The 72,089-nt window shown below is 32.5% G+C and overlaps 3 protein-coding genes across 5 annotated transcripts in view; 2 read left to right on the top strand and 1 right to left on the bottom strand.

The window, feature by feature from the left end:
- Window positions 1–6,359, top strand: part of LOC143079232 (plasmolipin-like) — a 33,012-nt gene extending 26,653 nt beyond the window's left edge. For 2 of the 3 annotated variants that reach the window (XM_076254468.1, XM_076254469.1), the window contains exon 5: window positions 2,414–6,359. In XM_076254468.1, the coding sequence (XP_076110583.1) occupies window positions 2,414–2,581 (168 nt within the window). In that variant the 3' untranslated portion in view covers window positions 2,582–6,359. Of the gene's footprint in view, window positions 1–298; window positions 407–2,413 lie in introns of all 3 variants that reach the window. The other variant, XM_076254470.1, reaches the window with a different exon arrangement.
- Window positions 6,360–33,232: 26,873 nt separating this feature from the next.
- Window positions 33,233–59,273, top strand: LOC143079229 (CKLF-like MARVEL transmembrane domain-containing protein 7). The gene is made up of 5 exons (XM_076254462.1): window positions 33,233–33,319; window positions 52,255–52,438; window positions 53,827–53,997; window positions 56,456–56,563; window positions 58,922–59,273. The coding sequence occupies exons 2-5, from the start codon at window positions 52,292–52,294 to the stop codon at window positions 59,063–59,065; spliced, it is 570 nt and encodes a 189-aa protein (XP_076110577.1). The 5' UTR covers window positions 33,233–33,319; window positions 52,255–52,291; the 3' UTR covers window positions 59,066–59,273.
- Window positions 59,274–63,522: 4,249 nt separating this feature from the next.
- The window catches only part of LOC143079228 (kelch-like protein 24), a 12,095-nt gene continuing 3,528 nt past the window's right edge, over window positions 63,523–72,089 (bottom strand). Inside the window, exons 2-3 of the mRNA XM_076254461.1 lie at window positions 71,715–72,089; window positions 63,523–71,081 (exon numbers count right to left, since the gene is read on the bottom strand). The exon at window positions 71,715–72,089 is cut by the window's right edge and continues 495 nt beyond it. Coding sequence (XP_076110576.1) covers window positions 70,133–71,081; window positions 71,715–72,089 — 1,324 coding nt within the window. The 3' untranslated portion in view covers window positions 63,523–70,132. The remainder of the gene's footprint in view (window positions 71,082–71,714) is intronic.

Below are 72,089 nucleotides of genomic sequence, written 5' to 3'. Positions count from 1 at the left end.
AAATCCTGTATCCTACTATTTGCTATCAAATATTTATCTAAATCTGATGATTTGAAACAAGTTAACTGCTAATTTTTGTTCCAGATTTATTTTCACATGAAGTTTCATTCTGCAGATTTCTGTGTGGCATTAAACTTTTTGGTGAAAATGTGCTATTTATATATAAAATAAAAAGGCACACAGCTGTTGATGCAATTTTACGAAAATGAAACTGGAAGAAAAATTTCTAAGTATACATTTAGTTAACCTTAGTTTTAGTTTTCATGTTTATATTAGCCAACTTTTCCTTCGTTTACAGATACTTATATACTTTGTGGTTTATGTTGTACTCTATTTTATAAATGCCATAGTCTGCTTTGCCCAGTCAGGCAAGGCTCCACAAAGTGCTGGTTTAGTTGCAGGTGGTGTAAGTATATCTTATGTATTCTGGTTTAGTTTTCACTTTCGATCTTTTATATCTGGGCGTTATGTATTCGGGTTTAGTTTTCTGTAATTAGTTAATACTTCAGTTTCTTTATGTATATCTCTTTCATATTCATTTGATAAAATTTACTGTTTGCAATAGCATGAATTGTTCTATATAATAAGAATGTTCTTATCCCGGGCATAAAAACAATGCCGTATTTGGCGAAACCTTTTCAACTTTTTATCTCCAGTGCTGTACAACTTTGTACTTTTTTCACTTTCGATCTTTTATATCTGGGCGTCACTTGTAAGTCCTGTGTGGACAAGGCGCGTTTTTGGCGTATTGAATTTTAAACCTGATGCTTTTTATTATCTATTAATCATGTTTTTCTTTGTCTAATGTGTTCTCCTATTTATTTGTATTGTAGTCCTGTAATATTATGTTGTCATTTCGGTGTTATATTTAACTTTGCCATTAAAGTGCGAGGTTTGGCATGCCACAAAACCAGGTTCAACCCACCACTTTTATTCCCCTTTAAAAGTGTCCTGTACCAAGTCAGGAAGATGGCCATTGTTATATTATTGTTCGTTTCTGTGTGTGTTGCATTTTAACGTTGAGTCGTTTGTGTTTTCTCTTATTTTTGAGATATTGAGATCAGACGTGGCACGGTACTTGTCTATCCCAAATTCATGTATTTGGTTTTCTTGTTATATTTGTTATTCTCGTGGTGTTTTGTCTGATGATTGGTCCGTTTCTGTGTGTGTTACGTTTCGGTGTTATTTCGTTGTTCTCCTCTTATATTTAATGCGTTTCCCTCGGTTTTAGTTTGTTACCCCGATTTTGTTTTTTGTCCCTGGATTTATGAGTTTTGAACAGCGGTATACTACTGTTGCCTTTATTTAGCTTTGCTTTAGTTGACAATTTCTGTCTCTGTCTGTTTCTCTGTCTCTCCCTCCCATTAAGTTTCAAGTCTCAAGGGGAAGAAATATGTTTTTTTGCTAAAAAAAAAAATATATTCTGATCACCAATATGAAATAAAATGTTGTCATCAATCAGATGACCAAAAAAATATTCAGAAAACATATTTCCTTCATACCTTTTAGTGTTATATTTAAAAAAAAATATAATTTGATAGATAGCGTAGGAAACGCGTGAAAAAAGACGAAAGACCAATAACACACCCTGTCCTCCATTGAAGTTAAATGGTTGCTTTCTTAGAAAATAACAGACTGTGCAACATGAAATCGAACTCCACCAAAAACCTGGATTGATCTCAGGTGTACTCTGATTTTGACTTCATTTAATGTTTATAGTCTTTGTGATAAGGTCAGTTCTAAGTTACTGTAAGTAAAAGGTCAACTATATCAATTCAATGTTGATCTTGTCTATCTTTTGCAACATTTTATAATGGACTGTACATCATATCCATTAACATTAACAGAAATTTATCAACGAAATATATGCTGAGATATTTTAATTACAAATTGATGTTATACCTGTCAAGAAAATAACATAACTTTTACAAGGTGGTTAAAGTAATCTTTGATAATTGGAGTTATGTTGCTTTGTCCAGAATTATAGTTGAATCAACTATGAATCAACTACAACCAATGGTTTATACAATGCATTATTTAATTTTACTTCCCACTGATAAATTAAGACAATCTTGAATCTTTACCCTTCAGTGCTTAATAATAAGCACTTTGATTCTATTGCTTTATGTTAAGGCCAACAATAGTTTATCATTAGAAGATATTGTTTCAACACATTATTAAGTCATAATCAGCTTATATATATGACAAGTATTTTGTATCTTAACTTTTTGTTTTTAATTGCAAGGAATCAAAATTTAAAATAATAACATTTTATATTTAAATGAATTCACAGAAAATTAAAGGAAAAAGTTTAAACCAGACTCCATATCATTATTTATTATCGTTTTCGTTCAAATTTAAGAGATAACAAAAACTGCACAAAATATAATATTGTTTTGATATTTCATTTTAGGTTTTCTGCGTGATCATCCTGGTTGTCTTGGGTGCAGATACCTTCTTCCAATTCCGTAAGTGGCAGGACAGTGGCTCCAGCTTCTCGACTAGAAGTACAACTTCATCTGGTGGAGCTGCCACCACAACGACAACACATACCACCTACGAAACCCGTACTCAATACTAATGTGGCAGCAACTGAGTGGTTCTAAATATAGATTTTTGTTTGTATTTGGTAGAAGGGTGTAGTAAAGATATGATTTGGAATTTTATATGCAACACAAAATGTGTGTAGAAAATTTATACGGTGATTGAAATTTGAATAAAGTCCATCTGGTCATCGTCAAAATGGATCAATATAAATATTGAGACTGCTTTTTTATTTTAAAGTATATATATAATATGAAAATTTTAAATTTATTCCTCCCAACAAAAATCTTAAAATTTTATGCTATAAATATCTTTTATGTTACAATAATGTGCCAACAACTTCAACTTCTTCACAAATTTTTCCTTGTGCGATACAATGCTTATATATTTTTGGTTGCAGATTAAATGATATAGAATTTTTTGACTTCAGTCAATAAAAAAGTATTTTGAAATAAATCACATTTTAGAAAGCATTTACATAATTTATTACAATTACAAAACAATAAGATATAATTTCAAGAAAATAAGAGTGAATTGCATAATGAACCTCAAGATTGAAACCGGGAAATACTTCATGCTTAAAAATACCATTGACTACTCCTACAAATTGATAAAAAAAATGTCTATTTGACTGACATTGTATGTTGAGCTACATAAAATTTAGTTTGATAAGAGGTTGAGAATAGGTGATCCCACATGACAAAATTGGTAATCTTGTTTTTTGAACATATTTCTCAATTTGAAGCTAACAGAAGCTCAAATTTACATCATTTTACAACTTATGATAACATATATATACTGAGGCTCATTTGATGGTATTAGGACATTACGCTTAGAGAGGTGTTTTTGACATTTCATTATCTAGGCTATATCTACCTTCATAAAGCACCTGACAGTCCATTATAGAAATTGGAAAAATTATTAACTCTTGCCTCCAAAAAACAAGTCAAATAATGCTAAGGCAGATTTTCTTTCAGTGGTATTTTTAAATGCAGTGTAAAAGTAAGATATGATTTTAGAAGACAAAAAAATATACTAATTAATATTGTTTAGTGTTATAATGGATAGTTTTTATATACTGTGTATCATTATATGTATATTTGATGTTAATTTATTACTGCAGTATGGGTGTATTCATGTCACAGATAACGCATAGTTTGTATACTAAATGCAGCGATCACATTTCTCCCATCATTTCTTATGATAAAACATTGTCTAATCCTTGATGACATCATTGTGGTAAAACCATTGATAGATATGGGTGATTTCTAGCTTTTTTAGAATTTTATCTTGTCAGAAAGAGGATAATTATAACAGTTTGTTTATTGGTCAACAAAATATGTAGAATCTGAGAAAAAAGTAAAAATCTCAAAGGGCTTAGATTAAACGAATTTAAGGAAAGAAGATTTAAAAGTTTAAATAACTAAGAAATAAAATTTTGGGATTTGGCTCTCAAACAGGTTTTTTTTTTAATTGATACTGGTTTTTTTTAAATGAATTGAAATAAAAAGCTCTTAAAAGGGAAATAAGTGGATAGTTTAAAAAAATTCTTATATTAACCATCTTAACCGTGTTACTAAAATAAGTTAGAGGGCTGATAGTGGTCATTAAGGTTACTACAGAATGCCATAGGGATTTTTTCATGTATTATTTACTTTGAATTTGATTCACTTGATTAGTATATATATTAAAATAAAGAATTTAAAATATTGCTTGTCATTGATTTTAAAGACCTTTCAATTTTTTTTTTATAGTTTTCCTTGTATTTGGGTTTCAATTTTACTTTCTGTAAATATGTGGCACTAAACAGGTTTCGGTATATAAATCACAAAGTAAAAATACAATGAATGTCATGTGTTTCATTTTGAATGTAATGTATTTATCATGTATATATTTTTGAGACACCAGTGGAGACTTTCATGATTTTTTTTCTTTGGGAAGAAGTAAAAATGTTGCAAATAATATTGTCAACTAACAATAAGTTTTGAAATTCATATTATACACAATTACAAACCTTTAATAAATATCCAAATATCTTTCCAGGCCATGTACAGTTTTTCAAAAGGTTAAAACTTTTAAAATTAAATACAGTTTATAATAAAACTAAAATAAAAATTCTTGCATGAATTATTTTTGCACAAACTATTGTGTAAACTTTGCCTTTGACATCATATTTTTGCTTTTGTCCTATTTCATATCTAATTTTGTTGTTGGTGTGATTATTCCATTGTTTCATTCAGGGTTTTGCTAAAGATATAATTTTAATGTTTTATTAAATTTGTTTATCATCTCATATGTTGTTATTACACATTTTATAAATGTTTCATATGTTTATAAATATGATTATGTTGTATAAATCATTAGTGTAATGTGTTTTTTACTGGCTGATATAGTTTTTCAAATACTTTAATTTTCTGTTCTGTATTTTTTTTCAGTGTAGCCTCTTTTTTTTTCTTATCTTCTAATTTAAATAAAACAAAAATCTTTAATTTTAGTATTTGGGTAATTAGTTACAACTCTAATGATGATAAATGCTAAGTATTTTATTAATAAAACAATATTTGAGTGTACAAATATTTAGTGTCTATACTTTGTTATTTATAATTTTTCAAATAATGTTAAATGTTGTTTAAAAAAAATTAGTTAACAAATAAAAAAAATTGCACATGGCTGCACTGATTGTCAAGTTAAAATGCTTAAAATAGAATTTTGATATATCATATCCTAATAACCTATAGTGGAAAGCTAAGTTGAACAGAATCTTTTTGCAAACAGTTTCACTTAAACTGGTAACTTGAGAATAAAGATTTTCATGAATTGCAGTGTTTAATTACATGAATACATATCCCTAGTTTAGTCATACAATTTTTGTGATAACATTTCATTTTCAGTAGTTATTGGTACTTTTTTTTAATGTTTTTGTTTGTTTATAATATTTTATGTTTAGCATTAATTTGGAAAGCTTTAACTTTAATCATGCAATTATTTCATCTTAAGCTTTTTTCAGGGTTATAAAAAAGAAAAGAGGGACAATTTTTGTTTGCTAATAGTGCGACTAAGAAATAATTGAATGTATGAATATTTAAACAAAAAACAGGTTTAAAAATTGCAAGTTAAACAGAAATACTGTTCCACACAAATCTTGAAAAAATTGGACTATAAATATTTATTTTTATATTTTATATATCGTGGGCTGGTTTAATATTCGACTATTTTTAATACCATTTTTTTTTTATTTTTACAATATTTATTTTCTTTTATTTAGTAGTATGCTAGGATAACTGTTCATTAAATAATATTTTTGCTAATTTCAGCTTATTTAGCATATTATAAGATCTGTAGAGAGATAAGAATACTCATATGAGGTTACATTGAATATTAATAGTTCCATTCAAAATGTTTTTACACAAACAACCTCAAAAATTAAACTCTGTTTAATATTAGGAACTGCCAACTTAAAAATAGTATGTAGTTTGTTTTTTAAAAGATAAAAAGAAAGATAACAAGGTTCATACACATTTTCTCTTTTGATTTTGATTTTTTAATTTGAAAAAAACTTTACTTCTTTCACTATTCTCAGTTGAAAAACATATTCCTGAAGCTTAATAAAATGCACTTAAACTTTTGAAATTATATGAGTTTTGTGTATGATCATGTACATAGTTATTGTACTAGAATATATAAATAATATGTATACATTGTTTTGTATATCTGTTTAATGGCATAATCCTAAATAGAAATATCTGTATTTTGTCACAGAGCAGCTAATATAGAATCCTGCTTATTCAATATAGAATAAAATAGAAGTTATTGACTTTTCTTATTTATCTAAACTGGAAGATGTTCAATACAATCATTGTTAAACAGTTTTCCCGTTTGAATTGTTTCACATTTGTCATTTTGGGGCCTTTTATAGCAGACAATTTAGTATGGGTTTTGCTCATTGTTGAAAACCTTTAGTTTATGATTCCTGTGTCATTTGGTCTCTTGTGGAGAGTTGGCTCATTAGCAATCATGCCACATCTTCTTTTTTTATACTGATAACAAAAGTATTTGGTTCCATTTGTCATGAATTTGAACAAAATGGACAAAATCAAGGATTGGCAATAAATTACAATTCCCTTAGATGTTGTTATAGAATATAAGAAACTAAAGAAGATGGTTTTAGACAAAATCTGTGAATCTGTTATCTGCTAGCAACACTGTACAGAATACACTTTAAAATGCTTTGAATTTATATAAATATATGTCTGTCCAAACACCTTGTCGGCTCAATAGAAGTACCAATAGTCCTCCTTGACATCATTGTCCTTCAGTTTGAATTGAATCACACTGATCACTTTGTATGTTATCTTGAAAATTGTATGTGCCTTTCTTTCTAAGTTGCAAAAATTGGTGGGCGCTTGCGAAATCAAGATCTTGATTCATACTGTCACATATGTCTGCTGCAAACATAGCAATACTATTATTTGACAAATGGTAGTCTTTAAAACTGAAAATCTTCTGGATTGGTCTCCCTTTATATGTCATGTTGCTGTTTTTTTCACGTTGAAACATTGTTTTTTTAGTTAAATTTATCTTCAAGCAATACACTTGACGCTCTTCCTTTGATTTAGTTTCGAGTTCATTTGTAAGCCGATGACAACCATGGCATTGTGTAATGCTTGAAAAGCTTCTCCAGTTTCATCAGTATTTAATATATAGGTTCCTATAATATAATAATATATTTGTCACTTTTTATGTAATTTCTATGTTTAACTCATTGAAACTAATTGATAGTCGAGACTCATTGTTAGTTTCAAGATTAAAATTTCATTTTCTTACTGATCAACGATGTAGGTCGTATCGTCAAATGACATGTTTATGATGTGAATGTTCTCATCTTTTTCATGTATTTGTACTTGCAAAGGAAAAAGTAATATTTTTCTGTTAATCAATGAAAAAAAATTCTTATGTTATTTTTGTAGTTCCATTTTTTTTGTCTCCATCTAAGATTTCCAGTGATCAGTCTTTAAAAAATTTTTGAACAATTAACGTGCTTTTTTCTTTTTCAAGAAATGCATGACGCCCATTAAACATGTCATTCTTGGGCTTGGTCTTTAATGACTATGCAAATGTTCGTAATAGCTGATTGGAATTGTTATTGTTAGTACTTTTAATTTGTTATACATTCTTCTATGGTCAATGTATCAACAGGAATCGATTACCTTAGCTGTATTTGGCAAAACTTTTAGGAATTTTTGGCCTCAATGCTCTTTAACTTCGAACTATATTTGGTCTTTTTATCATTTTGGGATTCGAGCGTCACTGATGGGTCTTTTGTAGACGAAACGTGCGTCTGGCGTAAATATAAAATTTCAATCCCCGTATCTACGATGAGTTTATTCACACTTATGTCAATATTCATTACTTTCTGGCGATTCTCACAATCCTGAATAATTGTCTTTACTTCTATTTTTGTCCACATGTTTCACCGTTATTTGATTATCGATATCTATTTTATTTATAGCTGTTGCTGCTTTTAGATTAACGGTATTGGTTATTTCATTCCTCAGGTAATTGTCCATTTTGTCTACAATTATAAATAATTCAGGTATGTTTTTGGAAAGATTAGAACTTGTTCTAAATCTTTACTAAGGCACTGGCCTCCCTAACAACACGACAGGTTAGCTACTGTTACTAAATGTATTCACACTGAAATATAGTTCCCTATAGTTCTCATTTATGTGCACATAATACACATAAATGTATCCAAGAATGTATGTAACTAAGGTGTGTTGATGTGAAGGCTTTTTTATAACGTTTTGATTAGGTAATTGGGTATTGATACAATACTACAATGATTGACAACTGTCATTATCACCAAACACAGACAAGGTGGACCTTTAATTACAATGCCCCACCTCCTAAACTGTCAATTAAATTGACCACAATACTTATCAACTTCAGTCTTACATAATTAGAACCTTCAATATACAACTTCAATATACAAATATTTGACCTCATAATTGAATACACAAATGTATATATTAGATGTTTGATATATATAAGGATGATAGATTTATTTATGAGGGCCCTCATGGGGTTTTTGATTATGTGATTACTTGGCCGTTTTTTTAATGATTATTTGATTATTAAGCCAAATATTTCATGATTATTTGATTACCTAGGACTGTATTTTTAGTTTATGATTATTTGATTACTAAAGATAAGCAAATATTTAATGATTATATGATTATATTGGCAAAAAAATGGTGATTATGTGATTACTAGGACCCCCCCATGAGGGGCCTCATTTATTGCCTATTACTTTTGATCTACAATACATAAAGTGATTCTGAAAATTATGTCTGAAAGATAAATGATCAATGGATTAACAAGATATCTTTAAAAAAAAAATGAAATATGAATATAAATATGAATATATAAAAGCTATTCAAGTAAGGCCTGAAATTTACTCAATAAATTTCGTATAATCATCTGTAATTAATAAACAATGTAGATTAGTTCACTTATTTATATATAATCAGGAATAAGCTTGAAACAGTTTTAAAATTTTAAAACTTAATAAACCACTTTCGAGTTCATCCGTCACCGGCAAAAACTCGTCAATTATGCGCGCCTTTATGACGTCATTTACCAGATAGAGGGGATCGCCTGTATCCCTGCACTATTTACGTTCATCAAGCGTCTTAGTGATCGTCGTTGTGCAGGATAAACTAGAAATAATGGTTGTTCTGTAGGTACTTAATGACAATTCCCTAATGACAGCAGTGCTGATTGTCAATTTTGAGAATTTAATTTGCTGAATAATTCGTACAATATAGAATTATAGTTTTCCAACCACTCGCTCAACATTGAAACGGAAGTGACGACGCCCCTAAACGCACAAATGACGTTCACTAAAACCAGAGTTTTTGACGGAAATGCATCGAACTCGAAAGTTGTCTATTAAAACAAAACATTGTTTATTAATTTATTCATTTTTGCAATCAAGAAAGAATCCAAATTTTAATCAGATAATTTTTTTTTAATTTGTTTACGTTGAAAAAGTACATTTTCAATGCCCTGTTTTGAGAAATACTTTAAAAATTAATCTTCAATGTCATATAACCTATGTTAACTTACCAAATGCCCCAAAAAACTTAACATATTTATTTTATTTTATTATAACCTATTATTATAGGTTATTTTTGCTGACACTTTAAAGTTCTTAGCTGTTGGTCTAGATTTTATGTCTTACAATGATAGTTGGAAGCATTTACTAGAAGAATTTTGGTTTGCTATTGTTTGTTTTTTTGAAACATGGTCAGAACAGGCAACATTATTTGGATAAGATATAAACTGCAGTTTAAATAAAATTGTGCAAATTAAGAGACCCATATTATTTAATTAAATGAGCTCATTTTATTCTCATACTGGAAAATGTTCAGCAATAGTGCTTTATTAATGTTCATTTCCCCCCACCATACCTTAATAAGATTTTTTTCAAACTACTCTCCTAATCTTTCCATGAGTGATTTCCATCACTTTGATTATGTATGTATGTGTCTATATGAGTTCTTGACTCTGAATGAGACCAGTGTTTATGATTGAACACAGTATTTTGTTCAGCAAAGGGTTCTATTTGTCTGTTTTAGTTAATTATTTAATGCAGATTTTTTCTGTTTTCTTGATGGTTTGCTAGATCAGTTGTCTGGTTCATCAAACTAATGATCTGTATATTAGTTTGATAATTTCACATACTGCTAATACTTTAGCAGTTTTAAATAGTTGGCATTTCATCCATTGGGCCAGTTTGTTGACTAAGAATTAAAATGAAACAATGTTGGACCCTATTTTCTATATTTTACAATTATAAATGTTAGTAACTATATAACTTTGGTTAATAGTAAATTATGTTATTTTTTATTTATATTCATATTTCGAAGCTACAGCTCGTTTTCAAGCAAACTCGTTGGACGCTGCCATAATGATTCAAAGGAGATATAGAAATTGATCACAGTTGCACTGCTGTTGGAAGTTTCCTTTTCGATGATATCACCAGCACTGTCATACGCACTACATTGACATGAAATGTAAAGAAAACGGTTATTTTCAGTGTAATTCCAGTTTATGAAATATTGAATATTTCGCAACACTAATTTTTCCGATAAGTCTTATGTAAACTAAGCGCTCGTCTGGATTGGTATATATTTATTGACGTTTTGTCCCGCCTTCAGTCATGAAGGCGAGACACAGCTGTACTGTTTCGGCGAGAAATTTCATCGTCTCAAAAACATAATAACTGTTTTCAAAAACATCAAGCAATTATTAGAGGAAAAAAATAGTATGTTTTATGTTTCAACTTACAAACTGCCCCGAAAGCATCTTTTTATGTTATATTTTGGAGACAATAACGATCTTAATTTCAAGTCTATCTGTTGGTCCAATATCATACAAGGATAAATGATCATCTTTATTACAAGAATTTTTTTTGGGTCATTTCTTCTGTTCTAAAGATAAAACGTTAAAGGTGAAACATGTAACTGGGAACATTATTTGTTATTGTCTACAATAGACCTATTTTAATGTTCTTTTTTTTTGTCCACACCATACCTAATTATTATTTGGATCTTATTCAAACTAATTTTCCAATCTTTCAATGAGTGACTTTTACTACTTTGATTATTGCTTTAAGGAGTTCATGTTTACCAGTTTTTTCATGTATGATTCTAGTTTTTAGTAACATTGGTCATTGTATATTTTTAAGTAGTCCTGTTTATTAAATCTATATTAATAAGCCATTTTTTTTACTATGAATGTTTGTTCTTTTGGAATAGTGTATGAATTCTAAGGGGATCAATTTATATTGTGGAATGTTTTACAATTTATTGTCTATCAAATCACTTCTTGTGAGATACAAGAAGGGGAAGTAAATTGATGTCTTGTTTGGAATAAGAATGTTTCTGTAAGTAGCTATAGCTTTAGGTCAGGCATTTCCACATGTCGAGCGCAAAAGATTGCTGAAGGCTCTGCAATACGGACGAAGAGGTGTAGGGTGTAAACTATTGGCCATTGCTATACAGTAAACCACAATTGATTTTTACAAAAGAAATATACACTGAATAATATTCAGCAGTAAATCTTTTTCGAAATATACTGATTTATTTCCCATCCAGGAAAGCTGTAAGTACCCGATATGATAGGTTAAAGGTGTTTCAGTTGATATACATTATGTAACTTTTTTTATCAATAAATCAAACTTAGTTTATACATATCTATTTATAGTGGATTGGGACATCAATCCCTTTTTACTTTATGGGTGCGAGTGCTGCCTTGTAGCGGCACTAGGCTGCTATTTTTCGAAATCTACAAGGGTGTCTTTTACGCGCAAGATATATTGCTCTCTTTTAACACGGGTCAGCCCTTTATCGTCCCCTTCCGACAGATTATCATCGTTTCTCAAGACCATACTTGCAAATGGTCTCAAGGGAGCCGACAACAAGTAATGACTAGAGCTTCTTTTCCTGTACTACAAAATATTACCTGTGGATTTATCAAGAAATCATAAAGATTACATTTTTGGAAGGACAACAGCATAAGAAATTCCGTGCATTAGACCCCAAAAGGTACCTATAAACAGATAAATAAACACCGTCTACTGCTGCACGAGGATGTTGCAACCGGAATTATGTGCAATTGAATAACTTATGGAGATTTTCGGTCTAACATGACAAACAGCAGTATTTGTTAGACCTCTTGGTCCGTTTTATTGTCATTTGTATTAACCCCTCATCTGTATTCCTACAAGCAGAGATGTAGACAAATCATGAAAGTATTTGTTAGATATCTTTGTCCACTTAATTGGTATCTAGGAAAGAATTCCGCTCAAGCATTACCCAAAAAGGAGCTGATTCGTAAGGAGTTATAGTGATTTATGCTTCTGCTCCGTGTTGAAAGTACTTCGATTCCACGTTGACTATGAGATGTAGAACAGAAATACAGTTGCTAGTCGTTTGATTTTGGCTCGGTCAAGAGCGCGTAGTAAAGTTTCATAGCTTATTAGTAATAGCCCTGTCCCTTCTTTCCCGATTTATATGAATTTAAAATTAACACAAAGTTTAAAGTTAACACAAAAAAACCGTATTCAGATAAAAATGACCATCAATCTTAACTACATTTATATATAATATTTACACAGTGTTACCAGTAAATTGTAAGATACTTGATTTTCGTTTATTTCAATTATCTTTGACAGAGATAACTGCTGTCACATTACGTAAGAAGCCCGAGCCTGGTAGTACAGTGACGTTTGCAGAACTTTGCAAAAAATATTCTGTATAAAATACTCTCACCCTTGATGAAGAAATTCAAATCGTTTTTACAATGTATAATTAGACATGGACATAAAACAAAGTGCAAAAGCAAAAGAGAATATCGGATAAGATTCATTGTGATTTCAATTACAGATTTAGAAACGGAGAGTGTCGTCAAGATGAAGAGTCAAGTTCAAGAAGTAAGAATTTTTATCATTTATAGATTTTACTCTTCTCATTCACGGACTCAAAGATTGTTCCTCCATTTCAAACATCCTGGTCCAAACGAGAATTTAAAGCGGTCATTTTACTCAGTTGTATATTTCTTAATGAATGTAACCTTTATATCTGATTTCCTTAAGCTGTAACGTGGATACTACTTCTGTGGATTGTCTGTTGAATCGGAATGGTTGGTTTCTGCCATTCGGGATGACGGTATTTATTTCATAAAATGCAGCGATGGAAACATTTTGAAAGTTCTACCAAGTTATATAGAACACTTAAGTTATGTTAATATCAAGAGAGGTAACACGCTCGTTTCCGATGAAAAAAATCATAGTGTGCATTGTCTAAATAGAGATAAAGAGACGGTATGGACATTTTCGTCTCATGCTATGAAAGGACCGAAAGACATATGCACAGATGCTTTTGGAAACATATTCGTTGCTGCATGTGATTCGCAAAGCTTAATTGTCATCTCTTCTGATGGGAAGATTTGCAAAAAACTATTGTGAGTCGAAGACGGCATCGTCATTGCTGGTTAATTCGCAACAGGGGTTCGATTTAAAGTAAAACCTTTTATATTTTTAAAATATTTTGAATATATATTCAGATTGAATTTCAACATTCTTATATACATTCAGATTGAATTTCACAACTTAATTTTCTCAAATATTTTAGATTGAATTTTACATCTTCTGTTTTACAACTTTCTTATATATGAACATTTAGATTTGTCAAATATGTTCAAGTTGAAATTCACAACTTTCTTGTATACATGTATACATTCAGATTGAATTGCGATCAATACTTTATCATATACATTCAAATTCACAACGATGTGTTCCACACTAACATGCATTGTCTAGAAATATTTTATTACGACGCAGCATGATTTCTCTCAGTTTTAAAGTATTTTAGACACCTTTTAGACAAACGTTCTTCTTTGGATATCTATGGTCAAAGTTGCATGGTTTGTCTTAACATATTGAGCTAAATTTCAGACAATGTGTATATATATATCTCTTGCTGCATAACCGTAGTCAATTGGATTCATAGGGTCATACGAACCCCCCTTACGAAGATAACCCCCTTGGAAACAAATAAACACTGTTAAAGTCAAAGTACCGTCGTTCTGTTTGAATTGTGACTGTTAAAGTTGGTTCACGAGTCCAAATACCCCCCTCCCCCCCCCCAAAAAAAAACAAACAAAATAGGAAATTCCTGGTTATGGGCTTATCATGCTTTTCTTGAATTGCCATTTTAATACGTTTTTAGTTGTACTAAAATGCTTTTTGTAGGCCTTTCAATTTCTGGAGTGACACATTTGATAAAGGGCAGAAATAAGCTTGATTGATTGATTGATTGTTGTTAGCTTCTCGTCCATTTACAAATTTTTCCTGTAGTCCAATGAGACAGTTCCACCTATAGTAATTCGAACACGTGTTCGATGTTTGATAAATCAGCATAGACTTTTTTAAATCCTAAAAATTCAGCTTCAGATCTCTTTAATAATTCCACAACATTTTTTGGTTGTTAATTTTTATTAAACTTATTTAACAAAGTCAAAATACTGCTGTAAATTTTCTTTTAAATTGATAAGTGATCTCATAAGTTACGACTTAGTGTCGATGTGATGTTACAGTTGAAAACAACTAACAACAATTCCGAGTTTATTTTTTTTTATTGAAAAAAGGCTTTTGAGTTTAAGATTTTTTGTTTACCGTAAACAAGTATTTAACTTTAAAAAATAATCATTCTTCATTTCATTTCATTAAACAGCTGTTAACAAATGTTATCTATAAGATATTTATAGATTATAATTTACAATTTCCCGGATGTGCAATATTGTCCTTGCGTACTTTGCTACTATTACATCGTCCTATATAATGAACCAATTTTCATATGTGTGAGTATATATAACTCTTTAGTTTGAATATATTTTTGAAATCACAGGGACCAAGAATATTTATTCATAGAATTTTACCGATGTTATAAACTGCATTTCTTACCGGTATCAACTGATGTTGTCATTTCTAATGTTTTCAAACTGTTAACGTACTGCATGCTTAACAATTTCTGTCACTTTAATCTATAATATTCTCCGAAGCATGCTAGTTAAAATATTTGAAGTTTGGCCAGATCTATTATTTCAGAGTATCGAAGTCATTTGAAAGCAGAAAGAGTAATATGGTTTAAGAATGTCTTTTAAAACAAATAGTTATTCCACGTTTATCAAACATTTTGTAAAATAATATATGTGAATATAAATTTATATTATAAGCAGTGTCATAGGTATTATGGCTCTAAAGGCGAGTTCCACATTGATAGGAAACTTAACAGGCACTTGTTTCTGAATTGTTTTACCTATATAATAGAGAAAAAAACCAAAGGATCAATGACACAAAGTCAGTACGTGCACAGCAAAAAAAAAAAAAAAAAAACACACACAAAAGGCAAAAGGTCCATCTTTTATTGTTGTTCTTCATCTCAAAACCACAGGGAGGCCTTTTTCATCGTGTTATATCACATATAAGAGTATATAGATAAACAAAGATTCAGAAACACGTGAATTTGTGAATACATTGAAAACGTTGCGTTTACATACGGTATAAATGTATGCTGATTGGGATACTGTTTTTAGTAATGGTGCTCCATGGGCTAAATTTTCTTTCAGTTTTCTCATCTCGATCTGAAACCTGCAATGTTTTAAATATACAGCCATCCGCGGTCGGAATTGTAACGTCTATGTACGTTAAATAACCATTAGGAGGCGCATTTTGGTGACCCTTACGGAGCTACACAAAAGACTTATGTAGACGTTTTACAAGTCCAACTCCTAAAGATGACTTGTTGTTTGGTACTCTTTTACAAAATCCTGGATCCGCCTCTGCCCTTGTAACAATTTTTATGGGTCCGTAAATGACCAGTTGAAAGGCAATATTTCTGCCCCTTTCTAACCCTTATTTACCTTCATAGCAGTTTATTTTTGATTATTTCGAGATTGATTTGATAAAAAAAAAGAGATTGCTTTGAGGTCTTACGTTCATTGTTAGAGCAATCTTGAACTAACGTTGAAGAACCATCATGTCATATTTGTTAATTTTACTTGACGTTTTAAGCAAACAACCAAACATTCATTTCCTAACGTTATATTCGCTGAACATGTCATGTACGTCATGCTAAATTATGCTCTTTTTCAGATTTACAGTTAAAAAAAAGATTTATTGATATTGCCAAGAAACATGAATGTATTACAAGAGATCAACGTGTAACACATATACAATACAAACATATTAAAACAAGTTAAGAGCATCAATTGTTTACAAATGGCTATGATAACAGATAGTAAAATTTACTGCGGACCATGCGAATCTCAACACTCCACAAACGTAGCTGAGCGTTGGTGTCCAAATTGTGATGAAGGTTTGTGCTCAAAATGTATGGAGTATCATAAGGTTTCAAAATCTTCCCGTATGCACAAAACAATAACAATAGAAAATTTTACAACCCTTCCAGATTTTGTCCGCAACATAGATCATGTGTGTTCGAATCATGAAAATACCCTAGACCTTTATTGCAGTGTCCATGAAAAAGTCTGTTGTATGGATTGCATAAGCGCTGAGCATTCCGAATGCCCAGGTATAACTTCACTGACCAAAGTAGTTCAGGGGGTGAAAGAATCAGCCTTTTACCATAGCGTTGTGAAAAATATCGAAGATCTCACAGAGTTTGCCACTAAACTTCAAACTAATCGTAAAAATAATGTAGCCAAACTACAACAGGAAAAAGACTTACTCACCGGAGTAGTAAAGTCCAAACGTACAGAAATTACATCTCATTTAGATAAATTAGAAGTACATCTCCTACAAAATCTAGACTTTACCATAACTCTGGAATCTCATCAAATCAATAAAGCGGTTTCTCATCTGCAGAAGAAAATATGCACTCTGAATGAATACAAGAACCACATTTCTGCAATCACCGACACTGCTACAGATATGCAAGCGTTTTTAGCCTTAAAAGAAATAAACAAGAATGTTGTTCATGAAGAAGAAACAATGTTGTGTGTTAAGGAATCGACTGGTATGAAGGAAACCAGTGTTAGAATACAGTTTGCGAAAGAAATTGAAGGACTTGTAAAAGAAATGCAACTGATGGGAAATGTAGAACTTAAAAAGATATCAACAAACTTGCACTTCCCTGGAACGAAATCTCAGCTTGTAAAAACCTTATCAAATATTCAACCAGGAATAGAAAATATCAAACTTACTTTTGTAAGTAAATTTCAACTTCCCTTTGATATCGATATCAACATTTGTTGTTGTGTAGTATTGCCAGACGAACGAGTAGTCATGGCAAACAACTCAAACGAAGAAAACGGAGGACTGCATATTTTTGATAAAAGTGGGGAGTATCTAAAACATGTTTTATGCACATCTAACCCTTTTGGACTTGCGGTCATAAATAAGTCCGATATTGCTGCATCATTTTATAAAGAAAAACTAATCAAAATATATGATTCCGACCATTTTAAGGTAAAGCACGTGTTGTTAGATGGATATTACGTCTTTGGATTATCTGTCGAATCAGATTGTTTGGTTGCTGCTGTTCGAAATACAGGTATTCATTTCATAAACTATAGTTCTGGAAAGATTTTGAAAATTCTCCCATGTGACATTGATCTGTTAAGCTATGTGCATATGATAGGAGAAAACTCACTTATTACTGATTATGAAAAGGACATTCTTTATTGTCGAAATGGGGATGGAGAGACAGTTTGGAAATATTCGTCCGATGCCATGAAAGGACCGAGAAACATCTGCACAGATACTATTGGAAACATATTCGTTGCCGCCTTCGTTTCAGACAGCATCATTGCCATCTCTTCTAATGGGAAGGATAGCAAAAAATTACTAGGAGTCGAAGACGGCTTGAAAAATCCAAAAGCTATTTGCTTTAGTTCAATGACGTCTACTTTATTAGTTGTTTCTCAAACAGGAACTGCATTGAAATATAATCTATCATATTCTTAATGTAACGTTAGAGTTTCAATCTGGTTTTAGAAAAAAAAAATATGAATTTGAATGCTTCTTTTCTTTTTGAAGGTGAGAATATATAAAATTACAAGAATATTATACGCACGATCGCGGATATGAATGACATTGAAAAAATGCAAATTTACTTATCTTTTACCAATTTGTTTTTAGAAATTAGAATTTGAATGATGGATTATAACATGCGAGTATACAGTGGAGTTCACTTCTAACCTCTCATTAGAACTGTCAGAATAGTCTGTCATAGAACTGTTCTAAACTGTCTTAGAACAGTTGTACTTATAACTGTTCTAAGTATTCTCTAAAATTCTCTTTCGTTTCATGTGAAATCGCATTTACCACTTTATCTATTCTGTGTTTCTATGCATTATATGTGAGCTAATTTCTGAGTTGTTGATATGTATTTCATTTCCCTTTCACTTTGTAGCCTGATTAAGAAGTTGTGTAGAAATTTTGTTGAAAGTCTATATTTGTCGTAAGCTAATATCAACAGCAGAAAATATGGTGTCCATAAAAGTCTATCTTTACGTAATACATACAAAGTTAAAAAGATTATACTAAGTATGGAGATGCTGACCACAGAGCACTAAATATAAATTTGTTGTTTTAGCAGATACATGGTTTCATACATGTAGTTTTCTTACAGACATTTCTTTTTTTGAGTGCTGTTTATATTTAGCAAGAGAAACTTGCCCCGTAAGAGTATTTTATATTTCCCCCATCTATTATTCTCTGCTTTTGTGTTTTGTGTGTTTTTTCTCTTTTGTCTTCTGTGTGTTTGTTAAATAATTCAATTTTTATATTTCTGTCATTTCAGACATTGTGTTTCAATAGATGTTTTTTTTTATTTTTCTTTCACTTTGTAATACCCATGACGATTAAATTTGACTTCAAAAATTCTTTATTTCCTAATCGCATGGCCCTTTTGAGCATGACAAAAACCATTGCCATAATCATTCACAATTTCAGACTCCCTTTCCACACGTTATTTTATTTCACGACACTAACATATAGATAAAGGCAATAGTAGTATACCACTTTTCGAAAGTCATAAATCGATTGAGAGGAAACAAATCCGGGTTACAACTAAAACTGAGGAAAACCCATCAACTATAAGACGAAAACAACGAAACAATAGAAACACTGAAGTGCAACAATAAACCAAAAAAAAAAAAACGACAGTGCAACACAAAAAGAAACGAACTATTATAAATTAACAACTGCCATTTTTACAGCGGATGACCGTGAGGGAATTCCGGTGTATTGCTATGGCCTAAATTTCCATTACGCAATATTCGTTTTGGGTTTTTAACCGATCTATAAACATGCTGAATACGTTACCGTCAACAAGTGCAAACTAACATTCCTTATCGCTTGTTTTAAATTCATTTCTTCAATGAATACTCATCAAATACCTTTTTATTAAGATAAATTAATAATATTAAAATGTTTGTATTCATTATATGTCTATACGTATACGTGAAAAATCATTAATATCTATGCAAACGCATGCGGAAGAATATCTCAATAACGCTACAATCTTAAGGAACGATAACTCTGCATGTGTGATTAAACATTTTTTTGCGGGAAAATACGAATGCCTACTTAGATCCATTCTATTAGAAAAATAGAATTATTGCAGAAGAGGGACGTGTCCATCATGCACTTGCACTGCACTATTATTAATATAGTAGAATAGAATGATATACAAATGCATGAGAATTATATATACATGTAACTGTAATATACCAGTATAAATATAAAATATAACAATAAACCAGAGTATACTGATTTGTATCACTACAATATAATAGTCATTATGGTGATGATGAATTCCCTGTCATCGATTCATCATCCACGCACGAACTTGTCCCAAAAAACAAAATATATCTGTACATTAACCTCACTGCTTTCAGGTATAGAGATGTGATTTTTTTCTGAGACAAGTGCTTGTCGGACCATCCACAAAAACTTGCGGTCATCCGACGTTCAGTACTTCAGTATTTTGATCCTGACTTGGTGCAGGAAATTTGAATAAAAAATGGTGTGTTGAACCTGGTTTTGTGGCTAGTGAAACCTCCCGCTTGAAAACGCAATTGAACACGCATAATAGTCATAATAGCATCACTGGTGTTGAAGAAAGGTCTACCGGATGCCAGAGGGTGAGCTAACACTGACACACCAAGTCCGAATGGGATAACTATTTTACATCCCAGCTGTTTTAGATTAGAGGAAAAACCATTTACAATTCATAAAAATTAGTTTAGAACGCCACACAACCATTATAATATTCTTTATATATTACTATATAATGTATACCCTGTATGACCCCCGAACACGATGAGTAGATATCAAACAATGTCAACTCGCCCCACTGGCCAATCGGCCCACACTATATCGCCGCTTTAAAAAAAAAAATGCCCCACCTGTTTACCGACTCACCCCACTTTTTGGGGTGTAAAATCAAATTGAACAATCACTCTGAAAACTCACTTATTAACGAAAAGGGTTTAAACCCCACTAAATAAAGGTCTGCCAACTCGCCCCACTTACAAAAATAATTTGCTTCCGTTAAGTATTCTAAATTACTGACAGTTAGTATCCAGTCGTCCTGGTGTAGTGGTATGTGTCGTGGTTTGACATGCTAAAGGTCTTGAGTTCGAATCCCAGCAGAGACACTTGGCTCAGATCACCCCGGGTAGAACAAAGGAGCTGGGATGTAATTTTACAGAATTTAAAGTTTTTGTTTAATCCTCAGATATTGTGTCTGTCCGAGGAAAAGAGGCAATAACAAAAGGAAACAACAAAAGTTTTATACAAATAAGACTCCCCAGTGATACAAAGGCGAGAGGGCTAAATTAAATATACGAGATTGAACCTTGAAATATAATATAGGGAATCACTGAAGCATTACTGTAGCGGCCCCCTCGTCTATATTAAAAACAGCATAATAGTGTTAATCCATTATTCAATGTAAAGACTTTGTTAACACAACTATCACGTGACATTAACACAAACACAGAATTAATTGTGGATTTGGATGGCAAACTGAGTAAATGTAAGTTAGGAATGAGTTTATTATATAATCATGTTTTTTTTGTTCTGAAACTAGGCAAATTATGTAATTATTCACAACCTATATATGCATATGCATATTGATACATTTTATCTTCCTTTTTAAGTCTCATTTAAAAGTCTTGGAAAATTACGCCAAAGTCAGGTTTAGGTTCGACATAACCAATAAGAGAAAATGGCTGTGCTCACAACGCAAAAATTACCCGGATAACAGGCAACCTTTGAATAAAGCCTATCATCAAGATAAAATGACTGTATTTAGTGTGACTGGCAGCATATAGATGGATTTAGCATGGGGGGACACAGAAAAGACGGGCCACATTATAAGAGTTATTTAGCGTGTACGGAGCGTTCCGGGCGTTGGATTTAACGTCCCAATTCTTACAACATGTAGCTGCGTATATATATATATATATCCCATACCCACCTTTTACAAACGATTAAGTTCACCATGATAAATGGACTCAAATGTCTGTATTTACACTTTAAACTACTCGGAGTACAGACTCACTTGCAATTTGAAAAGTTTTGAACATCCTCTAGATATATATATATAATATATAAAGCTTAAATGCAATTTGTGTTTCAGAAAGATGACAGTTGCCTGTGTCAGTCGTAATTTCCAAATTTCAACCTTTATGCTAGTCCATTCATTTGCAGATCCTACTTATGAAATTCATTGTGACGTTAAACGAAGAAAACATCATGTTTATGTAGAGTTTCTCCTTAATCTTCTATCGTTCTTTTATTTTTGTCTCGCTCGCGTTATAAACCACAGAGTGCAAGTAATTGGGATAACAAACTGGTGGCGGCGGGAATAGGAAAATGATTAAGTAGTATGATTGCCAATGAAACAACTTTCCACCAGAGACCAAATACCATCGGCCAATGCACCACTAAAGTTGGATAGTGGTGTAACAGCATAACATATGAACAAACTATATATAAACAAAAAAAAACATTTAAAAATATCGGATCGATACAAAGAAGAAAACCGAGTAACAAAAACACAGACCTAACTTGGCTGAGTATTTAAAGTACATCCCCACAACAACAACAACAAAAAAGACATGCACTTATTACAGATCTGAAAGTACTGCAACTCCAGACAGGTATTTATAATCCAATAACAACTTATATTAAACAAATCATGTTTTTAAGACTAAACTATCAATTAGTACACTTCCACCATCCAATGGATTTAGTGAACCAGTTAGAGAAAAAAAATGACATTGTGCAATGCCAAATATACATGAAGTAATCAACATACTGTAGAACCATGAAAGCTTTATGTTTAAGAAAATTTATGACCTAAAAGCCAAATACCTTGTATAAAGATGCCTTATCGTATTACAAAGTTTCCGTCTGTCGTATATTCACTGTTCTTGGTCTATTTTTTTTTTTATGGTTCAGCGACTGCTTAAAAATGTATATATATTTTTCTCATTTCTTACATTTATACCCTACCTAGGAGTATTACGTTTTTCGGTCTTTGCATCCGTTTTTTTTTGTTCGTCTGTCCGTTCGTCAGCCTATCCCGATTCAGGTTAAAATTTTTAGGTCAAGGTAGTTTTTGATGCATTGAAGTACAATCAACTTATATTCCCTGTGGTATGATCTTTATAATGTAAATGCCAAATTAGAGTTTGACCTAAATTTCACGATCCAATTAACATAGAAAATGACAGCGCGAGTGCGGCATCCATGTACTATGGACACATTCTTGTTATAAGTTCATTGTAATTGAATATATGTGCTAAATAGGATTCCCAGAAAATATAAGCGGAAAGTTAACTGTATATATATTTACAGCTGACTTTGCGGTATGGGCTTTGCTCATTGTTGAAGGCCGTACGGTGACCTATAATTGTTAATGTCTGTGTCATTTTGATCTCTTGTGGACAGTTGTCTCATTGGAAATCATACCACATCTTCTTTTTATATGTATGTTGTGTATGGAATGACCGGAAGGTGTACCTGATGGTGTGACAGGTTTCATTTGACCCCAACTTTATTTACTAGTATATAATATCATGGTTCGTTTGTCAATATTGTTTTTGGTGTTTTGTTTTTCAAATGTCTTTAGCAATTACAGGTCAACTATATTTGGTGCTTACATGTATATGGTGTACATGTCTGTATATTTCAAAGTATATCGGTAGATTTCAAATTTCGTTAGTTTTGTTCCTGTTCTAAGAAAGTACATGTATATAAGCAATAGGGCAACTGTATGTTTTTGTATGATGTATATAAATAAACTCATCATAGATGTATGTGTCTTTATGGTAGGGTTTATCTGACTGATATAATTTTCATGATGAACCGCCTCGGTAGTCTCGTGGTAGCGTGTTTGCCTTGAATGCGAGAGTTCATGAGGCCATGGTACTTGCTGCTCCTTCGATACGCACGCGCTAATAAGGAGTTAGAGCAATTGAAGATAGGTCGGCTCAGAATCAGAATAATGTGTCCAGAAATGGTGGCATGTCTTTCTGCGGACTCACTGGCAGTGTTACCTTGTGTGCTAAAACGTTAAGAAATCCGGTTCAGCATGTCGGTTTTGTACAATTTGCATTTGCTTCGGGACATTGAACAGTTATCCATTCATCAATGCATTCATCATTTAAATGGTTCATCGACCGAAGTTAAGTTTTCATGGTAAATTATATTTTTTTATTCTATCAGCAATATGTGAAATTTATTTAAGTGCATGGAGTGAGGATAATGTATACGTGTCTTTCTGGCGTGTATCATATGACCTTGACCTCATTTTCATGGTTCATTGGTCAATACAGTTTTCCTGCTTATTTATTTGTCTTAGCCGTTACTATACGCACTAGGTCAACTATATTAGGTGCACTGAATTATTTTACATTTATGTCTGTTAGGGTTTATCTGACCTCGACCTAATTGTGATGGATCATCGATACCGTTAAGTTTATGTGATACTTGTAGCTGTAGTAAAATTCATATTGAAAACTTTCTATATGAAATCAGTCATAATCAGCAATGCAAGCGAGACATTTCAGTTTGTTTCGCAAAATATCATGACCTTCATCTGAATTTGACCTTTGACATCATTGATGTTTGTGTCCGGAACATACACGTTATCCTTTGACTAATTCTAACTATGTTACAGTACAAGGGTTTGGGCTTCTCATAACGATTTCTTGCATACTACGGAAGATGACACATTAACTTAAAATGATCTATAAGGTCAATTGAGTGTTTTATTTGTTCTCACCAAAAGAATGCATTATGAGGTTTTGGATTGGAGTTCTTAGTTTCGGTAGTTTAAACAAATAGTAAATGAAATGATCTTAATCTCATTTTAAAGGAACGCTTATTCTGTAATTTTTTATGAATATGATTTTACTATTAATCATTCTGTAAATAGATGGTATCTTTCTCTTAACATCGTCCATTTCTGTGATCTGTATTGTATTACATTATTATTTTCTTATTCTTTATACTTTTGCATCCAAATACTGTCGAGCCTGCGACGCTCGACATAAGTAAACAAGGTTATAATAATTTTTTTTTGTCAAGTCCATTAGCAATAGCTCTGCTATATTTGGTTTATGGAATGATTATTAGGTGAACATGTCCATCTGCCAGGTGTATTAATCTGACTTTGACCTCATTTTCATGGTTCAGTGGTCAAAGTTAAGTTTTTGAGTTTTGATCTTTTCATCTAAAACTATATGCAATAGGTCAGCTGTGTTTGGTGTATGGAAATATTTTATGATGTACATATCAGTCTCACATGTCTTATTTGACATTGACCTCACTTTCACAGTTCATTGCTCAGAGTTAATTGTTTGTTTTTTGGCCTGTATTCCTTAAACTTGAAGCAATAGGTCAATTAAATTTTTTGTATGGAAGGATTGTAAGGTGCATATGTCTGCCTGATAGATATTATTTGACCTTGACCTCATTTTTATTATTCATTGGTCAATAATTTTTAGTTTTCAGGTTAAGCTAGTTTCTTAGCTGTGTTTGGCAAAACTTTAAGGAATTTTGGTTCTCAATGCTCGTCAACTTCGTACTTTATTTGGCCTTTTTAACTTTTTTGGATTCGAGCGTCACTAATGAGTCTTTTGAAGACGAAACGCGCGTCTGGCGTATATACTAAGTTTAGTCCTGATATCTATGATGAGTTTATTCTTAAAGATACTATAAGCGATAGGTTAACTATATTTAACGCATTAGTCGACTGTAAGGTGTACGTCATGTCTGTCTGGCATGATTCATCTTAACTTGACCTCACTTTCATGGTTCATTGGTCAATGGTTAAGTCTGTTTATTAGAAATTGTACGTAATATAGGTCAACTATAGTTGGTGTATTAAATGATTGTTAGGTGTATATGTATTTCTCGTTAGGTTTATGTGACCTTGACGTCATTTTCTCAGATCATGTTAATTGTGGTATTCGTAATAAAGCTTTATATTTATGACTACCAACATAGAATAAATGGTTCGTAACGTAGGCGACATTTAAGCGTGTGTACTCTTGTTCTCTATTCTTTATAATATTTGGTCATTATTCTCTATTCATTAATTCTTTAGATATTTTTTTATTTATTCTAGATCTGAAAACAACATTCAGATTCAACACATTTTAAGTACACTACTGATTTCGTCAGTGGAAGGGGTTGTGGGTCGTCATGCCCATTCCTCCCATATCTGAAAATGACCAATCAAAAGCAGACATTAGTTGTATGCCACTACGCAAAACAATTCTTTTCAGTTATTTTTAGCTCACCTGGCCCGTCCGTCGTCCGTCGTCCGTCGTCGTCGTCGTCGTCGTCGTCCCGCGTCGTCTGTTAACTTTTACAAAAATCTTCTCCTCTGAAACTACTGGGTCAAATTTAACCAAACTTGGCCACAATCATCATAGGGGTATCTAGTTTAAAAAATGTGTCCGGTGACCCGACCAATCAACCAAGATGGCCGCCATGGCTAAAAATATAGAATAGGGGTAAAATGTAGATTTTGGCTTATATCTCTGAAACCAAAGCATTTAGAGAAAATCTGACGGAGTAAAATTGTTTATCAGGTCAAGATCTATCTGCCCTTAAATTTTCAGATTAATTGGACAACCCGTTGTTGGGTTGCTGCCCCTGAATTGGTAATTTTAAGGAAATTTTGCTGTTTTGGGTTATTATCTTGAATATTATTATAGATAGAGATAAAGTGTAATCAGCAATAATGTTGAACAAAGTAAGATTTACAAATAAGTCAGCATGACCGAAATGGTCAGTTGACCCCTTTAGGAATTATTGCCCTTTATAGTCAATTTTTAACCATTTTTCGTAAATCTTAGTAATCTTTTACAAAAATCTTCTCCTCTGAAACTACTGGTTCAAATTAATCCAAACCTGTCCACAATCATCTTTTGGGTATCTAGTTTAAAAAATGTGTCCGTTGACCCAGCCATCCAACCAAGATGGCCGCCACGGCTAAAAATAGAACATAGGGGGGAAATGCAGTTTTTGGCTTATAACTCAAAAACAAAAGCATTTAGAGCAAATCTGACTAAGCTTAATTTTTTATCAGGTCAATTTCTATCTACCCTGAAATTTTCAGATGAATCGGACAACCCGTTGTTAGGTTGCTGCCCCTGAATTGGTAATTTTAAGGAAATTTTGCCGATTTTGGTTTTTATCTTGAATATTATTATAGATAGAGATAAACTGTAAACATCAATAATTAATGTACAGCAAAGTAAGACCTAAAAATAAGTCAACATGACCAAAATGGTCAATTGACCCCCTAAGGAGTTATTGTCCTTTATAGTCAATTTTTAACAATTTTCATAAAATTTGTAAATTTTTACTAACATCTTCCACTAAAACTACTGGGGTAAGTTCATTATAGATAAAGATAATTGTAAGCAGCAAGAATGTTCAGTACAAACACATCACTATCACCAAAACACAATTTTGTCATGAATCCATTTGCGTCGTTTGTTTAATATTCACATAGACCAAGGTTAGCGACACAGGCTCTTCAGAGCCTCTAGTTTGTTTTGTTTTTGTTTCCATTATTTTGTATGAAATATTTGCCATTGTAGTTAAGTATTAATGAGTAATTAATCAATCGTTTATCTGATATTATACTCGAGTTATGAATTATTTTTTTCAGATGAACTTATAGATCAACAAAGAACAGTTTATAAATGGCCAACTTGCTTCCGAAAGGCGATATTATCTGCGGACCATGCGAATCTCAGAATTTAACAAACGTAGCAGAGCTTTGGTGTCCTAATTGTAATGAAGGCTTATGTTCAAAATGTATGGAGTATCATAAGGTTTCAAAAGCATCCCGTTTACATAAAACTATAACAATAGAAAATTTTACGGCTCTTCCAGAATTTGTTCGCGACATAGATCATGTTTGTACGATTCACGGTGGTGTCCTTGAACTCTATTGCAGTGTCCATGAGAAGGTCTGTTGTATAGATTGCATAAGTACCGAGCATTCTGAATGTCCTGGTATCACATCATTGGTTAAAGTAGTTCAAGGGGTGGAAGAATCGGAGTTTTACCATAGCGTTGTGAAACATATCGAAGAGATTACAGAGTTTGATACAAAACTTCAAAACAATCGTTATGAAAATTTAGCCAGGCTACAGCAAGAGAAATACCTACTGTTTGAAAAAGTCAAATTAAAACGTACAGAACTAACAACACACTTTGATAGATTAGAAAAATATCTGAAACAGCAGATAGACTCAACCATAGCTCAACAATCTGAACACATTAATGAAGTTATTTCGCGTCTTCAAAAAAAAGAAAATGCACTGAAAGAATATAAAAGCCAAATTTCAACTATCAAAGAAAATGCCACTGATCTTCAAGTGTTCTGGGGACTAACAAAGATAGAAAGTAATGTCGCAAACGAGGAAGCAAACTTTGAAAGCCTGACAGAAGAATCTGTTATGAAGGAGACTTATAAATAGTATGAAACGGATGGGAAACATAGAAATCAACATAAAAAATTCAGACATACAATTTTCCAGAACGAAATCTCAAATCGCAAAAAAACTATTAGATATTCAAACAGATATAGAAAATATCTAACTTACTTTTGTAAATAAATTTCAACTTCCATTTGATGTCGATATCAATATTTGTTGTTGCGCAATACTGCCAGATGAACGAGTCGTCATGGCAAACAACAACGCAAGCGCTGACAGAGGAGGTTTGCATATTTTTAGTGAAAATGGAGAGTATCAGTTCCGGGTTGTATGTTCTTCTTCTCCATTTGGGCTTGCAGTTTTAAATAAGTCCGATATTGCAGTATCGTTTTATAAAGAACGATCCATTAAATTATACGATTTTGAAAATTTCAATGTAAAGCACGTGCTGTTAGAAGGTCACTTCTTCTTTGGATTATCGGTCGAATCAGATTGTTTGGTTTCTGCTGTTAGAGATGTAGGTATTTACTTCATTAGCTGTAGTTCTGGAAAGATTTTGAAAACTATCCCATGCGATACGAAAAATTTAACATATGTGCATTTAATGGGAGAAAACGCATTTGTTTCCGATTATGAACAGGACATTCTTTATTGTCGAAATAGGGATGGGGAGACAGTATGGAAATACTCGTCCCAAGCCATGAAAGGACCGAGAAGCATCTGCACAGATACTGTTGGAAACATATTCGTTGCCACCGTCGAGTCACACAGCATAATTGCCATCTCTCCTGATGGAAAGGCTTACAAAAAACTACTGGGGTTCGAAGACTGCTTTAAATTTCCAAAAGCTGTATACTTTAGTGCAAATACATCGTCATTAGTAGTTGTTTCTCAATTTGGATCTGCACTTAAATACCACCTTTCCTATGTTTAGAATGTATTGGATTGGTTGTTTCGTGTGCGACTCTGCAGTGTTGGATAGTGAAGAATTGACAAAATAAATGTCATAATGAAAACTGTTGACAGAAGTCTCATAATCAAAATTGTTCTTTAAATTGTACTAAAAAATGGATACTAGATGCAAATGAAGTGTTTATATACATGTATTTGATTAGTTTTTAACGCCAACAATGAAGTGTTTATTTGATTAGTTTATAACGCCAATACGCAATATGAAAATAATGAGATGTGGTATGATTGCCAATGAGACAACTATCCACTGGTCTTTAAGCTAGTATGCATCCCGTACGGCCTTCGGTAATAAGAAAATATCATATCGTGTCGGTTATAAAAGACACTGACATGAACAATATGAAACAATTAAAACGATAAAAAAACTTACAACTTAATTTATAACAAAACAACTTTTTAAGACAATAAAATAACAACATGAAACAACGACACCAACTGAACTACATGCTCCATACTCGGGACACGAACTTAAATTTAGAATGTGGCAGGGTTAAATATGTTTGTAAGAGCTCAACCATAGCCTGTCATAATTTAAAGCAAATTCGTGTCAACCGAACAAAACCACAACCAAAATCAAAGCGCTGTAAGCGCTGAAGGCAGTTAACCAAAAACCAAGGCAACCGTAATTATGAAAACTGTGGCAATGTTGCCTCAACATTAAACATTCATATATAGTACATTCATGTTTATCTAATGATTTATTTATTGAGGCAATAATTTATATGTTATCAAGGTTTCAAAAGCAATGCATATATCAATGTATATTTTTTTATGGTGAGTCTGCAGTGGTACAAGTTCCCAATGATAGCAGTTGTTCTACTTGGTAGTTAACCTTGGTTTTATTTGACTGCTAGAAGTTCAATTTGACTTAGTATGAACATGTAATAGTATGAATGGACTGGTTTCCCTGGAAAGAAAACTGAGTTTGTGTTCTATAGTACAAAAGTTATGAGACAAGAATCAGACAAATGTTCACTACAACAGGGATCAAAGGTGAGGTCTGACTGACCTGCCCATAGTAAATGTAAATGATTTGTTATTTTGTCCCATACATATGAATATATATAATTTAGGGGTGGGGATCTCAACGGTTTTTAAGTTCTCAAACAGGTAGGGGTAGGCAGTTAGGTCGGTCATTGGGCCCCACTTATGAAAATTTCTGGATCCGCCACTGGGGGTAGGGTGACCCTAGGGACTTCCCCTACATTTCATTTTATTTGTTATATTGTCCCATACATGAATATATACACTGTATGGTTTAGGGGTTGGGATCTCATTGGTTTCCAAGTTCTCAAACAGGAGGGGTAGGGTGACTCCAGGGACTCCCCCTATATTTCATTTAATTAGTTATATTGGCCCATACATGAATATATATTGTTTTGGTGTGGGGATCTCGACCGTTTCCAAGTTCTCAAACAGGAGGGTTGGGGTGACCACAGGGACTTCCCCTATATTTCATTTGATTTGTTATATTGTCCCATACATGAGTATATATGGTTTAGGGGTAAGGATCTTGACCATTTCCAAGTTCTCAAAGAGGAGGGTGAACAGTGACCTCAGTGACTCCCCCTATCTTTCATTTGAATAGTTATATTGTCCCGTACATGAATATATATGGTTAAGGGGTGGCGATCTCAACGGGTTTCAAATTCTCAAACAGGAGGGGTGGGGTGACCCAAGGGACTCGCCCTATATTTCATCTGATTTGTTATATTGTCCCATACATGAATATATATGGTTTAGGAGTGGGGATCTCGACCATTTTTAAATTCTAAAAACAGGAGGGGTGGGGTGACCCCCAGCGACTCTTCCTATATTTCATTTGATTTTTCATATTGTCACAAACATGAATATATGGTTAAGGGGTGTGGATCTCGACCGTTTCCAAGTTCTCAAACAGAAGGGGGTGGGGTAACTCCAGGGACTCCCCCTATATTTCATTTTTTATTTATTATATTGTCCTATACTTGAATATATGCAGGGGTTGATTCAGACGGGGGGAGGGTGGCTTGCACACCCCTTAAATTTCCAAAGCATGGGTTGTTCTCAGCTTTAATAATAAAGAATATTCCGATAATTTTACCTCAAATTTTTTTAGCCTCGCTCTGCTCGGCAAAAATTTAAGTTTGCGCCCCTCCTAACCTAAAATCCTGGATCTGCCCCTCATATGGTTTTAATAGGGGTGGAGACCTCAACCGTTTCCAAGTTATCAAACAGGAGGGGTAGAGTGGCCCAAAGAATGCCACCTATATATCATATGATTTACTTACATTAAGGTATATATAATATAGTTGCATTATTAGTGAAAATAAAGAAAGAAACTTTCAGCTACTTTAATTGACCCTTCAAAATTGAGAAAAACAAATAACCCTTCGAAATTGCAGTAATATGTTTACACTTTAAAAGCATTATGCATTATCATCATTTATCATTTATAAAGAAAATTTAGACTGTGACCATGGACATGTATATTGTTAGATATACTGTTCCCAGCTGTCACTTTGTATTTGTATTGGATTTTTAAATTAAAAATTTGTCAAAAAGTAATTTTGAGTTTCTGAATAAAATATTTTTCTGCTTTTACTTTCTTTTACATATATCTTTTGGTTTACAATTCTAGTGTTTATATTCATTTACCATGCATAGATGTATTGTTTCACCTGCTTGGATTTATTTTGTAAATGATCGCCAAACCCGGAATTACCCTTATCCGCTTCCGGAATCGGATCCGATATTGTAAAATTTTGTCTTCACGGCCGCCATTGTTATATGTTTACAATGTTGTTTTTGTCAATCATATACGATTTTATTCGAATTTATACAATATTTGTCGGCGATTTTCTGTATAAAGGTAGCGGTTGAACAAAATGAACATCACTGTCATGACTAATAATGATAAAAATAAGTTTTTAGCTCGTTTAATTGGAGACTTTGGTGAACATGGTGAAAAGGTTTGCAAAGTAATTTCTTATTTTCTTTCAAGTGGAAGGTGACTACGTCGGGCGTAGCTAGAAACCAACTATCCTATTCGAAATTCCGCTTGCAAAAGTGGAAGGTCGCGGACCTCGGACCACCGCTAATTTGCACACTTGCCTCCAAATTGAAAAGCTACGAAAATTTCTTTTTCTAATTTGAAATTGCCGCCAACAGCATGAACAGTTGAACTTATTATATAATAGACTACTGACGTAGTTGTACTACGTATTGATGACAAACAATATTCCTACGACTTTTGTCATTTGGGAAATCTAAACTACTTGTCTTAAGAGATTTTCGGCGATTAAATATTTCATACAATTGTTCTTTGACATCTTAGCTAAAAGCACAAGTCATAATGAACTACACAAGGATTCTTAATAAGCACTACTTCCTATGTGTAACTTTAAAACTTTTGGATAAATCGACGATCATTTAAGGTTTTTCTGGTTATATTTTTTGTAATCCAGAATAAAAAGTATTAAAAAAGTGTTAAATTAGTTATATATAACATAGTAGCGAGCTAGATAATAACAATGGCAAGTATTTCAGCATTTATTGGGTAGAACACAAATCTAGGGTGCTCGCATAATGCAGCTTAACTGCATAATGATGAGTCTAACTGAAACTCCTTAGCTTAAGTGGTAATGTAAATGCTTTCGAGGCTCAAGCTCATATTCGAAACTTGCATATCCAATATATACTTAGATCAATGAAATTCTCATTCTTATTTCGCATTCGTTCTTCGAGTAATAAAACAGCTGATTAAACGTGTAGACGCAAAATAAAAATCCAAACAAAATCAAACAAATACGACATTTAGTAAGATATTAATAATAAATTATTAACTGAAACCAGAAACAAATGTTTTAAATTCTCTCAACAAACTCCAGCTACGACTATGCTTTGTCGAGGTTAGGAGAATTTAAACAATGTATAATTGTATTTATTAATATTGCATATAAAGTCACGCAAAGGTTATTTGAGCTTTTAAATTATGGTGAACATTATGATTTTTAAGTATCTCATTTTAACACAGTTGCAAAATGAACGTTTAATTGCTTGTTTCGAAACATTTCAGGAATGAATTCACTTAATTTCTCTTTACTAGTTTGTTCGGAAGATTTTCAGTACCTTAAATAATATTCTATTTTTAGTATTATAGATATGACGTAAATGTAAAAGTATATAAATACAGGTAAAATTATATGTTCGGCAAATATACAGTTTAATCGAACTGACAGATTTGATAAAAAAGGTAATATCTTTAAAAGACTTTTATCCTTAGCATGGTTTAGTTTTCGAGAGTAAGGAAATATTTACACCTAAACTAAAATTTCAGTTGATTAATTCATATTTTATTTATAGCACAAGTGTGGACACAGATGAGTGTGGATAGTATGTTTGGATGTTTGACAGTGTCTTATGACAAAAGGAGTTCTATGTTTTTCCTTTATGGTGTTATTTTTTTGTCTATCTGATGAGTTAAGCCTTTTTAACTGATTTTTATAGTTTGTTCTTATGTTGTAGGGGTCCCAGGTTAGGGGGAGGCTTGGGATCCCACTAACATGTTTAACCCCGCCACATTATTTTTGTATGTGCCTGTCCCAAGTCAGGAGCCTGTAATTCAGTGGTTGTCGTTTGTTTATGTGTTACATATTTGTTTTTTGTTCATTTTTTTACATAAATGAGGCCATTAGTTTTCTCGCTTGAATTGTTTTACATTGTCTTATCGGGGCCTTTTATAGCTGACTATATATGCGGTATGGGCTTTGCTCATTATTGAAGGCCGTACGGTGACCTATAACTGTTAATGTTTGTGTCATTTTGGTCTTTTGTTGATAGTTGTCTCATATATGTTTTTTATATTATTAACTGTGTTGCACGGTGACAACCAACCTGAGCATTAGAACTGTTATTTATTTAATATTTTTTTTTATGTTCATGACAGGCATGGAGGAGACAGTAATAACACTAGTTACTGAAGGATTATGATAGAATATGTTCTACATCTTTGATTTTGGATACATTTTGTATCTAGGAGAGCAACACATAATAGATTAATTTTTTCACACGTTTTTTTTCTATATATGGGAGATGATATCTAGATTTGAGAACATGATATAAGGAGCCTGTAACTCGGTGATTGTCGTTTATTTATGTGTTACATATAAGTTTTTTGTTTATTTTTTTTTTAACATAAATAAGGCCATTAGTTTTCTTGTTTGAATTGTTTTATATTGTCATTTCGGTGCCTTTTATAGCCGATTATGCGGTATTGGCTTTACCTATTGTTTATGTCCGTACAGTGACCTATAGTTGTTAACTTCTGTGTCATTTGGTCTCTTGTGGAGAACTGTCTCATTGGAAAGCATACCACATCTTTTTCATATGTATTTGCTTACTATTGGTATGGTTCACTAGATTTAGTTAAAACAAACTTAAGTTAAGACTAAATAATTCTTCAATGTTTCCATTTGTAAAAGGGCATAACCCTAGAATGATAATCAAAGTGCTTGTAATCACTGAATGGTTATTAAAGACTGCTTTAATTTATCAGTTGGTAGTAAAGTGAATTTTGCATTGTATATTGTATAAAGCATTAATTTAAGATGATTAAACTACTATTCTGGACAGAGAAAGACAACTCTAATTTTCAAAGAAGATTTCATAAAGCATTGGTTTTAGGTAATTCAACAACCATTCTGGACAATTTATGGTCTCGACTCTACAAACATGCTTGTTTTTGGCCCTCAATTCCTCGACTGTTTGCCCCAATAACCCTTAAAATATACCCCAACCTTCTACTTATGGTATTAAACATTATGGTACAATTTCAGAGCAATTGAAATACTTATACACAACTTTTTGTACTGACACTAAATTAATGCTTGTTTTGGGCACCTTTGGAACCTAAACCTTATGGACTATAACCCCCAAAATCAATCCCAAGCTTCCTTTTGTGGTTATAAACATTGTGTTATAATTTTATTTATTTCTTTTTGCTTATAGTTAAGTTATTATATGGAAACCATCTGTCTTCGGACGACGACGACAGGATACCTATTTAGGACCGCAAAAATTTCTGTGGTTGTATAAAAATTTCAAGCATGAACAATGAAATATAGTTTAAGAAATCGATAAGCCTAGATAGAGCTTATCATTTTTTTAACATAATTGAACAAACATAATATGTTTGGTTCAAATTAAAATAGAATGCTTTTATCTCCCTAATACTTACATTGTACATAAGAGGTGATACTACTTTGACAAATCCTTGTACATGAGAGTTGTCTGTCAAATCTTTATTTTACAAAGAAAGAATTGCATAACAATGAACTGAGCTCAAAGCAAAGTAATTTAATAATACACTTAGACAAAGAGCTAAATCCAGTGATATACTTTGTACTACAGGTCCTTCGTGAACATCCATCGACCAAAACCATATCTCAAGAACATTCCATACTACATGGTTGTATTCAGAAGTCCTGAAAAAGACATGATTGTTTTATCGTATTTTAATTATATATATGCACAGGTTAAAACTTTCTTGTGGTATAATCATTCAGTATCTAGCAACTATCAATTTGCTTTATGCACAAATTGATATAGGTTTAGTGTACATCTGTTGGAAATAAGAACACACACACCTCCATCTAGTTTTAGTCAACTGACAAAATATTCATAACTATAAAATGTTATCTAAGACCATAGGTGGATCCAGGGGGGGCGCCCCCCCCTTTTATGGGAAAAATTTGGTTGATTATATAGGGAATCACTCACTGAAGCATATGTAACACATAAACAAACGACAACCACTGAATTACAGGCTCCTGACTTGGGACAGGCACATACATAAATAATGTGGCGGGGTTAAACATGTTAGCGGGATCCCAACCCTCCCCAAAGTCATTTTCAAATTGTACTTCATGATAAAATAAGATTCTATATCTACTACCAATGAAAATGAAATATCCCTCTAATAGACTAGCATTTAAATCACTGTTTTCTAAACTGGTAGCTAGGTCACCATGGATCTTAAATATTTCAAATGCATGTACATTTAATAATATAAATTCTCCAAAATTCACTATATTTTCCCTTTTTTGTCTTCTGTTTGATATACCATTTTTTGAGTCTATATAATGTATATATATATATATATTGTCCTTTATATTGAGGTCATTTTTCGCAAAATAAACCCACTTAATCTGAACTTTAAATGCAAAAGACCCCTAAATGGCTAACAGACATTGCTATAAAGAATTATAGTCCATGATTCATATACATGTGATTTAAGAATTCATGAAATTTAAACTGATGCACAATACTTTTTTATGAGACCTGTTTTAACTTAAGGACGACACCAAAAGTTCAATGAAGGATAAAAAACTTAATTCACATAGTTTTTTCACTGACCCCCCTACCCCCTTCTTAACTTAATTTGGGAAAAACTGATTGACCCATATGGATATATTTTGCCGCAGTCCAACCCCCAAACTATTTGAATTAAGTTTTTTTATCTTACATTGATCTTTTGATGTCGTCCCTTACCGTAAAAACTTTAAACAAAATAATTTTTTACTTCAATTTTAATTTCGAAAAAAGTGGATCATACTATATTAACATGATTAAGGAGCCTCAAGGGTATAAAATTTTCAGAAAAAAAATAAACATTTGTTTTTCATTACAAATTTTATTTGTTACCTTTTGTAGTTGTTACTTTATCATATGGTACAAAAATCATTCAAAACAATAAATTTGTGTTGGCCCCAGATGACTTTTACAGGGACTAAACTTGGGAATTTCAAGCTAGGAGCCCAGACCAGATATTTCATAATTAGTTTGTATATGTTCAACTAATATTTAACTGAAAGTTTAGGGGCCCAGCTCAAAATCTAGGAGCCATGGGCGACTGGGCCCCCTTTAAGTATTGTCCCTGTTTTAGAATGTATTCATCATTGAAAAAGTTCCAAATGATCTCCCTTTGGTGGGTAAATGTCATTTTCTTGCTTTAAAATTGAAATATCTTTTTCAACTCATCTGTGACCTATATTTCTGTAATAAATTTCTTTTTTTATTTCGATATTAACTTTATTTCTCCTATTACTTCAACAGAAAAAAAACACTTTTACATAAATGTATGCTTCTTTGGAAGACTGATTATGAGCGCAAATGAAGGGTGACCCCACTTTTTTTATTTTATTTTTCTATTAACTATAATAATATAAAGTTCATTTATAGAAAAATATAGAGAAATCCTATATAAATGATTTAGACCCGCCACCCCCTTAAAGTTTCTTGATGATCGCTTTTTAAAATTTTTACTCCCTCAGCTCTCTACTAAAAAAACTCTATTTTCAGCCACTTGACCCAAACAGGGAGTTGTACATTTGACTGTCTTTTCGAGATTGGATTAAATAGCGATAAGGTGTATTTTTCGTATTTTCCGGGATTGTTGAAAACTTGCATATTCATCACTATCTGATTTTGTGGTTTTAACAATCCAGACAGACAAATGGTTCGAGACCACAATTGTTGTCCCTTGATTTTCGTTGTTCACGAATAAAGTCCCTAGTGTTAATAGTGGGTTACTTGCCATTAATTTTAATACCCCTTCCAAATTAATTTATCCATGTTTAATGCCTCAAATTGTAAGTAAGAGGGTGAAATTACACTGTAAAAAAATTTGGGTCCCGAATTTAAAAGGAAAGTAGTGATTTGGTCCAGGTGAAAAAGGTTGAAATATAGGACTTCGGAAGCTGTCAAAAGATTTCAAGACGCCCTAAAGATAAAATTGTTCATATTTTGAGTTAGAGACGATGAAGTTTTCTACAATTTTGATATAATTTGTCCAAAAAGTAGTACAACACACTGTAAAAGTTTCATTGAGAAAGCGCAGGTGGGATTTTTTTTATTCTCATTTATGTTCTAAAAGAAATGCGCTACCAATTAATTGTGTTCTTGGACCTAGGAGGTGAAGTCTGTCAATATAGAATCTGTACTTGGGCAACTTCCTTAAATGATTTGGTGGTGTCAATTTGTCAAATAGCATGAAACTAAAGGATTCAAACTTTTATTCTATATAATTTCTACAAAAATTACCAATTTTGGCATTTTATGGTCAAAATAGGCATTTTAAGGCTTTTTCAATATTAATGCATACATGGCATCCTGACTTTCTATCGGACAGGTTTTCATGTGTCAATACTTGTGTTTCTATGCCTTTATCTAGTTCCTTTACTTGTTTATGAACTCGGGATCTACAGAAAAGAAGATTATCTCAGACAATATGTGCAAAATGTGTTGTATAAATGACCCTTGTCTAACGCCCTTGTTTGGATGAAGTCAAAAGTGGGGTTCTTGGTACATAAAATTTGAAGTCCACAATAAAGACCTCACTAAATTTGAACCAAAAGCACTTTACAATGTCTATTGTACCTGTTCCATTTCACATATCTTTCTTTTCTTCTGTAGGATAGCAAGTGGTTTAAATATAAGCCTGTTGACACTAAAATTGCATTCAAGTTTTTCACTAAAAAGCCAAAAATCTTTGTATCAGACCATTCTCTCTGCAAGAAAAGTTAATTGCAAGAGCCTTTTTGTGCTCAGATTTGTTGTATCATGTCACATGAGTATAGAAATGAAAAAAAAAGACACAATTTTTTATTTCTTATAGCCTCAATATGCGTTTTTTAATGGAAATATGTGGCACAGCCTAAATTGACCCTTATTTTTTTCGAGTCTTACTTGGCTTAAGACCCTTTTAAACTAATATGATATGATATTTGTAACTTTTCTTTCCATTTCAAGTACATGCAATACATAGATATGTAAGGATTATTTATAACCAAAAAGCTTCACAAATTTAAAATTGCTGGAAAATATTACATCTTCATGAAAGGCCCCCTTTCATTGAAAAACATCAATTTTCAGGCCCAGGCTGATATAAATTTGACTTTTGAATAATTATGCTAAGTCTGATAAATCAAATGAGTACTCTATTGCTTTATGAACATAATAAATGATATATTAAGACATTTCAATGGAAGTTTTTTGCAATATTTTAATTTTTAAAGCCAAACATGTTGATAGTTGAAATTTTCCAATTTTCACGTCAAAATTTAACACGCAAAGATGAGTATAGAATTTAACATATTGTCTATAATGTATATCCTATTGTTGTGAAACTTTGCAAGCAGTGTTATAATTTATTAAGCTTTGGTCATACTAAGTTTTTTTTAAGATTTGTCAACTCTTTCTATCCTATTAGGTCCGAGACCACAATTGTCGTCCCTTGATTTTCATTGTTCATGAATACAGCCCCTAGTGCTAATAGTGGGTTACTTGCCACTAATTTTAATACCCCTTCCATATTAATTTCTCCATGTTTAATGCCTCAAATTGTAAGTAGGGGGGTGAAATTACACTGTAAACAAATTTGGGTCCCGAATTTTAAAGGAAAGTAGTGATTTGGTCCAGGTGAAAAAGGTTGAAATATAGGACTTCGGAAGCTGTCAAAAGATTTCAAGACGCCCTAAAGATAAAATTGTCCATATTTTGGGTTAGAGACGATGAAGTTTTCTATAATTTTGATATAATTTGTCCCAAAAGTAGTACAACACACTGTAAAAGTTTCATTGAGAAAGCGCGGGTGGGATTTTTTTAGTTTTCATATATGTTCTAAAAGAAATGCACTACAAATTAATTGTGTTCTCTAACCAAATAGCAATAAGGTGTTTAGGAAAACATGACCTAAAAAGTTAACCTCCTTCATATAAGACAAAAAACGTGGGAAACTGAATGGTGAAATGTGTTCAATATGAAAATTGCAGTTAAGATGGTGAAATCACAAATCGGTCATTAATGTAAATGGACTAAAAGTATGACTTTTGCGCAAATTTAAAGGGAAATGACGGGGAAGGGGCATATTAGTGTTCAAGGGGAGCAAATGCTGTTTAAATTAGTATGCGGTTTTAAATATAGAGGGAAAGTGGAGTTATCTTTTTAGACATTAGTTAAATATAACTTATGTAGACTTATAGTTACCTTCTAATTCTATAAAAAAAACAAAAAAAACACACAACTCAGAACTATTACTAATTCACTTGGACTATACTGATATGCAGACCTAAAAACAAAAAGAAATATCATAAAATAGTGATTGAAAGATTCATAACACTTTGAAAGGATAATTCAGACACGTGTTACACGGGGAGCATGTATGTTTACAAATAATAATGTCACGTGATCGCGCACTGACCTCCCATGTTGCATCGCCCTTACAATTGACTAATACATAACCATTTTCATGCAAACATGTAACGTGAATGTGATTGGTTATCAAACAATACAGAAATAATGCATGAACCGCTGAAGAAGAAATTATTTCATCAAATAGATGCGATTTTCACTTTCGACACGAATAGGTCGGGTTGACATTTCTGTCATCGGAGATAGTATTGAGATTAATGGGATAAAACGAACCGTCAAAACGGTCTAGAGAAGCACATCAGTAGAACCTTAACATTAATAAGTAATACTTACCAAAAATTCTCTAATTGATAAACTATATGACTAAAATTTCACGAAAATAACAATAAATAATTTTGTTGACGGTGATGAAGCTGCTTAAATTGGCGCGAAAAATATTCTTACTCCTATTGCTTCACGTAAAAAAAAATGTATAGAATTGAATTCGACTACAGTTCAGCATAAAAAAACGTGAATATGCAAAAGTCTGGTAATATGTTAATGAAAAAGTGTGTATAAATTTTCGTAAACGAAGTTACCTGTATACTTCACCAAGAATTACATTTGAGCGCAAAGATCTGTATGTGTGATTCGGCTTATGTAACATCGTCAATCGGAACTACTCGGCTATTAACTTCGTGCAACGAGAAAGGCCGAGAAGTTCCGACTGGTAACAAAGTACAACATGATTAATGGAATTTTTTGCGTTGCTATTAAATCATTGAGGCCACGTGATTAAGGCCATCTATTTTTATTGCGGGTTCCACATATTTAAATCGGAATTATAGAAAAAATGGAATGTTGTAAGCAGAATCAAAACAGAAATGATGAACACTGCAACATTTCCAGCAAAATATAAATAGGATGGAGGATCTGTGTATTCACATTATTCGTAAAACTCTCCTTATTCCTGTGAAGCGTGTGCTTTACATCGAGGCTTATTATGCTAAGCATCGACGCCACAGTACTTCAACCAATCAGACAATGTTTATTTGGGGCATTCGATTTATTTTTACTCAGATTTTGGAATATTTTAATCGAAATTATAGAAAAATTGAATATTGTTAGTACATATAAAATAGAAAAAGATGAATACTTTTAGCTAGAGATAATTTGGATGGGGGTTCTGTGTATTCACATTATTTGCACAACTCTCCTTACTGATGCCATATTTTGGAATTTCCGTGACCTAAATGGTTCGCGAAAATTAATATTTTTATATATAGTATAGTAAATAACAGTAGAGAAATCGTTATAGGTATAAGAATTAACTTTCTTGTAATTAAAGGTATACAAGTCTTTGCAAAGGTCTAGTTGGCAATTGTCTAATATCTTTCAATGATAGAACACCAAGAAGCTAAAGCGGCAGAAGTAGAACACCCTTTTAATGAATAGGCTTTAAAATATCAATGTTTATTCCGGTCTTATGAAGAATTGTCTTTAAATATGTATTCTCTTAACTTAATGACACATTTTTTTCGCAGCGCATACTAGTAATGTTTGATTATACATTTATGGTATTAAAATCATTATGAAATTCAAAAAATCATCTTTGAGATCTATAATTGTTAGAGTATGCTCAGTTTGGGAAACTTTTAAAGCAGTTTATAAATGTCCTTGCTCAAAATTTTTTAAATAAGCCACAAAATGGTCCTATAGTTTAAATTAAGCACAGGCCTTGAAATTCCAAGAAAATGTTGGAAATTAAATGATCACTGCTCAAAATCTTTATAAACCACAAAATGGTTCGATGGCCTTTAGAATTAAGCACAGGCCTTGAAGTTCCAAGAAAATGTTGGAAATAAAATGATCACTGCTCAAAATTTTTATAAACCACAAAATGGTCCGATGGTTTGAAATTAAGGACAGGCCTTGAAATTCCAAGAAAATGTTGGAAATTAAATGATCATCCACTAATTCAACTCCTCTCAAGGAATTATACGCAACCATACGGTCTTCAAAAATGATAAAACCTCATAACGTATAGTCGGCTATAAAAGGTCCCCATATGAAAATATAAAACAATACAATAGAGAAAACTTACAACTAATTATAACAAAACAAATAAAATAACCAGTATGACAGACATTAACCAACGACAACCAGTGAACTACAGTCTCCTGGCTTAGGACAAGTACATACAGAATAGAACGGGATTTACGATGTTTATGGGCGTTCAACAGCCCTTAACCTGGGACGGCGGTCAAACAGCACAACAGAAGAACACAACTTATTAATCTAGGAAATACTAATGATGTCTTGGTATAATCACCTAGCATATTATACTGTTTAAAACAAAAAATAATGGCACATCATCATTGCACAATGGTTTGTTTTTGTCTTTTAAGTACAGGCTAAGAGCAGAACTTAGGTTGCTCAATCTTACAACAACATAATTTACAAAGTATTTGTACACCTCAAAATTAAATAGTGCAATTTATAGGTTTCATATACTAGTAATTCATATCTTCTCGTACACATACACTATATCGTACTTGGAGTTAGAATTAAACAATGCAAGTAAAGTTATACATGTACACACGTTTGTCATATTAAATAGTCTCCGTTTTAAAAAGAAAAACCAATTACTTACCGAAAATTAGCGTTCGTTCTCACAAAGGCAAACACATGTCTGAAATTTTTCCACAATACATCTCATTTACAAAAGAAAATATCGCAACTCCACGTAAGAAAAGTTTTTTTTCCCGATTGTCACTTTCAATAGACCAATACTCCGTTCAACACAAATAGTGGTTGTTTTGTTTCAATTTCATGCCTTATCTCGTGAGCGATAAATATAAGGATCATCAGAGCTTCGAGAATTTTTTTTATTCCAAGAATCTATTGGTGAAATTAGGACAATTCCTTAATTTAAGGAAGAAAACATAACACTTCTGGAAATTGGAACAATATATCTCCTCCTTATGCCTTTTATCTTAGCTGCTTAACCATGTTTACGTTTTGTTGTATATAATTATATATTATCATAGGTTCTTGTTTTTAGATCCTCACGATTCATTTACGAAGTATTATGCATACATACATTGAAAGAGATATTTTCCTAATTTATTTTTTATATCTTATTATTTTAATCTTTCCATTTATAAAGCCGTTTGTCCCGTTCTTCAGATCTTTCGTATGAATAAATGTTTATTATATAAGATTGTGAGACTGTTTTTATGGAAATAAATTTGAACTGTGGCAATCAACTGATTTTGAATTTAGGATCGGCCGGATGTAAAAATAATAACTTTAATTCATTCATTCAATGTAATAGTCATACAAACTCAGACGAGGAAATGATAAATGAATTGTTTCCTCCTATTAAAAATTAATAAAGTTTATCTACTCTGCAATTCATAACTATTTTCAATTAGTACACAGTTCACCCCAAAAAGTAGAAAGTTGTAGTTGTAGTAATTAGGATTTTTTTTCACGCCATACACATCGACTTAAAGTTTTCTCAATTCTTCAAGGTAAGTAGATAATTATTCATATTAGAAAAAATCCAATACTATATACATATGATATAAAAGTGAGTGTAACCAAACTGCATCTATTTTGATAAAACCAGAAGGAAATATGTTTTTTTCTAAAATCAAGTTTTCTTTTATTAAAGTAGTTTGAAGTCCTTTTGTACTGGGTTTTGCATATTTCATCTTATATCTGTACATAAAGTAATTTGTAAGTAAAATAGCTTTATTTCTGATAAAGTGTGTTTTATAAATTGCATACAGGCAAAAAACGGTATTCTCCGAATTTAATGGAATTCACGTTCAATGTAAAACCAACACAAGAATCCAGAGTGTGCCAGATGTCAGCTACAGTATGATAACCCGAAATTGATTGTTTTATCGATTCTCAGGGATCTTCCTTGCAAAATGCACATAAATTGCAGTTTCCAAGTTTCCAGATGCGGATTTAGGGGCCAATTCGCCCCCTCCCCCCCCTCATATTTTCGTGGGAAAAATTTTGTTTGATGATTAATTATAAAGGCATCACTGGAGCATGGCTAGATTCCCCTCTTTCTGAGTCCGCCACTAATTTACAAAGGTCATTTCAAAGAGAAGATCATTTGAGGATAAAATATAATGAATAACTTTATATTGAAGCAAACAGCGTAGGTTTTGTTTTAAAAATTTGGTAACATCAGAGTGTATTTTTTTGCAATATTGTACAACCCTATTAATAATACCTTCCCATTTTATTCTGCTGCACAATCAACAGGAATTGTACTTTGGTTATAGCATATATGTCATTGAAACCCTTTTCTGTCAGACTTAAAGAAAATATTGATTATATAATATTAAAAGGTATAAAAGGCATTGTTGTCTCTTTGTCATGGTCCCCATCTCCATTCTCAATTTCATAATAGTTTGTTGTGTTTTGCCTTTTTCAGTGTTGATTCTAATGGCTTGCAACTTCTTTTTAGGTGCTAGGATACGTTTAAACCCATAAAAATGTAAGAACATGGGTTTGAAATTATACATTCTTTCAAATTTTCAGTCATGTTCATCTCTCAGGTTTATTCAGTATAGGCCATACTCCATGTTGTATTTTTTAATTTTCTCTATTATAAACCGACTAGCATTATCGATTTTAATATTCTCATAATTCCATATAATATGGATGTCGAAATCACTTCCTCAAAATGACAAGGACATCTGAGTTTTGATATATTTATCTAGGCATTAAAAACTTAATTTTAGTTTTTTTTTTATTTGAATGGTTTCAAAATAAGGCAACTCTGTAAAATGTATAGTGTGTGTGGTAATTGATATTTGTGTCCATTCAAATATTGACTTAAATCAGTGACTTGTATAAACATTCTGAAAATAACCGTTTTTTGACCGCCTCTGTAGTATTCTTGGCATAGAATTTGAAGATCCCACTTTATCTTGCCAGGCTTAACTTTCTAAATGAATGAATAAATTGTTCTATAAAGTTGACGTATAATTTTATCATCTTAACTTGAGATGGAAAAGAACAGATGATTAAATATTGAACAATTAGAGACTTTTTAACTTAGATTGATTTTTTACCAAATGGGGTAAGTGACTGTTTTTTACCATTTCTGTAAATTTTCTATTTCTTATATTCGAGGAGCATAATTTAGGTTTAACATTCTATTCAAAAACGATACACATAGAATGCACAAGTTCATACGTTAAGATCATACAATGGACGGTTTTCTCATTGGCAAACATGATTCGTCTCTTGATATATGTTTAGACTGATGATTTTTTACGATCGTAGATTGAAATGTTGCTACATGTACTATTTTCAATGTTTAAAACATCATGCAGCTTTATGTCTCAATATTCCATGTGGTTTAAGGATTATGTACCCTTGTGTTGTTTCAGTGCTAAAAAAATGGAAATTCTATAGAAAATCCACAGCCTTTCCCCTTGTACTCTCATATTTGGCAATTCGGTACTTGATAGAAAGAGAATTATTGCACGCAGTGCTAGCAATGATTTCCTTAAAACAAATTTATAAATTTAGATATTAGTTAAAATAAATATAAATATGGACCAATTCAAGTACACCTTCAAGGGTGCGTTCGACTTTAGTGACTCAGCACGAGGTGTTTTGGAATTTAAAGGTTGTTTAGGACATTTGTAAACAATAACGCTAGTTGGTCATCGAAAAACAAGTGCGTAAACTATGTTTCAAATTTTATAACAAAAATCTCTGTATTTAAGTCTGTGAATTTTCTACAAAATTCTTGATTTTATTTTCACCAAATTCCCTTTTTCTATTAAATGCAATGAAACTATAAATAAATTAATTATGCTTTGCACGAAGCTTCCCCTTGGTATATGTACAAAATGGCCCATCTCTATTATTCATTATATATATATACTTAACCCATCAACACCAACTCAAGTGAATAAACTAGGATCCTTTATAAAAAAAAGTCAATGGAACTGAGGACAGGGGACCCTTTAATATTTACCTGAATTTCTATATATATATTGAGTTACTTAGTTATTGTCTTTATTTGTTTTTGTTGTTGTTATATGTCACAAACTGTAAGTATATATGGCAATTAAACTTTGAATTGAAAAAAAAAAAAAAAAAAGTTATCTTTGCTGATTTGATACTATTGCAGTTTGAAAAGTTCATACTTCACAGGTCACAGAAGGGGTCATAAACCTTAACTAGAACACACCCGTGATATCGCGGATCCGTGACTGAATTAAAGTATATAACTATGTGTAAGCCTTATTTTAGTATTGGTTTGTCATCTGCTAAAGTCCACGGCCGACACTCGGCTAACCGAGAGATAGGTCGGTTAATCTATATTGAGTATGCGGCTATATCGGCGGTTGGTCTGTTAATCGGGTTGGTTATACGTCTGTTAAGAGTAAAACGCACAATTTTAATATTAAAATCTATTTAATATACAGATTTTAGGTACATTATAAGAATCAAATCAAAAAAAGAAAAGCGTCTGACAAAATGATATATATCATAGAACATTTTCCAACTGTAAAAACATTTCATAGTCTGCGCAGTTTTCAGTAAAACTAAAAGGCGTCGCGCAAGTATGTAGTATTTATGCTTATATGCATAGCAATTTTTGTAATGAAAGGCGAAAAAAAATATTTTAGATATTATTTAAAGGACAAAAAATCGTACTTTGGTTCTAAAATATAAATTGAAATTAGTAAATATTTCATAATTGTAATATAAGTGAGTAATACCACGTTTTAATGAACATTATGGGAATAAAGTCTGTTAATGGGTTGGACAATTGAAATTGTGTCAGTTAAGAGTTATTTAGCCACGACAATAGTTGTGCTACCTTTATATTTTCCCTTTGAAAAAGTTAAGAATGAGATGCTCTTGAGTAAAAAAAAAATGACAATACGCTGCAACAGTATCCTTCTAGTAAGAACATTTTTATTTTGACTTTCTTTGCATTTTATTAAGGGGTGTGTCACTTCAATATATGGATATGGATTGCCTGCTGGAATATGCATGAATCTATTATTAACGTTTTCTTCAGCCTTAATTTGTGTGTCTGTTCAAAGTATTACGTTCTCAAATCCGTCTGAAAGTGTCTTTCTAATACAACACAGGGTACATATAACGTGTTGTCGTTCTCATATGCACATAATATTTGTCACTGGACGTTAAACTCTAAATCGTCAACATCATCCGATTGGTTCTTTTCTTCTATTACTGAATCATCTGTTGTTTCAAATCAGTCTAAAGAAGTAAATGGAAAGGAGCGAATGCAGCTACTATTGGTTATCTTAAGTTTTAATTCATTTTATTCCGTTTAGTTCCTTTCTACATTGTACATAAGTGCAGAGGAGAACTGCAGTTGTCCGCATGTAAACTTTTAGCATTTATTACCAATATGAGTACATAGCAATCCGTTACTGTTTCAACACCCAGGGGTGTTTCATGTCTTTATCCTCAAACAGTTATTATTTTTTTCTATCTTTTTTTTATTAATGCATCACTTCCTACTGTCCTTATCTATTATTCTATAGATTCTGTGTTTCCATCCAGATTCTCGTGTATACAATGAGGGTCCGGATTGGGGGTGTTGTTTATTTTTGTATTCTTTAAATTGTCTGTTACTTTTCTCTACATTTTATTTTATCTCACTCATTATTATTTCTTTATTCTTTATAAATTCTAGCATCCCAATATATTTTACTTACTGATGTTTAGTAACATTACGACGTTTATCTCTGATTTATATACTGGTTAATACCAATTCAGATACAAATTAGTGTCATTCATGACAACCTAAACAGAATCCACGTGATATATGCGACCATTCTTGGATGAAATCAATATGTATAGATTATAACATGCCCTTTTCTATATTAGCCCTGGTATCATCCCGAGACTCCCAAATCGGCCTCGAGGCTTTAGCCGAGTGCCGATATGGGTCTAGGGATGATACCAGGGCAAATATGGAAAAACATGTTATAATCTTTAAGCTATTTATCACATATTTAAGTGTTGCAGAAAAGAGGGAAAGAAAGTTCAATTATAACAATTTAATAATACATAACAGGTAAATCTTAAAAATTTATCCGTATCCGTAACAAATATGTGATAAGATATAAATAACACATAGCTGAGAGGGTGATAGGGCAGATTGGGTCCCGAGAAAACATTGTCAACCGTGGCGAAGCCAAGGTTGACAATGTTTTTTCGAGGGATACCGATCTGCTCTATCACCCTCTCAGCTATGTGATATTTGATTTATTATAATGAATGTCCTATCATCATTTTCTTTAACAGATGAGTTTTATTATAAAGTATTTTCTATGTAGTCACGTACTTGACAGCGTAACGGGTATTTGAAAAATCATCAGAAGTGAAGTAAATAGACAATAGTAGTGCATTGACTTGACATATAAACGATACAAGGATTATGCCCGAAACGGGAAAAAAGCTCTGCTATCAAGAAAAAAAATATTTTCAATTGTTGTTATTTTGTTATTGTTATTTATTTTATTTAAATTTTGGGTAAATATCCCTTTCAAAAGGCCTCATATCTGGCTGAGAAATATACATCACAATGAACATGATGAAATGTACATCACCTGTTGAAACCCATCGATGGTGAACGAATGCGTTTAATATCAACAATAAGCATAACACACAATGATTTATAGGTTTTAAAGTAAAAATATTAACAAGTGAAATACGTTTTTCCAACAATTGTAAAAGAAATAAGTTTGAGTCGTTCCACGCTTCGTTGTATAGTAAATTAGAACTTTAAGCATTGTCTATAAAATAACTTGATGTGGATTCAATTCATTGTCGTTTAAACTGCCGATTTTTGATTGGTCTAGCCGAGAGGGTGACATTCCAAAAAATTGTCACCCGGTCAGCCATGTGATAGAGTAAATTAACACCTTCGTATTAGGCAATCAAAATATGGCATTTTAACATGATGTATAATAATACTTTAATATTACACTTTTTTATATCAGTTTTCAATATTCATGGCCTAAATTCATTGTTCATGTCAGTGTTTCCGTATATATTATGTTTCATTGCTCATGTGTTGTTTCCGTATATTTTAGCCACTCGTCTTGAGCCTATCCATTTGATCCGATAACACCCCATACAGCAATAAAATTATACTTTTATTGCCATTCATAACTCTTAACAGACCAATTAACAGACCGGGTTTTATACATCCGACCCATTAACAGACCAGGTTTTAAATAAAGATTAATTTATGTCACCAAAATACAGATTTTTGTGTAGATTTTTCACACAATGATATCAATTTGGTTGACAAACATAATGCCTGTCTTTGTTCGATGTTCAAAATATCGCATGCAAGTAAATTCAACCAACGTGTCTTTTTGTGTACATTTTGTGTGTGTAAAATGTGTATAAATTTATTGATGAGTAACACGCCTTTTCATTTTATAGATCGTACATCGAAGCTAGAAAAATAATAATTACACCACTGGATTCAGTACATTGAATTGTTTTGTTAGACATGAATAATTTTTATGATAAACATATATTTAAAAAGTTATACAATGAAACATGCAGTATTTCCAATGATTTCCTCGATAACACCTGATTAACAGACTTTAGCCAACCCGATTAACAGACCCACCGCCGATATAGCCACATACTCAATATAGATTAACCGACCAATCTCTCGGTTAGCCGAGTGTCGGCCGTGAAGTCATGCCGATTATAGGATATACAGTTTTCTCTGCTTTCAAACTCTTTCTGTGTGAACCCGTCGACCTGGAACTTATCAATTATTGGTAATATTAATTATTTGGAAAACAAAAGGTCCTGGAATGGAGTACTTTTTAATCAACAGCATTGTTCTATATTAGTTATAATAAAGTTGAATTCTTTGATTCGCTGTTTTACGTCATGCCCGCTAACAAATTGAAAACTGTACCTATAATACGCCTTATTTTAAGTCCAGATTTTTAGTATTCGTATTGTTAACTTAGAAAGTCTTACTGATTAAAATACTACAATAGGGAACAATTTGACAATGATTGAATTTAGTAGTGTCAACCCTGTGATTATGACCCGTGTATACACCAAAATCCCAAATACACCGTTTGGTGGTGCGCCTGTCAGATGCGGAACGTATAGATAAGATAATAGGTAACAGGTGAATATAATATTGGTATCGGTATCGGATTCGACCCGAAACTTGTTAATTATTGGCAATATTAATTATGTGGAAAACAAAAGGGTCTGGAGTGGTGTAATTTTTAATCTACACCATTGTCCTATATTAGCTATATATAAAGTTGAATTGTTTGATTTGTTGTTTTTACCTGATGACGGCTGACAAATTGGACCTCGTTATTTTAGTATTATAGATGTTAAAGTTTTTATTGAAACCCTACTGGAAATAACGTTTTGCTTTTCCTTAAACATATTATACTAAGAACAGGTAATCCAAACACAGCAAACCATTCAGAAAAGTTTCTCAGAAGGTGCTGGTTAATTGTTATGACGTTTTTGTTGGTGAAATACTTCATGGTAAATGCAGATTCGATTTATACAGACTCCTTTGATTATTTGGTTATGATTTTCTGTAGCCAACTTTTAAATATTATTTTATATGAAGATAAAAAGATGTGATATGATTACCACTGAGACAAATCTCAACCAGATACCAAATAACATAGAAATTACCAACTATAGGTCACCGTACGGCCTTTGGTAATGTAATGCTTATTGGTCGTTATGGTTATAAACCAGGAGAATCTTGTTGTATACACATTTCATGCAGAAGGAAGCGTTGTGTAGATTTTGACGTTTGGCGGGAAAGTCAGTGGTTTGATCCTAGGGTATGGGGGTGTTTGAGAGGGATTCTTGTGTTCGGTACCGGGAACGTTTAGAGAACACCCCTATCCAGTAAATAGTGTATTCGCACTGGATTATATAAGAGGGTGAGGAACAGACTTTGGGGTCTGTCGATATTCTAACAGAGGAAGAGCAGTGTATAAGAGTAGACACGTTACATAGCTGTAAGTGATACTGTCAAGGACAACTTGTACTGGGTACAAATTGGTCTTACATAGGAAGTTGACAGAGCAGACTGTCCCGTTCAGAGGACAGGCTGTACCAGTGTGTACTGTCTGGTAGTGACAGACTGTCCCACTCGGAGGACAAGCTGTTCCAGCCACACTGTCTTGATGTGACAGACCGTCCCATCTGGAGGACAGGCTGTACCAGTGTGTACTGTCTGGTAGTGACAGACTGTCCCACTCGGAGGACAGGCTGTACCAGTGTGTACTGTCTGGTAGTGACAGACTGTCCCACTCGGAGGACAAGCTGTTCCAGTGTGTACTGTCTGTTAGTGACAGACTGTCCCACTCGGAGGACAGGCTGTACCAGTGTGTACTGTCTGGTAGTGACCGACTGTCCCACTCGGAGGACAAGCTGTTCCAGCCACACTGTCTTGATGTGACAGACCGTCCCATCTGGAGGACAGGCTGTTAAATTGTATTACAGTTGTATATATATTTGTCCGTTGTTACCTTTTATCGGCAAAGAGCCTGTGTGCATATTTTAGTTCATTGTGTATAACATTGATAGTTATAGCTTTTAGTATTGCCGTATTTTTTGTGGACATCTTGGATCCACGTTTGAGATATAAAAGTTACACACGTTACATGTACGTAGTGAGAAAAATCGATACCGCATAGTCAGATTTAAAAGTCCTAGAAACGACAAATGCAAAACAATTTAAACGTGATTTCGTTTCTATCCAATAAAATTGTGTAATAAGTATTCAACGAAAGATGTTTTGTCTATAAAACACTAAAAGCTCAAATAGAGAAGCTTTTTTGTTCTCTTTCATCGATTAAAGAAAGAAAAGAAAAATACTCATAACATCCCTATAGGCCTGATGAATTAATAAATTGAATAAATAATTTATTTTGCTATTCTTCCTTTCAGAATTGAATTTCTGTATATACGATAGTAGCGCAGGAAAATGATTTATCATATGCCAGTTATTGCCACCGTTACACACCAGACAACAAACACAACTACTGAACAGAATTCCACTGCCACTGCTAATGTAGAACTGGATAAAGTTTTCATGAAGTCCACAGATTCTATTCTTAAAATAGCTGAGTTGGTAAGATGTACTTGAGAGAAAATGTTTGAGTTTATTCCATGAAGTTATAGACATCTACCAGTAAAGCTAGGTTCACACTGCCGATCAGATCAACTAGATGATCCCGATTGTCTAAATTTCCATGACCAAGCGTGACCAAATTCTTGATCTTATATCACCCGCTGCAGCGGAGGAGGCATTAAATGTTACCCTTGTCCACCCGTAAGTACGTATAGTTTCCGTTCTCTAATTTTATTTTGCTTCGACCAAATTTTATGAAACGCAATACCATAAAACACAGATCAAGCGCGAATTTGGTTGGTGTCACTTTTACCGTTCTCGAGTAATGACTCTTTATAACGTTATATGCAAGCTGGACACGTTCCCCGTTTTTTTGGTTAGATTCAGTAGTTTACAAAAGGTCTTTGTAAAATTATACATATAAAATATTCACATGAAAATAAAGCAGTTGGATTGTTTTGCAAGGTGGTTAGAGCTCAGATAGACAGGTTAATAGCTGTGATGGAGTTTGAAGAGAGCGTAGAAAACAAAGAAAAAGGGGTAAGCAGCAAAGGGTGCTGAACACTCTAGATGATGCAGTGGCTGACAGTTGTAATAAAAATAAATGTTGACAATATATTTTTACAGAAGCAAAGTTATGAGAGTTAATCAGAGCTGCACACATTTTTAAAGAATCGTGAAGCAGTCATGTATACTCGTGTATGGCCGAGTAGAGATCGAAAAGTGGTGGAATGTGGTCGCGTAGATATCGGGTATTGGTCGAGTTGGTCTGGGATGAAAAAAAAAATAGAAGTCGCAGTGATCATGAAGCGGTCGGGCATTGGTTGAGTTAATCTTGACCACATATCGTACAGGTTGTCGTTGATCGGGAAATGATCGGATATTAGTCGAGCAAAGACCGTAATGATCGAGAACTGATCGGTAAACTATTTGTATTCCGTCCAAACTCGATCTCTACACGATCCTTTCCCAATTAATTCGACCGCTACTCGACGAATTCTCGATCTCCTCTCGAGTGACTGGCTTCTCGATCCTTACTCGAATGTTTTTGACATGTCAAAAACTCTCGGGTAGAAAGTCTGATCGATGACGACCAAGGTAAACCACTCCGAACATTCTTGTCGATTGAGACAGACCAGTCTCCGACCGCTTAATTTGTCTTGGTCGAGATTGATCGAGTTGGTCTGATCGGCAGTGTGAACCTAGCTTTAGGCATCAATCATTCTACTCTTTTAAATGGTGCGGGGTTATTTATTTTTTTTGTAATTATGTAATTTTTATTAGATTTGTTGATTCTGTATTTCTTGAAAAATATCTATTTTTAGAGGGAAAGTGAAACAAAATACAACTTTTTTCAATCAATCAATCAGTTTGAATATATGTTTCAGATCCTGAGTTTGATTGTATTCCTTTGTATTACTTCCAATCCATGGCACAGCTACGTAGGAGGAGGTTGGGTACAATTCAACAGTATATCCTGTATGATTACTGTTCTAATTCTTTGGCTCTTGCTACTGTGCCGTGTCATTTATAAACTGCCAGGATTTTGGATGTTATATGTAAGTATTGACACTAATATTATAAGTGAAATTTATTTCTCTACATATTTACAGTTTTTGCTATTAAAATAATCTTAGTTAAAACAGATTAAGAGAAACTGTAAATGACAAAAATGATCAGTAGGACAAAATTTACAAATAAGTGAAGTGGCCGAAATCGTCAGCCGTACGTATGTCATTGCCCTTAAAAAACGATTGATTTTTTTTGTCGAGCCTGCAACTTTTGTTGCAGAAAGCTCGACATAGGGATAGTGATCCGGCGGCGGCGGCGGCGGCGGCGGCGTTAGCTAACTTCTTAAAAGGTTTTGTTTTAGAAGGTGAAAGACCTGGATGCTTCATACTTTGTATATAGATGCCTCATGTTACGATGTTTCTGTCAGTCACATGTCCAATGTCCTTGACCTCATTTTCATGGTTCAGTGACCACTTGAAAAAAAGTTCAAAATTTTTGTAATGTTGAATTCTCTCTTATTATAAGTAATAGGATAACTATATTTGGTATGTGCGTACCTTGCAAGGTCCTCATGCCAGTCAGACAGTTTTAACTTGACCTCGACCTCATTTCATGGATCAGTGAACAAGGTTAAGTTTTGGTGGTCAAGTCCATATCTCAGATACTATAAGTAATAGGGCTAGTATATTTGGTGTATGGAAGGACTGGAAGGTGTACATGTCCAACTGGCAGGTGTCATCTGACCTTGACCTTATTTTCATGGTTCAGTGGTTATAGTTAAATTTTTGTGTTTTGGTCTGTTTTTCTCATACTTTATGCAATAGGTCTACTATATGTGTTGTATGGAATGGTTGTAAGGTGTACATGTCTAGCGGGCAGATGTCATGTGACCTTGACCTCATTTTCATGGTTCAGGGGTCAAAGTTAAGTTTTTAAGTTTTGGTCTTTTTATCTAATATTATATGCCAAAGGTCAACTATATTTGGTGTATGGAAATATTTTATGATCTTTATGTCAGTCCTGCAGGTTTTATTTGACCATGACCTCAATTGCACGGTTCATTGCACAGTGTTAAGTTTTTGTGTTTTGGTCTATTTTTCTTAAACTATAAGTAATAGGTCAACTATATTTGTTGTATGAAAGCTTTGTTAGCTGTACATGTCTGCCTGGCAGGGTTCACCTGACCTTGACCTCATTTTCATGGTTCATTGGTCTTTGTTTAGCTATCTTGGTTAATGTTAAGTTTATGTGACAGTTGTAATAAAGCTTTATACTTAGGACTATCAACATAATATCAATGATTAGTAAAAAAGGCGAGACATTTCAGTGTGTGCACTCTTGTTTTAATTTTCTCTCGAAAATATTGTATACATTTTAGGCTTTGTTTTCCATAATCTAAAGGTATTTGAATAACAAAATTTATCACCTGTGACCAGGACACTTGAAGATTTACAAATGAGTTAATCATGACCGAACTCGTTTGTTAGGGCCACGTTAAAGATGTATTTGCCTTGAGGGATCAAAGTTGCACTTTTTTCTATCTGGAAATGTTTTCTTATGGCAGGCGCACTACGTTTGCGCGCTTTTGGGGATTAAAATGTTTTACGTTTGCGCGCAACTTTTGATTACATTTGCGCGCATTCATTTTATAGGTAAACTTAGGTAAAAATATAAATAAAAATGAAATTAAATTATAATTGACTATATATTTTTTATATCAATTATCAATTTTGAAAATATTTCTTAATTCAAATTATATATTGTTCATATTGAATTATGAAACCAATTATAAAGTCATCATTAGAAACTCGGTAGTTTAATAATGTAACTTCATTGCGAATATTTCAATATTTCAGAGTGAATGTAAACGAATTATATAGTGATCGTTTTTAAAATAAGTAATTCATTTAAGTTAGTTTGTAAAGTTACACCAATGCACAAATAGTTTCAACACGTACCTACATGTTACAATGAAATTATCAATACTTTTACCTTTAAGATTAGCTATGTTTTAGTATTTTAACATTTTTATCTGTACATATTTCTAGGATTTAGTGCTTGTGCATAATAAAACGGACTTATTTTGCTCGAAATCCCACTTCCACCTCAACATTGGTGAGTAGGGGACCAAGACTAACGGAACGAGTAGTTATACTTGTAAATAATTGAACTAATTATAAATAAATAAGTATTATTACCTGTATTTTACCTGTCATAAAAATGCGCGCAATTGTAATCAAAAGCTGCGCGCAAACGTAATGATTTTTGCGCGCAAATGTAATGGCAATGCGCGCAAACGTAATGCACCGCTTATGGCATTGTATCAGTGTTATGCAATAATTGCGGGTGAGCGGTGAGCCGCGTTTTTTTTTCTCTATGTGGTGATTCTTGGAACTTTTTGAAAAATATGAGAAAACCGCAGCTGTATTTTTTTTTCTTTGCTTAGCTCCGTACGTGATGAAATTATGTAATACTTTTATTTTTATATCATTTCGTGTATTTCAGATCCTGATACACTATGTAGTATATCTCGTGCTCTATTTAATTTCGTTTCTGGTATGTGCCATACAAGCTGGCAAATATCAAGAAAATGGAGGATTAATAGCTTCAACAGTAAGTCCACATTTATAAGTTCGTGCAATACATGTCGGAACTTATTTTTTGATATTTTACGTGAAACTTTTTTTATCATAGGCTACAGCCATCTTTTCTGTTACTTTTCATTTAGAGACGAATCTGACACATCCGGACAAATCATTTTTTTTCTCCTGTGCATTGAAATAAAGGACACATATTTTAACGTTAGAGCTACATGTACATGTAATTTTCTTTAATGCACGTAAGAGTAAGACTTCGGTTGCCTTGTTTTCTTTGAATATTCCATACAATTGTAATTGAAATAACGTCAAATAAAATCTAAATATTGTATAATTCATGTTTAATTGTGCCTATTTTAAATGTTTGCAGATATCAATCTCAATTACAATGCTTGCGCTAACAGTTATACAAACATTTTAGAAGCAAGCCAACAAAAGTCTTACTCTACAAGCATTAGGAAATTAGCTCTAACAATAATCTACCTCAAGGAGGCAATGTATGGTGTAGCTTCGCCAGTTACAAATTTTATAAAGACACTATTAGTTCGAGGAAAGTTTTATTCTTCCGACATATATAAAAAACAAAGAATGCAGATATTGGTTTTGATGAGACATCAACCATAAAACAAGAAAAATCTTAAATGCCATTAAGATATCATCAAACAATCTTATAAATAAAATAGACAGACATAAAATCTATATATATATTGAATAATAGGTCAAACTCTAAAGATTCCCGAAAAATGTTGTAAATTGAGCAAAAACGAATAACTCTAAATTCTTCAAACATGACATAAAAAATTATGCTTACATATGATTGTAAGGTACACATGTCTGTTTCGGGAAGATTCGTATGACTTAACATTATTTTTATATTATGGTTCATTGTCAATGTCAGTAAGTTTTCAAGGTTTGGTTTATATCTCGGATACTATATATATATTCGGCAGCACGTTGTGTATTTTTTTAATGATTGAAGCAATATAATTCAGGCTCCATTATCGATCAGTTGTATTATTGTACATAATTAAACATTGGCAGTGACCCTATTCCTTATATATATATTTATTTAATGAATATATATATCTGCACATGTGAAACTTATTTTTTACGCCTATATATATATATATATATATATATATATATATATATATATATATATAATATGATATTATTACGTAAGTATTTCTGTATTGGCCTTGTTATTGGTCCGAGGCTTGCTGTATTGGCCTGAGGCGAAGCCGAAGGCCAATACAGCTGGCCGAGGACCAATAACAAGGCCAATACAGAAATACACGTAATAATATCTTTATTAATTAACTACAGTGTTACAATATTTTCTTAATATCATTTCAAGAGATAAATATTTTTACCTTGAAGTGGAACTATCCAAATCTCAGTTTGTTTCTTTGTATTAGATGCAATACATAATGATCTGGTGCTGTTTCCAGGTGTCTTCAGCATTTTCTCATCTGATGAATTTTTCTACCCTTTTCAGTCACTATAAAGTGTTACAACTTAAATTTAGACGCAACACATACATAGTAATTGGAAAGGTACTGCCATTGCACGTGTTATTTAAAATCGATGTGTACAATCGTGAAATTATGAGGTCGTCAAGAAATGAACTTTGTGATAATCTACTCGTTCCCCAAACCTGAAATAGTTCTATCGTCTGCTTTCAAAATACCATTTAAATGAATGTGACCGTCTTTCGCCTGAAATGTATGCCATACTGACATTTTCAGCATGTTTAAGATCACTATTAAAAAAATGACAACTGGCAACTGCGTCTTCAAAACAACTGTTTACTTTCAGTTTTTGTTTATCGTGACTTTCGATGTAAAATCTAGAGACGTTCCGAATTCCTGCACTTGTGTCAACTCGGCCAATATAGAATAACTCGGCCAATACAGAAAAAAATCTGTATTGGCCGAGTTATTCTGTATTGGCCTAGTTTACACATTATATTGCATAGGCAGTTTTCATCATATTAAGTCCAATAACAGTGTAGTTAATTAATAAATATATATATATATATATATATATATATATATATATATATATATATATATATATATATATATATATATATATATATATATATATATATATAGCATGGTTCATCTGAACTTTAACTCATTTTATGGATTATTGATAATGTTAAGTGTATGTTTAACATAAATTTAATCATTTTGAGTAAAGCAAACAGAACATTTCAGTGAGTGCACACTTGTTATACCATAGATACGGATATATTAGGTTATACATAGTGACGATAAAAACGTAGCTAGATAATTTAATTCATAATATAGTTATACAACTAAAAATTTAGTTGTGTTTCGTTTGTGTTATTTTTGTTTGTTTGTTTTAGATTTTCTGCTTTATTGTATTAATTGTTCTGGCTGTCGATACGTTCTCCCAATTCCGTAGATGGCAGGAAAGTGGAGGTAAAATTACTGTGAGAACTATAACTAAAACAGAAACAACACACGAGACAGAAGCCGAGTTCTTGTAGACTAAACAGAACATTCTTGATAGCACTATTAAAAGTCATGAAACTTGTTTCTGTGAAAAACTTTTCTACTTGTTTTTAAATTTGTTATTGTCTGTTTTATTTGTTTTTTCTGTAGATGTCACAGAAAAGGAAATGTTTATCTAAATTTAAAATGAACAGCATCCTTTTATGTATAATGTAGTGCACAATCGCAAACGTGTTGATACTATTTATGTTTGTTTTTATTTTGGACAAGTTAGTTTGTTCATTGATTTATACCTATCATGATAAGTACTTTAGCCACGTCATAGGGATGCTATTTCTTCGGCAGCACGTTGTGTATTTTTTTAATGATTGAAGCAATATAATTCAGAGGGACAAAGGCTCCATTATCGATCAGGTGTATTATTGTCTGGCATGTGTTCATTGTCCTCTACCTATTTTATGGTTCAATATAAACCTCACATCATGAACAGCCGTTTTTTAACATGTGGTTTTTGTCGAGCCTGCGACTTTTGTCATGGTTCAGTGACTACTTGAAAAAAAGTTAAGATTTTTTTGTAATGTTAAATTCTCTCTTATTATAATTAATAGGATAACTATATTTGGTATGTGCGTACCTTGCACTGTCCTCATGCTTGACAGACAGTTTTCACTTTACCTCGACCTCATTTCAAGGATCAGTGAACAAGGTTAAGTTTTGGTGGTCGTCCATATCTCAGATACTATAAGCAATAGGTCTAGTATATTCGTTGTATGGAAGGACTGTAAGGTGTCCAACTGGCAGGTGTTATCTGACCTTGACCCCATTTTCATGGTTCAGTGGTTATAGACTTAAAGTTAAGTTTTTGTGATTTGGTCTGTTTTTCTTACACTGTATGCAATAGGTCAACTATATTTGGTGTATGGAATGATTGTAAGGTGAACATGTCTAGCTGGCAGGTGTTATTTGACCTTGGCCTCATTTTCACGGTTCATTGCACAGTGTTAAGTTTTTGTGTTTTGGTCTGTTTTTCTTAAACTATAAGCAATAGATCAACTATATTTGTTGTATGGAAGAATTGTTAGCTGTACATGCCTGCCTGACATGGTTCATCTGACCTTGACCTCATATTCATGGTCCATTGGTCAATGTTTAGTTTTCTTGGTTAATGTGAAGTTTATGTGACAGTTGTAATAAAGCTTTATATTTTGGACTATCAACATAATATCAATGATTAGTAAAGAAGCAAGACATTTCAGCGTGTGCACTCTTGTTCATATCACACAGACTTTTGTTATTCAATCCTCGTTAAAATCTCCAATACTTCATAATTTTTTGTCTATGTGGTCAAACTTGAGTTTAAACAAGTCAACTAAATCCATGATTTCTAGTAGTATGCTAGTGTCTAAACAGTGAGGCCACCAAAAAGATCATAAAAGAACAAAATTGAATGAACCAAACCTTTTTCAACTGATTTTTGTCGAGCCTGCAACTTTTGTTGCAGAAAGCTCGACATAGGGATAGTGATCCGGCGGCGGCGGCTACGGCGGCGGCGTTACCTCACTTCTTAAAAGCTTTATATTTTAGAAAGTGGAAGACCTGGATGCTTCATACTTTGTATATAGATGCTTCATGTTACGAAGTTTCCGTCAGTCACATGTCCAATGTCCTTGACCTCATTTTCATGGTTCAGTGACCACTTGAAAAAAAAAGTTCAAATTTTTTGTAATGTTGAATTCTCTCTTATTATAAGTAATAGGATATCTATATTTGATATGTGCGTACCTTGCAAGGTCCTCATGTCTGTCAGACAGTTTTCACTTGACCTCGACCTCATTTCATGGATCAGTGAACAAGGTTAAGTTTTGGTGGTCAAGTCCATATCTCAGATACTATAAGCAAAAGGGCTAGTATATTCGGTGTATGGAAGGACTGTAAGGTGTACATGTCCAACTGGTAGGTGTCATCTGACCTTGACCTCATTTTCATGGTTCAGTGGTTATAGTTAAATTTTTGTGTTTTGGTCTGTTTTTCTCATACCATATGCAATAGGTCTACTATATTTGTTGTATGGAATGATTGTTAAGTGTACATGTCTAGCGGGCAGATGTCATGTGACCTTGACCTCATTTTCATGGTTCAGTGGTCAAAGTTAAGTTTTTGAGTTTTGGTCTTTTTATCTAATGCTATATGCCATAGGTCAACTATATTTGGTGTATGGAAATATTTTATGATCTTTATGTCAGTCGAGCAGGTTTTATTTAACCGTAACCTCATTTTCACGGTTCATTGCACAGTGTTAAGTTTTTGTGTTTTGGTCTATTTTTCTTAAACTATAAGTAATGTGTCAACTATATATGTTGTATAGAAGCATTGTTAGCTGTACCTGTCTGCCTGGCATGGTTCATCTGACCTGGACCTCTTTTTCAAGGTTCATTGGTCTTTGTTTAGTTATCTTGGTTAATGTTAAGTTTATGTGACAGTTGTAATAAAGCTTAGCTTTATACTTAGGACTATCAACATAATATCAATGATTAGTATAGAAGGCGAGACATTTCAGCGTGTGCACTCTAGTTATAGTTTATTCTCATGCTGTGCTGTTACATCACTGTCCAACGTTAGTAGATAGTTTGGCGCCCACACAGATATTTGACCATCCCTCAACATTCTGTGCCTTTCCCAAGTCAGGAATATGTAATTCTGTGGTTGTTGTCGAGCCTGCAACTTTTGTTGCAGAAAGCTCGACATAGGGATAGTGATCCGGCGGCGGCGGCGGTGTTAGCTAACTTCTTAAAAGGTTTATATTTTAGAAGGTGAAAGACCTGGATGCTTCATACTTTGTATATAGATGCCTCATGTTACGAAGTTTCCGTCAGTCACATGTCCAATGTCATTGACCTCATTTTCATGGTTCAGTGACCACTTGAAAAAAAAGTTCAGAATTTTTGTAATGTTGAATTCTCTCTTATTATACGTAATAGGATAACTATATTTGGTATGTGCGTACCTTGCAAGGTCTTCATGCCCGTCAGACAGTTTTCATTTGACCTCGACCTCATTTCATGGATCAGTGAACAAGGTTAAGTTTTGGTGGTCAAGTCCATATCTCAGATACTATAAGCAATAGGGTTTGTATATTTGGTGTATAGAAGGACTGGAAGGTGTACATGTCCAACTGGCAGGTGTCATCTGACCTTGACCTCATTTTCATGGTTCAGTGGTTATAGTTAAGTTTTTGTGTTTTGGTCTGTTTTTCTCATACTTTATGCAATAGGTCTACTATATATGTTGTATGGAATGATTGTAAGGTGTACATGTCTAGCGGGCAGATGTCATCTGACCTTGACCTCATTTTCATGGTTCAGTGGTCAAAGTTAAGTTTTTAAGTTTTGGTCTTTTTATCTAATATTATATGCCAAAGGTCAACTATATTTGGTGTATGGAAATATATTATGATCTATATGTCAGTCCCGCAGGTTTTATTTGACCATGACCTCAATTGCAGGGTTCATTGCACAGTGTTAAGTTTTTGTGTTTTGGTCTATTTTTCTTAAACTATAAGTAATAGGTCAACTATATTTGTTGTATGGAAGCTTTGTTAGCTGTACATGTCTGCCTGGCATGGTTCATCTGACCTTGACCTCATTTTAATGGTTCATTGGTCTTTGTTTAGCTATCTTGGTTAATGTTAAGTTTATGTGACAGTTGTAATAAAGCTTTATACTTACGACTATCAACATAATATCAATGATTAGTAAAGAAGGCGAGACATTTCAGTGTGTGCACTCTTGTTAATTTTGCTGTATATCATATATGTTTTTGTTTATCTTTAGTTTTTACATTAATCTGGCTGTTTGGATTGTTTGACATTGGTGTTGTCAGAGCATTTCATAGCTTACTTTGTGGTATAATTTTTTCTAATTGTTGAAGGATTTTCATTGACTAAATTGTTAAATTATGTACTTTGGTCTCTGGTGGAAAGTTGTCTCATTGCCATTTTTCAATAATATTATTTGTCTGTTTGTCTTTTTCTTTTTTAGCCATGGCGTTGTCAGTTTATTTTCAATCTATGAGTTTGACAGTCCCTTTGGTATCGTTCTCCCCCTTCTTTATCAGTCAAAGAGTAACAACTCCAAATAGATTTTGTCTTTGGTTCTAATTAAACTTTTGTATATGCATGTATATACTACAAGAGAAGTTAGCATGTGTGAGATCGCTCACCATGAAATTTATGACATATATATATTTCAAAGGGAGATAATTTCTGTCAAAATAGTTAATTGCTTATTTTCTAAAATCATTAAAGAATTATTAATATGATACTTTGATATTCAATTTGTATTTAAATTTTACAAGAAAAGTAGGCTCCACCAAAGAACATAAATTTGCATTTTAGAAACAACATAACCATTTTCTTCATAATCTGCTCTATAAATATCTAATTTATAACAAATGGGACCATTAATGGGCCACCGTTAAAAAGAATAAAACAACGAACAAAAAGAACATTTATTTGTAGTTATAAACTGCATCAATATAAACAACCTTACTTTTATTTTTAAACCCACCATTATCAAGTACAAGATATGTGAATTTATGTACCAAACAGTACTGAATACCATTAGTCTTTACAGAAATGGATAACAAAAAGAATTCTCAAAACACTTTCAGAAAATACCCTAAAACTAAGCATGCTATTTTCTAAACATCATGGAAAAAAACAATATAAGCAAGCATTTTTATTAGTTCTATTGTCAGAGACAGAAATAGTTTTTCTTATATTTCCTTTTGTTTAAAAAAAAATAATAGATAAAAATTTTCAGATTTTCGTTTAAACTTTGGGGAACAAGAAATCATAAATGGTTCTCATCTCCTTCATCCTATTTTTAAGACATTTATCTTCATGTAAATGTATATCTTTAAGCAATTGACAGAATAATAACATCAGCACTAAGTTTATATAACATCCCATAATTCTATCAAACTACTTCTAGTTCTACAAAAAATTGCAATTGTAATGAAAGACATTCTACAAATCAAAAGCAAAAAAGTAATAATAAATATTCTGAGATTATTGCATGGCAATGCATATATAGTCCCCTACTGGTTCAAAAATATGTGTACTGAAACAAAATGCTTACTTGATAAAACTATATACCAATTGCCAAATCAATATCTTCAAGCATGACGAAAAAAAAAGGTGGGAAAACTGATTATTTGAGTGAATTTTCGAAGTCCTAGGACCATAACTCTCAACACAATCACTAGACTGGAACAAAATTCAAACTTAAATATAACATGTCATGATGAAATAGTATATCAAATACCTAATCAATATCTTCAAGTAAGACGAAAAAAGTGGAAAACTGATTATTTAAGAGATTTTTTCTAAGTCCAAGGACCATAACTCTGCTCAAAATCATCAGACTGGAACATAATTCAAATTTGAATTGAAACTTGTCATGATAAAATAATGTACTAAATATCGAATCAATATCAGTTAATCTTCAAGCACAGGAAGAAACTGGAAATCTGATTTGCCGACTTACAGATGGGAAACAGACAGAGTACAGACCTAAAGTCCCTTTCATCTTTGTCAGTATGAGACTTATAATAATGTACCATGAGCATATATGAAGAAAAACATTAAAAATCTACATGGAATTGTATGGATTGATATGTAAAGTACAAGTTCTTGTTATACTATATTTGTTTCTTAACTTGTGTAGGTAAAATGCTACAAAAGTAAATGATAATTCATAAAAGACATGTTTTTAAAATTTTCTCTAAAATACAAACTGGAATTGATGCCGAGAAGAAATTTGTCTAAAGATTATTTTATTCAGCATCCTTAAGAAAAGTTTGTGATGTCTTGTAAATCATTGGAAAACTTACACAAAAGGTTTCAATGACTTCAAATCATACAGTCTAGATAAAATTCTCATTACCATATAAATAACTTGATGTTACAGAATGACAAAAATTGAAGTCATTATGTTCATGAAACTTTTTCAGCAATTTCCATATTGAGTGTTCATAGATAAAATATAAGCAAACATTTTGTGCTTATCTAAATTTTGATTACATGTTTCAGGTTGCTACAAATTAAAACTAAGGATGACCTTGAGCAGAAAAATAAACAGATACTCTGTTATATTTGGCTGTCGATTTTTTTTAACTTAACTTATACATGTATCTAAATAAAAAAAAATATAGGAATGTTCAATGTTGGAATGAAATCATCTTTAAAAAAACAAATCACATAAAGATATACATATTTATAGAGAGGGCCTGTTGTCCAATTCATTTCAATTTATTTGAATAAAAACGATACTGTTTAAGCCAAAACATTGTATATAGATTATATTACAAGAGAGCACACACTGAAATATCTCGCCTTCTTTACTAATCATTGATTTTATGTTGATAGTCCTAAATGTAAAGCTTTATTACAACTGTCACATAAACTTAACATTAACCATTGATCAATGAACCATGAAAATGAGGTCAAGGTCAGATAAACATGATAAATCATGCCAGGCAGACATGTACAGCTAACAATTCTTCCATACAACAAATTAGTTGACCTATAGCTTATAGTTTAAGAAAAACAGAACAAAACACAAAAACTTAACACTGAGCAATGAACTGTGAGAATGAGGTCAAGGTCAAATAAAATCTGCACAACTGACATATGAACATAAAATATTTACATACACCAAATATAGTTGGCCTATTGCTTATTGTCAAGGTCAGATGACACCTGCCAGTTGGACATGTACACATTACAGTCCTTCCATACACCGAATATATTAGACCTATTGCTTATAGTATCTGAGATATGGACTTGACCACCAAAACTTAACCTTGTTCACTGATCCATGAAATGAGGTCGAGGTCAAGTGAAAACTGTCTGACGGGCATGAGGACCTTGCAAGGTACGCACATACCAAATATAGTTATCCTAATACTTATAATAAGATGAACTTAACATTACAAAAAATTTTAACTTTTTTTTTCAAGTAGTCACTGAACCATGAAAATGAGGTCAAGGACATTGGACATGTGACTGACAGAAACTTCGTATCATGAGGCCTCCATATACAAAGTATGAAGCATCCAGGTCTTCTACCTTCTAAAATATAAAGCTTTTAAAAAGTGAGCTAACACCGCAGCCGCCGAATCACTATCCCTATGTCGAGCTTTCTGCAACTATAGTCACAGGCTCGACAATAATATTCTAAATCCATATGTAGAAATTTAACTTTCACAATCATTAAGATGTCACATGTTTAGATTCTTTGTAAGTAAACTGTCCACCATGTGGTAACTGATAACTAAAAAACTGAAGAAGACCACTGGCTGAAATGTCTTAAAAATAGTTTAATTACTATAATAATAGAATATTTGTCCCTATTAGAATTTCAAAATAAAAATTTGTTTAAGCCAAAATACATCCTTTTACCATACAAGACAAGAACAATAACAAACAACATTTAGGTATAGAAGTCTTAAGTAATACAAATTCTTAGTAACTAGTATTGCACTTTTCATGTGGTTTTACAACAACATTTTTGGATACAACAAAGTTTCAATATACTGTGGATTCATTATTATTCGTTGGATACCAATTTTCGTGGGTTTCGTGGGTACAGGTAAACAACGAATTCAAATGTTCAACGAACAACATATTTTCAAAAGGCTTTGTATACAGAGATTGGCTTAACCACCAAATCATATATCCACGAACATGTAAGTTTTTAGCAATCCACGAAAATTGATACCCACGAAAAGAAATGAATCCACAGTATAGTGACTGTAAATAACAATGTAAAATTACAAATCAAAGTAAATAGTTATTAACAAAAAAAGGTATTAAATAAATAATAACAATACATGTAGTAACAATGGTTTACAAATACAAACAAGAAACCCATAATGCATTATTTATATTTTCAAGTACATGTGCAGTGACCTATTAGTTTTTAATTTCTGTGTCATTTGATCTCTTGTTGAGAGTTGTCTCATTGACAATCATACCACATTTTCTTTATTATATGTCAATGTTTTAGTTAAAAATTATTTTTGCTTTAAAAATGGATGTTATAGGTGACTGTGATAAATCTAAAATATAGTAATACAAAAATTGTGGGTGACACATACTCATTGCATTACACACAGGCACTTGTCTCAGAAAAAATTTTTCCTGTTATATTAAGGTATATAGGAAATTTTTTTTCTGAGACAAGTGCCTGTGGCATTACACTGAATATACATACCGTACATGTAATTCCAAGATATGCAATATTATCATTTCAACAAGTGAAAATGCAACATTGAAGAAAATAGGAAAAAATTACATGAAAATTAAAAAAAAAAAAAACAACAGTGCGATTTTGGAAACAAGCATCCCCTTGTCACACTCATAACAGATGGAATACAGGATAACAATAGAAAAGTAATGGTTTTCAGATGATCAGATAAGTTTTGCTGCATAATGGATCTAGAAATATATATTTGCATATATATAAACACAAGAGTGCATACGCTGAAATGTCTCGCCTTCTATACTAATCATTGATATTATGTTGATAGTCCTAAGTATAAAGCTAAGCTTTATTACAACTGTCACATAAACTTAACATTAACCAAGATAACTAAATAAAGACCAATGAACCTTGAAAATGAGGTCAAGGTCAGATGAACCATGCCAGACAGACATGTACAGCTAACAATGCTTCTATACAACATATATAGTTGACCTATTACTTATAGTTTAAGAAAAATAGACCAAAACACAAAAACTTAACACTGTGCAATGAACCGTGAAAATGAGGTCACGGTCAAATAAAACCTGCGCGACTGACATAAAGATCATAAAATATTTCCATACACCAAATATAGTTGACCTATGGCATATAGTATTAGATAAAAAGACCAAAACTTAAAAACTTAACTTTGACCACTGAACCATGAAAATGAGGTCAAGGTCACATGACATCTGCCCGCTAGACATGTACACCTTACAATCATTCCATACAACAAATATAGTAGACCTATTGCATATAGTATGAGAAAAACAGACCAAAACACAAAAATTTAACTATAACCACTGAACCATGAAAATGAGGTCAAGGTCAGATGACACCTGCCAGTTGGACATGTACACCTTACAGTCCTTCCATACACCGAATATACTAGCTCTATTGCTTATAGAATCTGAGATATGGACTTGACCACCAAAACTTAACCTTGTTCACTGATCCATGAAATAAGGTCGAGGTCAAGTGAAAACTGTCTGACGGACATGAGGACCTTGCAAGGTATGCACATAACAAATATAGTTATCCTATGACTTATAATAAGAGAGAATTCAACATTACAAAAAAATTGAACTTTTTTTTCAAGTGGTCATTGAACCATGAAAATGAGGTCAAGGACATTGGACATGTGACTGACGGAAACTTCGTAACATGAAGCATCTGTATACAAAGTATGAAGCATCCAGGTCTTCCACCTTCTAAAATATAAAGCTTTTAAGAAGTGAGCTAACGCCGCCGCCGCCAGATCACTATCCCTATGTCGAGCTTTCTGCAACAAAAGTTGCAGGCTCGACAATATCTTATTAATGAAACAAAGTGTCACAATATCTTTAAAGCTGTTAAATCTTAGAAGCAGCCTTGGAAGCTCATCTAGAACCACATTAGGAGTCTACCTCATGCAAAAACTTTCTTCACATTTTATACTTGAAATTTACTTTATTTCAAGTTGGAATTGATCAACATTAAGGGCAATTGGAATAAAAAAAACAAGTTAAAGATTTTTAGGAAATAAAGACTGAAATGTATCGTGCAATTAAGGCGCGTCTGGCGTATATACAAAATTGAGTCCTGGTATCTATGATGAGTTTATTTGCTAAACGTATAAGTTTTTGGTTATTGCTCATTTGTAATCCAATTTACTCAAAGTACAGAACACAAGAAAGAACTATGAAAATGTTTGCCGAAAGTTTTTAAATGGGAGGATGCACATTAAAAAATAAAAATAATCTAAAAAGCAACATGTGTAGTGATTCAACTATTTGATACACTTTTTCATTGTTTAATCTTTCTGTGAACATGGTAAAGTACCTCCCTAACATATCGTAAACAAAAATTATTTCAATCATGATCATTCCTAAAATCTCTCTAACTATGTTAATTAGAATCATATTCATACTCCCCCGATATCACTTTGTACACTGAGGATAATCAACAACAAAAAACAAGTGAAAAACTACCCTGCAAATTCCACATGATCATACAGTTTTAAATGAGTCATTATTTTGTCATAATTTGAACTTTACAAAATGAAATTGCAAATAAAAAATAAATAAAGAAAATATACAACCCAAAGCACTATATACATATAAATATAACTAAAATTGCAAAATTGTATATAAATGAAATGAAAGACAATAGTGTGTTGAAAAAATTTCCAACATATGGCCTAACTCGAACACATTTCTATTTGCTAAAATTTTGAGTCTGTAAGCTGTTAGTACTTTACATGTGTATAAAAAAAAAAAATCTTACAAGAGGAATATCAAAGGTTTAATAAATGCAAACATTAAAAGAGTAATAAAGGTGGTACATAACACTACAGGGAGATAACTCTGTAAAAACCATCTGAACTCAGAACATTTAAATCAGGTTTTATTGTTAAGGAAATATTAAGCTTTTCTATGTAAAAATAAGTGTTCTCAAACTGCTATATATCCAATGAAATATTTCCAATAAAGTGTGTGGTTCAAATTTTTGAAATATTTATATTTTTGTTAATGGTGATCACAATAAATAATTTTTAAAAATTTAATGAAATTAAATATGAGACAAATTAATCTTATTCAATGTGTTTGTTACCACCTTCATGGTCTACTATCCACATGTTCACATTTAATCAATTTCATTCAATATAATGTGTAAGTTAATATCTTTATGTAAACACTATATTTAACACTATAGTCATTTTTAATGCTTTCACAATGGAAAATCTAAAAGCAGAGAATGAATTTAGTTACCATATATAAACTAGACAAAAACAATATTAAAGTCTCTAGGTGAATTTCAAACATAAAGCTCATTGTTGAGAAAATCCTTGTTTATTATAGCCCTTATACATCCAAAACACCAACGTGCAGAGGGCATTTCAAGGTCATTAAACAGGTCATTGGTATCCCCTTTCTCATGGATATCAGCAACCATGATATTTTTGAGAATGGTGTTGTCTGGAGTCTTGCCACCCACTAGTAAGATGTGCCCACGATACTGCACAACTTCAAAATGATGCTGACTAAAGTTTGATAGTTTACAAACAAGTTTCCCATGGCAGGTGGTTGGTGCATTTGGTGGTTCAATGACATTGCTGTCTGATCCACTTGAACTTGTCCGTAATCTTCTTGCCTGGAGCTTTGTGATAATGTTCAATGACGAATCACAAAACTGTATCACTCTCCCATCAGGAGCCATGACATAAACTGCAGTGTCCAGTGCAAAAGTTCTGGTCAATCTGCAAGAAAATGGCAAATCTCCACAAACTGTAACCGTATGATGTCGTGTGTCAAAACATTGCACTGACATTGTGTCTTTGTCTGACTCTATAATTCCACCAAAAACGTAAATCTTTTCTCCAATGGCTGCAGCAGATGTTGACCTCACACCTAAGGGGAGATCACCCACTGTTGTCCACTTGTTAGTCAGCAGGTTGTATTCCTCTATGTTTGTCATGGCGGGTATGACACCATCCCTTCCCCCCAGAACAAAGATGGAGTTGTTTACTGACACCATCACATGACCACATCTACCATTGGTCATCTGAGGACACACCTTCCATTTGTTCTTGTGTGTCTTGTATTCGGCTAGTCCTTGAAGTTTCAGCCAACCACCTGATACAAATATACTGCTACCGTATGTACATGTAGCAAACTCATAACCTGGATCATAAGGTAGGGATGGTAGGTTAAACCATTTCTCCTGCTGAAAACTGTAACATAATACCTCCTTCGTCGTTTGGTACCTTGAAATGGTAAGAAAATAAAAAACAGATTACAAATGTGAATTTTTAATCTAATATAACATGAACAATATATAAATTTTATTTATTTAAATTTTTATTTGGCTATACTTTTGCTTGTTTTTTGTTTTTCTTTTGGTTCTTCAACTACTTCTTTGTACATGTTTTCAATATTATGTTCTTGAGCATCATTGAAGAGACATTTATTGTTAAAATGTGCATCTGATGCAGTAAAATTGGTACCATAGTAATGTTATAATTATAAACAGAATACAAGTATCGCTGAAAGGTTCATCATCTGAATGAAAGTCGTTTTTGCATATTCAGGACAAGGACAAGTCATATATATATTTATGAATTTAAATGACCTAAAAATACATTGGATTATTACATAAGAAATATATGTTGACAGCTCTAGTGAAACAACCTAGTACATGTAGTACTGGGTATGATTAGTGGATTAGGATTTGCTGATGCTTTACTTTTTTTTGAAGAAATGACATACAATTTCATGACAACCTTTTAAACAATGAGAAAGATAATTATTTATCAACTATCAATGACTCATAATATTCAATATTCAAACGAGCTATATGTACAGTATTTGGTAGGGCTAAAAGTGATTCCGTAACTAACCTTGGTGTAGTGGACAGTAATCCACCAATAATAATAATACAATCATTAGTTTTACTATTATATCTATGTGTTGACCTGTGGGAGGTAAAATCTTGACGTTTAGTAGGGCAAGTATGGTACTTCATGGCTTCTTGTATCACAGTTTTACACTCAGGATCATTTTGTAAGTAATTATTACTCTCAAAAGTATGGCACAGATAGTTAGCTGATAATAGAGGAAGTCTGAGAACTTCTAGAATTTTTCCAGCGGAATGTTGACGAGATTCTTTATCATGGTTGATCCACTCCAAAGCCATGTCACATACAAGTTCTTCTGACTGAGTGATCAGATGATCTGATTTAATTATTCCTACTAGTTCGTCTAGATCTAAATTT

Source organism: Mytilus galloprovincialis, chromosome 6 (genome assembly GCF_965363235.1).
Source record: "Mytilus galloprovincialis chromosome 6, xbMytGall1.hap1.1, whole genome shotgun sequence".
NCBI classification, from domain to species: domain Eukaryota; kingdom Metazoa; phylum Mollusca; class Bivalvia; order Mytilida; family Mytilidae; genus Mytilus; species Mytilus galloprovincialis.
The sequence above is the reverse complement of the archived record's forward strand: the minus strand, read 5'-3'. Positions and strand labels throughout refer to the sequence as shown.

What these genes read in the sequence shown, in the direction of transcription:
- LOC143079229 (XM_076254462.1), top strand. Translation starts at nt 52,292, where the DNA reads ATGATTTATCATATGCCAGTTATTGCCACCGTTACACACCAGACAACA. An exon ending in TTCTTAAAATAGCTGAGTTG is followed by an intron (nt 52,439 to 53,826) that starts GTAAGATGTACT and finishes TATATGTTTCAG; the next exon opens with ATCCTGAGTTTGATTGTATT. An exon ending in CAGGATTTTGGATGTTATAT is followed by an intron (nt 53,998 to 56,455) that starts GTAAGTATTGAC and finishes CGTGTATTTCAG; the next exon opens with ATCCTGATACACTATGTAGT.